General features: G+C 44.0%; 2 protein-coding genes across 2 annotated transcripts in view; both read right to left on the bottom strand.

Annotated features, from left to right (window-relative positions):
* Nucleotides 1-10,272: 10,272 nt before the first annotated feature.
* Nucleotides 10,273-45,679, bottom strand: KPNB1 (karyopherin subunit beta 1). The gene is made up of 22 exons (XM_038385514.2): nt 45,245-45,679; nt 44,831-44,889; nt 41,598-41,780; nt 36,667-36,867; nt 34,175-34,327; nt 32,471-32,530; nt 32,046-32,135; nt 29,900-30,010; nt 27,994-28,095; nt 25,389-25,613; nt 24,603-24,794; nt 22,867-22,997; nt 21,666-21,813; nt 21,311-21,382; nt 18,775-18,919; nt 16,522-16,604; nt 15,754-15,861; nt 15,362-15,505; nt 15,149-15,254; nt 14,929-15,043; nt 14,009-14,170; nt 10,273-13,415 (listed from the first exon to the last, which is right to left on the bottom strand). Coding segments are annotated over exons 1-22 (2,631 nt in total). The 5' UTR covers nt 45,285-45,679; the 3' UTR covers nt 10,273-13,414.
* A 15,287-nt stretch (nt 45,680-60,966) lies between these two features.
* NPEPPS (aminopeptidase puromycin sensitive) overlaps nt 60,967-72,089 on the bottom strand; it is a 66,133-nt gene continuing 55,010 nt past the window's right edge. The window contains exons 16-23 of the mRNA XM_038385387.2: nt 70,579-70,713; nt 68,687-68,906; nt 67,945-68,087; nt 66,572-66,628; nt 65,934-66,041; nt 65,246-65,401; nt 65,093-65,140; nt 60,967-62,369 (exon numbers count right to left, since the gene is read on the bottom strand). Of these exons, the coding sequence (XP_038241315.1) occupies nt 62,217-62,369; nt 65,093-65,140; nt 65,246-65,401; nt 65,934-66,041; nt 66,572-66,628; nt 67,945-68,087; nt 68,687-68,906; nt 70,579-70,713 (1,020 nt within the window). The 3' untranslated portion in view covers nt 60,967-62,216. The remainder of the gene's footprint in view (nt 62,370-65,092; nt 65,141-65,245; nt 65,402-65,933; nt 66,042-66,571; nt 66,629-67,944; nt 68,088-68,686; nt 68,907-70,578; nt 70,714-72,089) is intronic.

The raw sequence follows: 72,089 nt of genomic DNA on the forward strand, positions 1-72,089 counted from the left end.
ATGCACAAGCCAGGCTTGTAAATATGCCTTGGTGTTTGGGAGTTAACAAGAAAACCCAACCTCATTCCTCTACCGCAAATAGGGCTATGGAAAAAAACAAAAAAACCAAGAGGCATAATTTCAGGATTTGTTCACGCTCGCAGATTGCTGCAGAATACTTTGAAGTGCAAATTGAGGCCTTCTATCAGGTCTGAAGTTAATTTCAATGCAAAGAAAAAAAAACTCAGCACGGCCTCTATCTGTGCATGTTGGGAGGGAGGGAAGGTGTCCCGGCATCTGAATTCAGCATCTGGAGTCAACTGGGAACTAACGTCCTTGCAAGAATTAGCACAGGAGGGGAAAAGAGCGAGACACTTGGAAACCTGAGTCCAGCCCCAGAACGAGCATTAAGGGATGGCACATTTGGAAGCTCTCAGACTGAAATATGAAACTTAACCTAGCTTTTGTAAATGGGTTAAAATTTTATAACGTTCCAATGAGAAGATTCCACGCTGTAGACTAGGCTGATGGGCCAAGTAGAAATGCACAGACAGAGAGATAGTAGAAGGCCAGTTTTGACAGGTGTTGGGCCTGAATCACAGCGGGCTCTGACCCACCCCCTGGCAGGTCCTAGGACCCAGGTCCTGAGTGTTGCTGACTTGTGCGTGGATGGAACTGGGGATTGGGCTCAAACCTGAGTCAGACCCCAAGCTTATGTGTGCAGTGTAGACCTACCCTAATAGACATTGGCTAAAGCCCTGAAACATAAGGTTGACTGTCCCTCACTGAACCAGTTTTACTATTAACTATAACAGCTCGGGCCATCCTTGTTATCCACAGGAATACACCACCAGGAGGGACCCCCTGGGTCATGGAGTCCCCTGCCAACAAAGGCAACTCCTAATACTCCCATTCATAAGCTTATCAAACTCCATTTGAAAATGAGTTAGGTTCTTTATTCCCACTACATCCAACCCCTCTTTTTCATCCGGCTAAATTCTTGGGCCCAACAATAGCATGAGGCAGGAAGTTCTGCAATCAAATAACATGCTTTGTGAAAGTATTTTCTTTGATCAATTTTGAAGTTGCGCCCTACCTCACAGTTTCATTACTCATCAGGCATTCTCTCCTCATTTGTGAAGCTTAATGCTAATGAGACTTAGAGCCAGATACTTAAAGGTATTGGGTACTTAACTCCCACTGAAATCAAAAGGACCCTAACTATCTTTAAGAATCTGGCCTCTTAGTGCTTTCTTTATTGAAATGGTTGGATTGAGGGAGGCAGCAGATTGGCCAAAAAAGTTCCTTTCATGTTACTATCATTGAAACATCATTCCACCATTCCCATTGACTTTCAATAGGAGTGGGGTCGCTAACTACCTCAGGGGCCTTGAAAATCCCAGCTACAATCAAGATCTGCAAAGGCAACAATGACAGGTTTCAGAGTAGCAGCCGTGTTAGTCTGTATTCGCAAAAAGAAAAGGAGTACTTGTGGCACCTTAGAGACTAACAAATTTGTTAGTCTCTAAGGTGCCACAAGTACTCCTTTTCTAAAGGCATCAATGCTTTTGAGGAAAAGATGCTCACGTGGTGCTGGATAACGTAAACAGATTGGCAATGGGGGCTTTCACCAGTCTCTCGCCAGCTCTAATCCAGTCCAGGTTGGGCAGTAACAACAAAAAAAACCAACAACTCTTATTTACCCTATTGTCATCCACCTGGATTCCACATCTGAAATCAATGGGAGTTCGGCACTTCACATTCTAGGCCTTTGTCCTCAGCTTTCTGCCTCAAAGTTGGATCTGACATATTATTTGTATTACAGGTACTGTCTAGCATCCCCAGTCACTGGTATTGTAGGTATCCACGCCTTACTGCTCACTTTGCATTACACATGCACCCAGATCCTGCTCTTGCAAAGCTGTCCTCCTGCTGGACTCAAGGGGACTCCCTTGGGGGAGATTACTCACATGAGTAAGGGGTTAGCCTGATCTGGCCCCGATATGCCATGCAAAGGAATTCTCACATTTCTACAACCAACCCACAGAGAACCCCAAACCCAATAGCCCAGCAGGGAAAAGCAAGAGGAACAGCTCTTGTGTCAAAGGAGCTGTACCAGTGTGACAGGGCAATCGCCCACCTGAGGAAGGAGCCAGGGTATCTTCCCTTGTAGATTTACTCCTTCTGATTGTTCTAATACGCTGGCTTCTTGTATAAATCCACAAAGTGCTGGAGGTAAAATATCCCCGTGGCCCATCTTCCGGAATCAAAGAAATTTTATCTGGAATAATTACTCTGCTTCGTGAGTAACAGAGTGGGTAGCTACTCTGCAATAACTGTGCCAATCAATTTCCACGTGCACGAGCCCTTAGAGCATTAATGTCATGGACCCATGTCAAAAAAACATCAGCTTGGGTGAAATCCTGGCTCCACTGAGGTCAATGGCAAAACACCCATAGACTTCAATGGAGTCAGGATTTCACACCTTCTCTTTGTCGATGTAAGAAAACAACCACCTATCTCCCTCTCAAACAGCAACTCTGGCTCCCCCAGCTATTGCAGAATCCAGTTCAAAACTGCCGTCTTTTTCCTAAATCCCTCCATGGACAATATTCTGACTCTCCTCCTTCTGCCTGCTTAGATCTGACCTCCCCTTCATCTCTTAGTTTCTTCACTGTTTGTGCAAGACCTCCTATCACAGTCTCCCCTACATCTCTCTGCCTCACCTGATCTGCATGGATTTTCAAGCATCTCTCATGTTTATGTTTCTCTCTCTCATATATTTATGTTAACTTGGTAACTAAATTACTTAAACAGAGCTAGGTGCTGCACAACCTCCTAAGGGAGAGAGACGCTCTGTCTTGATGAATTTATAATCTAAGGCAAGAGTGGGGGACAATAAGGAACTGCAGGACATCTGCAGAAAACCAAGGCCAGTAAATGCAGAGAAATCCCAATGACTTCAGTGGGCACAGCCCATAGTTAGGATGTTGGGAGACAAACCGGCTAAGAATCTCTTGGAAGGACATCTTTACAGTGTCTGACCAAGGAGAAGATGAAGTGATAGTATTCTGTTTGCCGAAAGCTGGGAATAGGTGACTGGGGATGGATCACTTGATGATTCCCTGTTCTGTTCATTCCCGCTGAAGCACTGGGCACTGGCCACTGTCGGAAGACAGGGTACTGGGCTAGATGGACCTTCGATCTGACCCAGTGGGGCCATTCTTATGTACTGAGCAAGATGTAAGAGCTCTTAATGTGAATTACCAACAGTGGGGAAAATATGCCCTTGACAGAAAGAGGTGGGGGAAGTTGTGAGAGCTGCCTAGGTCCTCCGTGGTCTATAAAACCAGGGAGTAAATCAGTCAAAGAGGGGGTGGGAGGAATGGTCCATTTTGCACGTGGGGAACTAAGGCCCAGAGAGAGGCTGAGTGACTTGACTAAAAGCACACAGGAAACCTGTGGCAGAGCCAGGAATTTAACCAAGATCTCCTGAGTCCCAAGCCAGTGGCTTAACCTCAAGACCAAGCTTCCTAATACAACTTAAGGTCCTTTTTGGAATGAAATCGAGCCCCGGAAAGTGGGTGAGTTTGGACCTACTGCAAGCCATGAGTTGGTGCAGGGTGTAGAATCGTTTTTCAAGGCTATGAAATAGCATTTCAAAACAGAAGCAACACGCCTTCCACAGGCCACGTCAGGCAGTTCCCACAACAGAGCGCGCTTATTCTCGCTACAGCACTCACAACAGGGTGGTGGTAACGCTTATAGACAGAGTGCTAGGAATAAAAGATTTATCCCCAAGAGATTACAGTCTGGTAGTAGCAGTGGCACGTTATCACCATGACCTGGGTCTTTCACAAGCCCAGAGGAAGAGTTTTAAGTTTAAAAACAAAAATAAACAATATTTTGGGGGGCTCCATAGACTCTGTGAAAAACCACCATGCTTAACCATTTCCTCTTGCCGGGCCTCCATTTCCTCTCCCGCCCCTTTGTCTTGTCTATTTAGACCGTAGTTCTTCAGGGCAGGGACTGCTTCAGACTGTAGACATACAGCACCAAGCACAATGGACCAATCACCGTAATACCACCACCTTTTTTATTTAAATTGTGCGTTCATTTACCATTAACACAGCAGCGCTGGCCCGAAGTGGTTATGATTTTCCAGTGACTCTGGGGAGAGCAACGAGAGCTCAGCAGCTCAACGTGACCGCTGCGCAGCGGGTGCTGGGGGAATCCACAGCCCTACCCGTCAGGCTCTGTCTATGGTAAGGACATTTGCACGGCCCAAATGTAATGTAGGCAAGCTGCATGGGTGCCAACTGGTTCCCTTGAGTAGGGCACCAGATTAAGCTGCAGCTGTTGGAGGTGCCACTTTGCATTGCTGTACCGTGTCTACATAGGATTTGCACACGGGTAACTACACAATGCATGTGTTTTCACTAATTTCCCAATGTAGGTTGGCCCAGAAGGTGGGCTTTTGTTTCAGTCACAGCACAATAGTCTGAAGGCAAACCACAAACCAGCAGCTTGTTTTCTGACACTGCTTAACGAACATGCACCTGAGAGGCTGAATCATTACTTCTGATCTGAATTACCGTAGTGCCTGGAGTTCCCAAGGAAGCTCAGGGTTGTGCTAGAATCTGTACAAACCAATAATAAAAGACAGTCTCAGCCATAAAGAATGTACAATCTAAGCAGACAAGCCCGAGGATGGGAGAGGAAACAGCAGCACTGAGAGGGTAAGTCACTTGCCCAAAATCACACAGCAGGTGAGGGGCAGGAATAGAATCTAGATCGATTGGCTGCCAGCCCAGTGTCTTACCCACTAGACAATGCTGCTACCCAAGAAAGTCGTACATTCATTCTACCCTGCAAACTCTCAGGCTTCACGGGAGGTTCCAGACATACCAGGAATGCCATCTGAGCCCAAAGATCCATTTTTCCACCGTCTCTTTCATGAATTCCATTTAGCAAACAGGTCTGTTTTCTCCTTCGGTATTATTCAATATATTGCTTTAATAGCAGCCAGCAGGAACTAGAGAGCTGTGCAGCCCTTTCACATCAGTAGAACTACTCACCTAGGTTAGTCACATGCCAGAAGGTTTGCAGAATTGGACTCTTCCGTTCCATCTTGCAAAAATATCCTAATTGTCCTTTTACCAGGGAAACTTAAAAAAAACAAAACAAAACCAACAAGAGCAAAAAATGAAGGCATAATAAAATATCATTAGTTTTCTTCACTCTCCATCTATAGGCTTGGTTTTTAAATGTTGATATTCAAGAACCTCCTTCAGCATTGTCTGGTACCACTGCTGCAGTAAGGATGCGTGGAAAGATTTTATGCCTGGGCTGGTAAATTCTGATGTCAATTTCACATAGTTGTTGTAGACCAGACTTGTGTTCTATCTCCTCTTTGTTAAGATCGCGATGCTTTAAAGAATCAACCTCATTTGCAGCCACATTTGTGTGCTGCGGCTAACGTCATTCATTTGACATTAGAAACTAAAGGCTGGGGCTTTCAAAAGCATGACAGGGAATGTCAGGAGCCAAACTCCACTGAAATTCAAGGGAAGTCAAGCACCTAAATCCAGATTCTCAACTGGTGTAATTCAGCATAGCTCCAGCCTTGGAATACTACATAAGTTGCAGAAAACTGGACAGCTAACATTGTGCCAATATTTAAAAAGGGTAAATAGGATGATCTGGGTAATTATGAGCCTGTTGGTCTAACATCCATCTCAAGCAAGACAATGGAGCCGGTAATAAAGGACTCAATAAAAATTAAAGGATAGCAATATAATTAAAATCAAACACCACGAGTTTATGGAAAATAGATCCTGTCCAACTGTCTGTTTTTTAAAAGATTACAAGTTTGCTTGATAAAAGTAACCAGGCTGATGTAATATACTTAGACTTCCGTAAAGCATTTGACTTGGTACTGAAAGGCATTTTGATTAGAAAAACTTGAATGATATAAAATTAACCTGGCACATATTTAATTGATTAAAAACTGGCTAACTGATAGGTCTCCAAACGTAATTGTACATGGGGAGTTATCACCGAGCGAGTGTGTCCCACAGGGATCTGTTATTGGCCCTAAACTATTTAACATTTTGATCGATGACCTAGAAGAAAACATGAAATCATCACTGATAAAGTTTGCAGATCACAAAAATGGGGGGAAATGGTCAATAATGAAGAGGACAGGTTGCTAATACAGAGTGATCTGGATCGCTTGGTAAACTGAGTAACAAGCGAATAAGCATTTTAATATGGGTAAATGTAAATGTATACATCTAGGAACAAAGAATGGAGGCTGTACTTACAGGATGAAGATTTGGGGGTGGATAATCAGCTGAATGTGAGCTCCCAGTGCAACGTTGTGCCAAACGGAGTAATGAGATCCTTGGATGCATAAATAGGGGACTCTCAGGTCCATTAGAGAGGTTATTTCACTTCTGCATTTAGCACTGATACAACTGCTGCTGGAATACTGTGTCCAGTTCCGGTGTCTACATTTCAAGAAGGATGTGGATAAATTGGGAGAGGGTTCAGAGAAGAGCTAGAAAACTTACCTTATAGTGATAAACTCAATCTATGTAGTTTTAAAAAAAAGAGAAGATTAAGGGGGTGACTTGACAACAGTCTATAAGAACCCACATAGGGAACAAATATTTACTAACGGACTCTGTCTAGCAGAGAAAGGTCTAATACAATCGAATGGCTGGAAGTTGAAGCTAGATAAATTCAGATTGGAAAAAAGACATACATTTGTAACAGAGAGAGTAATTAACCACTGGAACAGTTTACCAAGGGCCACAGTGGATTCTCCATCACCAGCAATTTTTAAATCAAGATTAGATGTTTTTATAAAAGATCTGTTCTGGAAATTATTTTGCGGAAAGTTCTCTGGCCTGTATTATACAAGGGGTGAGACTAGATGATCACAATGGTTCCTTTTGGCCTTGGGATCTATGAATTAACTTCAGCAGGGTACATCAGCTGTGGACCCGACCCTATTTTTCTTTTTCCCCCTCCCACATTCAGGACAAAACTAATGGCACAAGTACAAGCAATTGGTTCTTAAAGTGCAATCAAATCCCATGCTCAGCTACGTTATTTATAAACCCTCTTAAGTAGGGACAATTTTTATTTGATGTTCAAAGATGATTCAACCTTGTTCCATTCAGCATTCAGTTTATAGGCACTGCAGGTTCTGCAACATTACCACATGACGTTCACAGTTTTGGTCTCGACAGTCACCAACACCAAAGGATGCTCTGGATTTTGGGAGCTACTTTAGGCCGGCAAGGTTGGCGTGGCTTTCTTAAGTAAGTTTTGTGGCATCAGGATGTCACCAGAAGCAATGTAAAGTATCTGGCTTTAACAACTGTAGCTGCAGGATGGCATTAGTGTAACTGGTTAGGGGGAAAAAAATCAAATGATTTAATGAGGTTGTGGCATAATACAGGCCTCTTTTTCAGAGCCCACCTTTGGAATCTAGAGACCCCTTATTTGGATAAATGGACCACTGTCTGTGAGCTAGCAATATCAATGGAGAAGAGCTTAAATCTCACTTGCCTTTGCAACAAGCCACAGGGGCTTCTGAGGGATTGCTTGCCAGGGTAGGAGGACACGGGCCAGTATGGATCTGCAAATCAGTGGGCAAATATTCCTAGCTCTAGGCATGGATAGAGTCTGCCTGTCAGGTTCATAAGCCTAGATAGTGAAACACAACCGAGAAGTTTACACGGGGCCTATCTCGTGCCTTGTTTTATGCTGGCACGTTGTTACAGAACCAATCCCCCCCTCCCTACTACAAGAGAACACCAAGCTGTTAGGTGTTGAAGTAAGACGTCCTGACCAGATAGTAATTTAAGGCTCCAGGAACCTTTGAAAAGAGAAATGTGTTAACACTAGGGGCCTGGTTGAACTCCAGCTAAGGAAACTCCATTCCGCCTCACTGGTTTGCCCCTGCATTTCAACAGGGTAGAGTAGTGGGCAGAGATGGGGACCCTAGCCTCTGGTTTGCCAGAAGTTGGGAAAGGGTGACAGAGAATCACTTGATTACCTGTTTTGTTCATTTCCTCTGAAGCACCTAGCATTGGCCACTGTCGCAAGACAGGATACTGGACTAGATGGACCATTGGTCTGACCCCGTGTAGCCGTTCTTATGCAGCCGTTCACATCAGGCACAAGGAGGTTGCGAAGCTTAGTGAACAGAGAATGCTTTCAGGTCACGGGGTGGCAGGTGCTGCAGATGATCTCCAGCGCTCACTCTTGTACAGTACAGCATTGCCCCTCTCCTGTTTTACATTCAGATGCAGTGTTCTCAGTAAAAAGAAAAGCAGTACTTGTGGCACCTTAGAGACTAACAAATTTATTAGAGCATAAGCTTTCGTGAACTACAGCTCCGATGAAGTGAGCTGTAGCTCACGAAAGCTTATGCTCTAATAAATTTGTTAGTCTCTAAGGTGCCACAAGTACTCCTTTTCTTTTTGCGAATACAGACTAACACGGCTGCTACTCTGAAACCTGTTCTCAGTAAGGCAGTCAGAACTTGGCAATTAGATGAAGGAAGCAGAAAGGGTCCTAAGTGGATGCTACTGTTAACACCATCATAGACGAGGTTGTGTCTTAATGGGGCAGTGTGCAGTTGCAGAGAGGCGATTTTAATGCCATTGAACCCATCAGCTACACAGGGCCCCAAGGCTGAAGGAGGCTGTTTGGCGCACAATTTTAACCTGCTGAACTGCAGGATGGCTCTTGAGAAATAACACTGGCAGAACAGAGCCTGGGGGCTGAATCCACTATATTCCTACAGTTGCTATCTCTGCCAGGAGATGAAGATGCAGCAAGTACAAGGGGTAGGGAGAGTGTCGTGGCAATGGGGAACCAGATGCACAGTGATCCAGGGAGAATGAGACATACGCCATGAATCACCTCCCTGGAGGCCTTACTTAATCAGCACAAGTGCACCTTTCAGAATGGTAGTCATCCTGATTCGGATTCATACTAGCTTAACATCAGCAGCACTGGTGATAAAAGCCGGCTCTAGCAACCTCACTTGTATGAGCAGGAAGGTACTATAATTTTTCTGATCAGGAGATTTCCCAGTATAGACTGTAGGAACTGCATGGGCTCTATGTACCATCTTCCCCCTCCCGCACCCCGACAAAGCCCCACCACCTCAGGAGAGATGGTAGGAAGGGAGGTAGGATGTAGGTGAGCACATTAGGAAGTCCCTAACTAGGCTTGGCTAAGACACCGTTCTCAAGTTTCTCAGTATTGAGACCTTCCCTCCCATTCACATATCGCCTAACAGCCCAGCTGCAAATGCCTCCATGGAAAAGATGCAATTTCACTTCTTTTAAGGCTATAGAGTAGCTGGAAACAGGGAGCTATTCCACACATCATAAGGCCACAATCTTGGGAGTCACTGGTTCAAGAGATGAGACACAAAACTAAAGCCCTGCCCACTCAGTCATTAACAAATGCCTGGGGATTTCACCTAAGAGGGTAATCAGAGGGTAATGGCAAGACCCTGTTGACTAAATTGCATTCTACCTCCCTGCACTGTTGCCTTTGTTACAGCTAGACACCAATACTTGCCTAAGATGCTCTAGGCTTGCCATGCCGTTATAAACGGCCACATCCCAAAGGGGGAAATGAGGTTCTCAGGGACTGCCAAAGCCAGCTCGTTAATCCCGCTATCTAAACACAAGATCATATGTACGTGCAGAGACTAGTTTTGTCAAAGTGAGCAGTGGGTGTTACACTCACAAGCCCAGGTTTTAATTGGCAGTAAGTGGGATCCCAGCAAGCTCAGTCCTCCTTTACAAAGAGGTTGATAAGCCTCTCACCTGTGCTTTGTGATTCCACCCCCACTGCTCAAGTTATGCATTATGGCCGGGGGGGTGGGGGAGAGGAAGGAGGCAAATAACTAAGCATCACTTACAAGGCTACACAGCAAATGCACATATAGAACAGAGGCAGCGTTGGAGATCAAAGAACCAAAACAGACTGCCAACCCTGATCGAAGAGGCCAGACTTCTTCCATGAAAAGTTTTGTATAGTGCTGCTATTCCTGCTCAGTGATGATGCATGTCAGAATAGCACATATGGGCGGATGAAACATCAGTCACCTCCAGCTCCCCCAAACAGGAAACTAGACGAGAGAGTGTCATTCATGCAATCAGAGAGTACACCCACACAGTCTCACTGAGCTAAGTAGAGGAGGAGGGTTTCTGGCAAGAGATGCGGTAGCTATATAAAATGAAGCGGCAAAAATAATGAAAACCAAAATAAAGCAGCTTTTATTGAGAAGGTAAATAAAATCAGTGGTACCAATTTGTTAGTAAGAGGGACCCCTTTCCAATCAGTCATCAACAGGTCACAACTGCCAATTCATAGGTGACACAGTAACAGTATGTAAGTGTCAATACAGATTAAAGATATAAAAAAAAAAACCACGTACTCTCAAAAGCCAAATAAGCACCAACCTCATTAGGTCTGGCTGACAATTTGACAGAATTGAGACAGTTAAAGTTGCTTGGTTCTGAACTGGACCGCATTAGGACTAGGACCGCATTAAGTGGGCACTTTGAAAGATTACATTAACTTTTCCCCCTCCATTCAACTGCAAGGGCAGTGCCATTAGCTGCCTTTGGCAAGACATTTGACCAAGAAAAAAAAAAGCATAAAAAACATACAGAAATGCTACAGCACAATATGAACTGAACTGCTACTTGAGACCAAAAGCTTTTTAAGCCACTTCCAGGACAGCAATATATCCGGCCCTCTGTATCCCTTCCCCAGTCACACATTTACCTTTACCTCATGTGGCAGGGCAAAGCTGGTGCAAAGCCCAGGCTGTGAGCTACCAAAATGCTTTGCTGAAACAAGCACATTTTGATCTGGGTGCTGAAATCGCACATTTAAAAATCAAGGATTTAACCCATTAATTAAGTCTGCCAGGCAGTGAAACTGGCTTTTAAGATTTTTTTTTAATATTTATCCCTCTCTCCAAACCACAGCGGTTACAGGATTAAAGGATAACAGTTGCAGGCCTAGCACCAACACTGGAGGTGACAGACAGTTTTTCCTCACTACCACACTGTGGGATGGTGTTGCTTGTGTGAAAGTTGTTAAGGATTAGCTTGAACAGTTTCAAAAACTGCTTTCCCTGGAACAAAAACATGACAGACACAAGATTTGTTTCTACTACTGTCTCAGCGTACTTTATTCTCCTGCTGTCTACAGCTGAACAGCCACACAGGACAGAAACAGGTAGCACTGAGGAATGACCAGATTTCTCCCCTCCACGTCCCCCTCCCCAACTTCAGGAATGGCTTTTTTAGGAAACCCCAACCCACGTCAAGAAACAAAACAAAAAGAAAAGGCATTAATAGAAATGTGACCCAGGTCTCTCCCTAACCAATGTTTAGGAGGTGGTTAACTCTCCCAATTCACAAACAGAGCTGTCCTCTCCTCTAAACACCTGGGATTTTTTTTTTTTTTTTGTACACTGGTTCAAAGGTCGGCACTTTGACTGCATTCTGAACCCGGCACTGAAAGGCACATATCCGATACCCTGTACAAGAGCTATTGTGGATGCTGCAGTGCAGATGGGCAACAGAAGTGGATTCCATTATCATGGATTCCAGGATCAGTTGCGGAGAGAAGGAAGGGGATAAAACAGATTTGTACCTGCTTCTTGCAAAATACTAGATGAAGGTTTTCCCTTCTCCCTCCCACAGGCAAACAGCTTTAAAAATGCCCAAGTTAAGCTGCAGATTCAGAAATGCTGGTAATATCAATAACTGCATAATAAAGATGAAATTAAAAATTGTTTCAAACCCTACACCTTCTCGATTTTTCATGTCTTATTGCTGATAAAATCCAGAATAATTGAGGGACTATGCCTCAAAGAACAAAAAAATTGATTTAAAAAGAGACAAGAGATTTTGATCCTTCACATCCTTCATGTTACAGAATAAAACAAAGCTGTATGCTTAAGGGAGTGGCAAACAGCCAGTCTGTCCCAAGGTTGCCCATCAGACTTTTAGTATACTGTTAAAAACAAGCTAATGGGTTCCCCTTTTAATTGGAAAGACCAAGAATACAAAAAGAAAGTACTGGGGAATGTTTGACACCATTTTATTAATCTTCTACTGCAGTGGAAAAATAGAACCTTTTACAAGTGCCGTCTTGTGTAAGCTCAAGCCAGTATATATATATTTATATAAATTTCTCTTTTTTTCCTTTTTTGTTTTGAAGTGCAGCAAGAGACCAATACCACATTAAATTCGATCAAATAAAAGAGCACAAAAGGCCAAGCAGTTTCCAAATGGCATTTTATCAGATTTTGTTTGAACATTGAATTTATCCTCATTTTGCAATCCAAAATATTACCTGAAGTTTACTTTATTGTTTTTAAACTCTTTGGCACAATTTAGTGGGTGTTCGGGCTGCTACAGTACAAGTCAGGAGAGATCTTTCCCTTTGCGTTCTCATTGCCAATTCTGAGCACTTACATTTATAGGTTTTTTTGTTTTGTTTAAGTCTGAAATCTTGTTTGACAGTTTGTTTCTATTCCCTCTAACGCAAGAGTTTTTCCCCCCCTCCCCCATTTCTACATTCACAGTTGAACAATATTAAGGAAGGAAAGGCGCTTTGATGAAACATCATGAAAAGCGTCACTCAGAACGGGAGCTCTGAACATTCGTCAGTGTTTCCCTAAAATAAAAAGCCCTAAAGAGCGACTTTCCTTTTTTTCCTCTTTTCTTTTTACACCTCTTATGCTGCATCAGTAGACTGAACTTCGGTTAGTTTATGAAATGCAACTGCTAACCCTTTTTTGGGAAAAGATAAACTGCAATGACTTGAAGTTGAGAATGTGGATACCGCCTCATTCACACACACTCACTCTTAGACTGAAAATCCTTCACCCCTCCTTTTATCCCATGCACTGACAGCATTAGGGTGGCAAAGGTTACAGAAGGTGGGCCAGAGACCTAGACTCCATTGCTCTTCAGCAGCAAAAGCCAGACCTCAAACAAAGAGCACCACAGCTGAACCTAGTTTCCTCTCTCCCAAACTAGTCATTCCGCTTTATACTGGCCAAAAGACAGAAAAGCTAGTTCTAGTCTCTGTCGGAAGGAGAGACTGCTTATTTTTGACAGAAACCAGTCGTTCCCTCTTCCTGAAGACGGCTGATGTCAGGTTTTCTACACAAGTCAGTGCTCAGCTCACTAACAGCGCTGCTGCTGCTGTTGCTGTGGCGGGATTTTCAATGTGGTGTGTTTCAAGCCTCACTCACTCATCCTCTCATTCCCAAACATTCCGCATCCGTGCACACTCCTCACTTCCGGGTTTTTTCAAAAGATTGGAGATTTCCAGTGGGGGTCTCGGGTGTCATCCCAATGGTAACAGATCTGCAATCAGAGAGGGACAGTTGTAGAAATTTAAAAAGGCCCTTTTTGGAGCCAACGTGAGGCCACTTACAGGAGACAGAGGAAAAAGCAACTTCACAAAACCAGAAGTGGCCGTCATTCCGTGAATTCCAAGTTCAGGAATCACAATGTCCCCCAGTGCACAGGAAAGCTGTTCCCAGCTCTTCTGTTCCTTTTAAAAGCCCTTACTCATACTGGGGGGGGTCAAAATTTTTACTAGCTACAACTAAAACCATGAAACCCCTGAAAAATCCATGCCCCTGTGACCCAGAGAAAGCATGCTGGAACCTACTAAAACTCCTTATTAGCTATAGCAGCATAGTTCTGATTCCAGTGTGGAGAGGACCTTACTCTACACTTGTTACTGTACAGCATCTGTTCTTTTCTCCAGGAGCAAGCAGTGGCCATCTGGGCTTTATAGCTTTAAATGGATAGTTTATGGAGAGCTAAAACAAGGAAAAGCCTTTTTATCAGCAAGAGGCTTCTGTGAAGTGTCTCCTCCAATGGGCCTGAGCTTAGAAGTTTAACCTGTGTGGTCATTTTGCAATATGAAGGAAAGGGAGAAGGCTCCTTACCAAGCTTGATTCTTCAGTTTTCTCAGTTCTTTAGTTGCCCAGGTAGCAAGGGTTTTTGTTTTGTTTGTCTTGGATCTTCTTCCTTCAGTTAGAAGTTCATGTATCATGGGCCTAGCTTCTACTAATTTCAGTACATCCTTTCCAAATGCTGTACACAAATCCCTGTGGGAAACAAAAAGGAGAAAATGGGCTTTAATGCTTGCTGAATGCCACAACCAGAAACATGCCAGTGAGATCAGCTTTTGCTAGCAACAAGAGAAGACGGACTCACAGCTAATGTCCCCTTTTAAATGTTGCAGATGGTCAGCAACATGAGAGCCAAACGGCCTCCTAAACGGCTATTAGCTGGAAACACCCATGTCTCCTGTCCAAAGGATGTCCTCCCTGAAAGTGCCATCCAGCTCCCACTGAAATCAAGAGAAAAGACTCCCATTGACTTCAATGACAGTTGAACTTGGCCCTTCACTGTCAATTCACAAGCTAAAAATTTCATTGTATGGAGCCTTCCTTTAAGATCATTGTCCCTGACTCCTTTTAAAGCATATGCAATTTTCCCCTTCATGGCAATGATTGACAGAGAGCAAATGGGCCACCCACCAGGGCTGGTACACAGCTTGTGATGAGGAAGCACCATGCTGCACAGTCCTCCAATTTCACTCCTGTTCCTGGTTTAGAACCCAACAATGCGTTACAAAACTCCTAAACTGAAGATTCTGTGGTTAGCACTTCAGATACATGAAGGAAGATTCAAATAAGTCCCTTTACTGGCTCCGGTCTCTCAAGAACCATTTCCAATTCAGGCAGATAATCTTAAAAAAAAGCACTTCTTGTAATGTATTTTGTTTACTGTACTAACAATAATCTACCCGGAGAGTGTGCGGTCTCTTATCCTCTATCCAAAGAGAGTCTGGAATGCTTACCCTATCAGCCCAGCAGCACAAGCTACTACTCCATCTGTGTGATCCTCATCTCCAGCAATGTGGTCGATGAAAGACAGAATAAATTCTACTCTGGGCTGCACAAGCATCACATCCGCTGAAAGGAAATGAACTGGTTTAGAGTAGCAGGTTTAAGTTACAGCATATCTTTAAAAAAGGTCTCCCCTTCCCTAAAGACACTGCAACAGGACAGAATACTCACGATGCACATTTTCTTGGTCTCCTTTCAGTCCCTGAATGATGCCAGTGTAAGCTTCCAGACAGCCCTCCCTCAGCTCATTCAGGTAGTCCACCATGTCATAGTCAGACTAGACAGAAAACAAAGAACATGTCTGTACAATGACCTTTGGCAAGCAACTAAGAGACTTATTTCACGTTGGATGAGAAGGAACTGCCAAGTTAGCTGCTGGTTTACCTTATCGACTTGGGCTTGCGAGGCCTGCTGGAGAGTATTCAATACAACCTCTAGATATTTTTTAAACTCTCCTCCGATGGCCAGGGCAATATCGCCAAACACAGAGAGAATCTGAGGCTTCACGGACCTATGGACATTCTCATTCTGAGAAAGAGAGAAAGAAATTGGAGATGAAGATCAATGACCGGAAACTTACATCCCCTCCTCCCACAGAGGACACCCGAGTTCTCTACAAATTATCAAGTTAGCTCGCTAAATATTGCTTATGTCTCCCGATATAACTTTTTCAAACATCTCTAAACTTCTCCCAATACCTGTCTCTGCCTCTCACTTCCCTTTATCACCACTAATAGCTCGTTTGCTTAACTGGCTGAAAGTAGGTAAGCACTTACCCCCAAGTTCTCCAAAAGCAACTGCATAACCTCATCACAGAAAGGCAAGATGTTGGACTGCAGGGCTCTACATAAGTCTCCAACTAGGCCTACTGCAGCCAGACAAACCTACAAAGGGAACAGTAAGTTATGCACCAACCCAATATAAGTTGGTATTCCCCATACTGCCTGTCCTTACAGCGGTAGCCTATTAAAACACTAAATTATGGCACTGCAACAGGCAGGAACTAAAATCATCACTGAATAGCGACCCTCATCTGCAATTGCCCACAGAAGTCAGAGCTTTGTTAACCGTTGAAATGGTAAGTCTCAAAAAAAAGATCTGAATAAGTTTACCCGATCGGGGCGAGAGTTCCAAATGCCAATGAGTGACAGATACTTGTTTTAGAGATGTGCTGAAAAAGTTCAGCAGCCAGGTATTCTAAGGATCAGCACCAGAGTAAATACCGTGGCATGCATGGTCTATTGGAAATTCATTCCTACTAGCAACTTCTCTCCTGATCAATGCCATTGAATATGCAGTCAATGCAGAACCTCAGGTGTCAAGATGATGACGGCCTGCTGTGGACAATTTTAAATAGAGGAGAGTCTATAAATTCATTTACAAGTGCAGCCAGTAATGACTGAGTTCTTACAGTGCTCACTTGCTGGCTTCCTCACCAGAAGCCGAGAGGCCTCAGGGGATGCAATCCCGAAGAACTCTGTAAATCCCTAACTACCAACAGATGCAAAAGTTTTGAACGTGGGGCTTCCAGGTTTAGGTCCTACCTGGTACTCTGCATAGTTCTTCAGTCCAATGCCCAGGAAGGGTTTGAAGGCATCCATATACTTCAGAAATTCTCCACCCAAGACTGCACAGAAAACACTCTGATTAGGTCTAATCCCCACAGGACAGTCTACATGTTTGCCTGATGTCTAAAACAAGGAAACCCAGCCCTTTGCAGCTCTCAGGAAGAGCATGTACATTCAACAGAAGCATGACAAACTGATTCTCCACTAGATTTTACACGAAGAATTGAGCACCAGCGGAAAAAACATCCTTTTGTAATAAAATTGGCTTCAAGAGAATTGTAGGAGATGCAGTCCACTGAAGATAAGTGCTCCGAAGTGGCTGCAGGGTTTCCCCCAATATATACACAGCACCCTTTAGAGCAGTGGTTTTCAGCTTTGAATTACCCAGACCTCACATACCTTTTTTTTTGTGGTTGCAAAGGACGGTGAAAGTGGGATCATGGCAAAAAATATGGCTGAGTCTGTGTGGGGTTCTCCATGCAGCATTCAGTAGTGTGGGGGTGCACTGGGCAGTGCCAGGCCACACTACACCAGTTGGAGAAGTCCTACTTTGTAGGGTTAAAGTTGATTGGGGGTGGGGGACAGCATGAATGAAGCAATAGTAAAATCCTCCTTTCGGAACAGTTGTCCAGCTTCTCAATTAGCTGTGGAAGAACTGTGGGGCCCAAGCGTAGAATATTTGGGATGCTTGTATTTAAAGAACATTTAACCATTTGGTGAAGGAAAAGGCTTCCTTTTATATTGCATATCTGCTTTCCCCCAGAGCCTTATTACAAATTAACCCACAAGTTACTATTAACCTCTGGCAAGGAGAATGGCTTTGCCTAAAAACGTTTATTCACAAGTCAGCCCGTTAGCCAGGGTCACAACCAACCCCCAGCAATCAGCCATTCCGCTTCCTCACTTGCGGACCTGGCCAATCAATTCCACTGATTCCACTCAAAGGATACTGATCACTTCAAGTGTAGTCACAAATAACACCCCTCCGAAGGAAATGCTGGGCAAAGTCATAAATCTGTTCTAATAAAGCAGCTACTCCAGGAAGCCAGAATTAACTTCTCTGCTTTTTCAAACTCTCATGTATTCTGAGAGCAATTAGACATGTGTCCTTTGCACTAAAACCAGGCCCAGTCCCCAGGAGAGCAGCCCCTCAATGAGCTAGCCACACTAATGGCCTCAGAAACATGAAGGAAGATTCAAGTAAGTCCCTTTACAGGCTCCTGCTTCTCAAGAACCATTTCCCAATCGAGCATTGTCTTTAAAGGAGATTAACCGTTTTTCCAACAGTGAAATCATGTATGGATTTCTAACAGCACCCAACTTTCACATCCAAACATACAGTGTTTAAAAAAAACAATCACAGGTTTCAGAGTAGCAGCCGTGTTAGTCTGTATTCGCAAAAAGAAAAGGAGTACTTGTGGCACCTTAGAGACTAACAAATTTATTAGAGCATAAGCTTTCGTGAGCTACAGCTCACTTCACGAAAGCTTATGCTCTAATAAATTTGTTAGTCTCTAAGGTGCCACAAGTACTCCTTTTCTTTTTTGAAAAAACAATGCATTCCTAGAGCTCAATATCATGACATAGCAACAGCATTCTAAAGAGGAATCACAATGAAACTCTAAAACTGTCTGGTATGCCACAAACCCAACTTTAGTAAGAATCAGAATTTGCAACGAAGAATAAAATTTCGGTCTCTGCACTGTGTGGTTTTTAAAGACAAAAAACACATCAACTGCTGACATAACTACACAAATCAATGGTAACAGATAACAGCAAACATAAATCAGAATATTAATTTTCATTGTAATAGCATCCAGAGACCAGCAGCCCATTGTGCTAAGCACTGCACAAAAATAAAGAGAAAGTCCTATATACTGCCTATTCAAACACACACAGTACCCATGTTACCTACAGAAAAAACAACTTGCACACAAGAAACACAGTCTAGGAGAATGAAGCTGTCATCTGATTTGTTGGACCAGCTAGCCTCAAATCTTCACAGATCTGAAGGCGTTATTCTGGAATAGTTATGCAGTCAAATTTGCATCTGCGTAAATGCAACTATTTAGCAAAGGATGTTATATGTTAAGCCTTCATCAACAGAAGCAGCTGGCAGGGACAGACATAGTGCTAATCGCAAAACTACAAGTCTGATTTGCTCACTCAGAGCTGTTTGCGCATTGCATAAAGCAAGAGACTCACTCCCCCCCCCCCCCCACTACTGACCTTCCACCAGGGTGCTGACTGCCATGAGGGCATCCTCTTGAACTCCTCCTGATCCAGCCGTGCTCTGGAACATTCTCAACAGAGATGCCATAACCACATCAGAAATCTGCAAAGCATCCTGGTGCTGCACTTTCCGGAGAACATTCTAGGTATGGGGGAAGGGGGGGGGGGAGATAAAAAAAAAGGAAGAGATTGTAATATGCTGCTCCTATAGCCACTAGAGTAAATTCTTCCTTTGAATTTTCCACACTTGCTCAGAACACTACAGTTTTATCAAAACCATACTATGCTTTTAAAAAAAGATCAATTATTGCTCTGAACACCACTGCTGCAAAAAAATGCTTTGTCAGTACAAATGCTGTTCTCATTTTATCTATCCTTGATTTTTCCAGCTACAGAACAAGCAGAGTTTATCTTTCCTGCTAGAGAGGCTGTTCTCTGTGCATTTAATTTATGACTGGAATTATGTTTGGCTAGACCTAAGCAATCTCTTTTTAACACTACCTAGTTCCCATCGTAACAATCTCAGCAATTTTATTTCCGATTGTGGAATGTAATTGAACTTTGCTGGTAGCCCCATGAAGAGATAGGGAATTCCAGTTGCCCTGCGTGCTTCATGTACGCCATAGTATTAACAGGCAGGACACATTTTACCATCAGTGCTATAAAACAGGGTTTCCTACAACATTCCTAAATATTGTTCCTACCAGATTCCTCAAAGGCCTCCCCCCCCCCAACTATTATATATGCTCTCTTTTCACTGCAAAGTTCTCCCCATCACCATCTTTAACGTGACCTCAGAAATTTAGTTTTGGCAGTTCGCTATTTAACAAACAAGCAGTCCCAACACTCACCAAGTGAAGGACACAAAGATCATTTAACCACTTGCCTCCACATGCTTGGCAAAAAATTTAAACTAATATATTTCATATATGACTCTTCAAGGAATGTTTTGAACTTTAATTTTTAAATTGACCCACTTCAGAAAGTTTGAGTTTCACCATTAAAATAGTAGGTCTTGTTCTTTTTCTTAAAATTCTTTGTACAAATATTTTTGAAGTAATTTCTTATGTTCCACACTTATCTTTTCAGCGGGGGACAAATGACTGCCTACACCAGAAACAGTGAAACTGATTATATACAAAGTTCAGTCAAATAAAACTGAAAAGTGCCTTCCATTAATTTTTCACTTAGTCATGTTAAGTATTGTAACTACAGTAAGCACAAAATTCAGAGAAATGCGATTCAGGTTGACAGTATACTTTAGAAGAGTAAAACCAAACTGCAAATTTTAATCAGTGCTATTAAGTCTTTTGCAAATGACGGGAGGCAACTCGAAAGGGATAATTAATCTCATACTACTGAGATGACAGAGATCCCAGACATCAGACTTGCCTCTATGATTCTGCTGGGTTTGATGGGGTCAAGGATCTTACTATTAGCTTCCGTGATTTGAAACTTTCTTTCATTCTCTCCATATTTCACAGAGCCCCAGCTGATGCTACTTGCTTTTGAACATGAGGGTGTTAAATCATTTCAGACTCGTCCATTAACGTAAATGGGAGAAGTCATGAACCCAAAATGAGCACACAACAAAAAACGGGGGGAAAAGTGAGTTTCAGATAAAGATGGGTGTTCAGTAACTGTTTTTATTTCAGTGTACTTGATGTTCAAACACACCTCTAGGAATGTTACCATACAGAAGAGAGCAGGGTCTGCTTCTGAATCCTGCACGGAGCATGCTGAATCCATGTCTACTGTAAAGTATTTTGGAAAAGTGCATTAAAGCTTATAATATGCTAATATTTTCCAGTAATAAACAGAGGTATTAATTGCAATACTGCACATTAGAAAAAAGTTACAGCAATGCTGGAAAACATACAGTAGGCACGATCCCACAGTAGCTCCAGCCCTTTTGCAATACAGACAGCAGGAAACTATCAGAAAGACTGTCTGATGGATTTCCCGAGAGGCTTAGAAAAAGGATGGCAAGTTTTCAGTATTCAATAGCCTTTAAGACTAGGCAAGCAAGTGGAATGAGCTAATGCTCCCAAAACATGTGAAGTGTTCTTTACCAAGTTGTTTAATTTCACAGACACTCAGTGCATTTTAATTAGTGCAAATTTGAATAAGTACTGAATTCCAACCACAAGCAGCAGTGAACAAGTTAAAGCTGTTAATTTCTTTGATGAGTGTTGACAAAAGTGAGTGACTGTTCAATCTTACACTAACATGACAGCCAGTGTGAAACTGCACAGGTATTTTACTTTAAACATGGCTGGTGAGATGTGGTCTGTTCCACAAAAACAAGAGTATTATTTTGTTGTTTTTAAACCGGGCACTTAGTTGTGAGAATGGCTCCATCCTCTCATATGTTTAAACTCCTCTGCCTCTTTCCCTAACTTGGGTGTAAGGAGTGGATTTCATTTAAAAAATTTCATCTGCAAGCGTGCACAATTTGGGATGCATGAGCTTGTCACAAGATTCTACCTATTTCCTCTCCATGGATGTCAGAACTGGTAGGAAAGTGGTTTACCTGTAGAGTAGCACATAGTAGAGACTGAAGATCATTGAACTGGATTCTGTCTGATGTGCTCTGGATATGAGACTGCAGGAGAACAAAAACAGATTCTTTTAACACTTAGAAGAAAGGTCTCTGCTGTTGTATCATGGACATTAAGATGTCACAGCAATGGCCTATGACCAGAAGGAATTCAGCTTTCAATTTGCTTGTTCCACTTCAAGCTTCTCAAAAGACACTTGTTATATATAGACAATCAACAGCAGATCTCATTTGGCTAGAGACTATAGCCAGAATACAGCCAAGGGATTATGCCGCTGAGTATTACATTTGCCCTATGCCCCTGGTAGCGAATTTGGCCTCTGTCTACCTCCATCTGCAGCACTTGCTGCAGCCGCTCCATAATGACCAAAGTTGTCTTCTGGACAGCAGGGTAACAGTCCTTGGCACTGTTTTTCACTATTTCCATCAGAGCTTCATATGCAGCACTCCGCAGGTTATTCTGGTGGCCATCCGGCCTAAACAGGAAGCAAAGAGTTTATTTTTTTTGCTCTAAGTGGCCATGCTGGCTTCAATACAGACCTTGTTTGACCAATTAGTAAAAGTTAAACCTCAATGCTACAGCAGAAGCTGAACATATCTGTACCATTAATTACTGCATACCAACGCTTGAATCTAGGCTAAATTTTTGATAGTTTGGTTTTATTAATCTGTGTTAATGAAAGATGCTGAAACTCCTTTATTTAGCCACATCAGCAGGGGCAGCACTTTCAGAAAAAACTTCCCAACACCCTCTCCTGATGTGCCTTCGCCCTCAAGGGACTACCTCAAAGACTGATCTTGTAGTTAAAGCACTAGAGCAAGGACTCAAAAGATCAACGTTCAATTACTGGATCAGCCAGACTCCCTATTTGTCCTTCGGCAAGTCACGTACTCTGTGCCTTACTCCCCATCTGCAAAATGGCTGTCTTGTCTATTTTTGTGAGCTGTTTGGGGCCAGGGACAGTGCTAGTGTGTGTATATACTATGTCTAGCATAACGTGGTTGTGATTTGCTGTGGGGCCTCTAATTGCTACTGTAGTATCAAAATAAAAACTACACCACGATACGCTACATACATGCAAACTACAGAGATGAAAGGCACACCACACACAGTTCTAGTCTGTCTTGCTATAATCTTGACTACTTAGTGACTCTCAGGACAGACAAGATATCTGAAATGGCTTGCTGATTATTGTGCAGACTTCTGTACGTTTCTGACTGTGTAAAGGTTTACGTGGTATTCCACAACTTGAAGGAAAGCACTGGAGAAGAAAATACATTTACAGGATGCTCCAGAGATATCAATAAGGATGAATGAGACCAAAAACTGGAAAAATCCCTGTATGTGTAAATATGACTTTTCTCTTGGGAATCGAGATTAGATACTCCACATCACACAAACTTTAGGCCATGACGAATTGACACCCTTAACACATCACTTCACATAAGAGCTTTAGGAGACAACAGGAGTGGGACAGGAATAAAAAAAGGCATTTCTGCAGCGATTAGGCCGGCTGGTTTGAGAGTACCTGTCTGTGGTCTCCAGGAGTTTCTGAACTATTAGCTCAAACGAGGAGGATAAACAGTAGGTTGCTGGTTCTTCTTGATCATCTGCTACATCTGCAGCTTCATAGGCAGCTTCAGCCAGACTAGAAAAGGCCTGAAATACAGAACATGTTACAGTCTCTACAACGGAGTGAGTTTACCATAACAGCAAACTAGCCCAGCCACATACATGGTCTTGCCAGTTTAAGGGATGGCAAGTGACACATTTAAAGTAATCTGTCAGCCTGCCCAGTCATTCCCACGGCAGCATCAACGGTTTAGGAGAGACTGCAATGTTTGGCCAAATTCATTCGCCAAACACAATAGGAAAGGGTCAGCGGAATGAGAATGCAGCTCACGTTATGAAACAAGCTGACTAGCAGAAAGAAAACTTGTCATTGTTTATAGTCCATTAGCAAGCGAGGGGCAGGAAGTCCAGGCACCAACACTAGGAGTCATCAAAGTCACCCAAGGAGAAGGCCAAGTGCAGGACTAATAACTTCCTCCCCGTGGCCAGCTACCCAAGTGTAGCGACGTTTCAAACCAATAATGAGGCCTGAGGCCTTGTCTAGACTAGGATACAAGATGTGTTAATAGCCTACCCTTTAAAGGCACACGTGAATTGACACCTGTTAGCTAACTTGTACTATCATCTCACTTTAAAACCTTAGTCTAGACAAGGCCTGAGAGAATGCTAACATTGCCAGCTGCAGGGCCAGGCAGTGACTGCAACTGCCTTAAAGGACGAAAGAACTGAACAGTTAAAAAGGTGAAAGCCTTATGATTTTCATTTTGATTTGCAAAATTTACATTCGTTCATGTCTTCAGAAGAAAAAAGCCCCAGTAACATGAGCCCTTGCCAGGGTCAATGGGATCAAGAAGAGTCCTTGGCTGAGCAGAGGCCCGCAGGTTCCTGGGACCAGTAGAGAAAATATACTAAGGAAAATTAAATTTTTAAATTATACAGCTCCTAATGCTTGATTTAACACCATAATCCTCACATCTCTCTGCTGGAACATAACAAAAGGACTCAAAAATGTAGCTACATGTTTGTTCAGATAGGTTGCCTAATATTAAATGCATTAGGAAGAAGGTAAAGTTGAACTTGCCAAGCCAGCCCAGTGGTTTGGCCATAGCACAACTTGAACATATGCAAGGGAATGAGATGTATCTCGTGTTCCTTGAGTTAGTGCTGCAGAGGCAGTACGCTCAGCTAATATGGAGAGAAAATATCCTGCGTCTCCCTCAGCTGAATGATCAACCTTGGCTGCCCGAGGAGGGAAGCTAGACAATACAAAAGAGAGTGCATTAAAACAGAGTCATCTGAAGATCTCTCTTTTATACAGTTACCATAACCACTTAGGTTTCTGTAGGGAAGAGTAGTCTCCCCAGCATTTTCAAACTGAAGACTTCACACACTTGATTCCTTCCTGAGCATCTTTCCAGTTAGCTTTCTCCCCATCAGCTTCCTTCCTTTTTTCCTGTCCCACCAGAGGGTGGCACCACAGACTTGAGGCTCGTTCACACAAGGTTTCTTGTGGTGGATGAACAAGTCAGTCATCTCTTCACATCATTTAAGTGAGTACCCCATAGGCTGCTGAACGCCTCTATTTTACTTAGGAGGTGTGCTCACAAGAATCTGTCAGTAAATCCTTTAACCCCACACCTGTTGGTAGAAGCCCAGCCCATATTGTCAGATAACAGTGGAGTCCTGCCTTACCCAGCACACATTGGAAGCCACTCTGGGCTCGGCACTCAGGCCCTCAATGAGACACTGCATCAGCGGAGCGAGGTAAATGTCATTGATGGCAGCTTCAGGGAGCAGCTCGCAGATCCTGCCCACTGTCCATGCAGTCGTATCTCGAACCACCACACTAGGATCTTTCATTAGTTCTATTAGAGTGGGCATGGCCTGGAACAGAACCACATAGTTAGTAGGAAGTCATAATCATACCTAATTCACTTGCATGATGCCAATGAGTCTGCATCTGGTCTTTTAAGATTAGTTATTCCATGGTCTACTGATAAATGGGACCCCCAAGCTAAGAAGCCACCTTTTGATGTATAGAAGGCCCATGAAGTCAAGTATTTCGTAGTGACAAGGCCAGGAGCACGGAACCCTACAAGTTTCAATTCTCAAATCCTACATATTGCCTCACAGTGAGAGTTAACACACACAGAGTTAAAAGCCTGCGCTAACCAAAGCTGTGTGGGCTGAGTGTGCCTTCCATGTGCTACACAAAGCTGTTCCTGCTCTATAGATAGCTACTCCAACTGATCACAAGAGTTTGCCACACACATGCAAACACCCGCATGTTACAATACTGCTAAAATTTAGTCGTCTTAAAAATCTCCTTTGCAGATTGTTCAGCAACTGAGCAAAACTAATGGGTTACATGCCACCATGATCTCCGACCTCCCTTCCTGGGTAGTGCTCAAAGTAGTTACATTAAGTCAAATATTTTTGTCCAAGCAAGCCAACCTCCCAAGAAAAACTTGATCTGACCTGAATAACTAGTGGTTTGAGCTGGTTGGGCTCTGGCCCTTCCAAAATACACCCAAAAGCCATGACAGCTGCATCTCTGTATCGCCAGTCTGGGTTTTTAATGTGTTCTTTAATGAAGGGCAGTACATGAGGAACAATGTCATCTTCACAGCAGGTTGCCAGAAGCATGAGGCAAACCCCAGCTGCTTTACAGGGATTCCAGTCGTCGTCGTCATCGTTTTCATCCTGGGAAGAGAACACCACTTGGGTAACTCTTAGCAAAAACATCTGTTACCAGCAAGACTTTGCTTCTACCACTTTACAGATAAAACCATCTTGCTGGATCCAAGGGCAAGGAATATGAACAGGTACTGACTGTTGTGACATGAATTCAGTCCACATTACAAACCTAAAAAAGTAAATGTCAGTTCCTGGGCAAACTGCGCCCGAGAACCCTTTTCTTCTCTCAGGAATGCACCTCTTTAGGTGACAGGCACCTTACTCTGGGTGGAACCACATGATCCAAACACTCAGAACGGATCTCTAGGTGGAGCCCTGTGGTTCCCAACTGTGTTAACTCTGTTTTGACTCCTGTACGAGTTTCCCTTCAGGAGCCCAATGAGAGCATAATTTTGCAGTGACACAAACAAACATCTCCAAATCAAAGTGTTATTCTTTTGTCAGAAGATAAATCCATTTACATTAAAGTGTAAACGCAATAAAAGGTCTACAGGCATGGGTATTATCTATACCTGAGGTTCTCAAACTGTGGTCCACGGACCGCCAGTAGTCCGCGAGCTCCATTCAGGTGGTCCGCGGATAGTTCCCTCTAAGGTGCACACCTGGATGGCCACACGAGAGAATGAAGGGCCACCCACCTAATTAGTGGAGCTGTGCAGGTGTGGCTCCTCTAATTAAGTGCCTGGACCCTGGAGAAGATGCACATGTAAGGTGTGGTGGTGGCCTTGAGGGGAATAGGAGGTAAGTGGGAGGAGGCAGTAGGGTGAAAAGAGGAGGTGAGGAGAATTTGGGACATGGAGGGCTGCAGCAGCCAAAGACACAACTTTCCCCAGCTCCAGGGCTGCAGCTGCCAGGGAGAGACAGCCCTCCTTCCCAGCCCCAGCTCGGGGGATGCTGCGGGGGGGGGGGGGGGGGGGAAAGAGGACACATCCATTGCAATAAAAAGGTAAGACTACTGATATTAAAATAAGAGTTGTGTGCTTTTATTTGTAGAACAAAAAAAAAGTTAAATTTTTTTTATATAATGCTTTTACAAATGCCAAAGCGCTTTACAATAGCTAGCTAACAGTACAAACAACATTTGGAAAGATCATTAAGAGGTCTGCCAAGACCCTCAGCAATTTTCAAGTGGCCCACGAAACAAAAAGTTTGAGTACCACTGACCTACACCTTTGTAAGTTCTCTTTTTCCAGCTAGCTCCATCTCTGTCAGGAAGAAGCAGTGTGTCCTACCCACAGTGTGTTTCTCTCTGTGCAGTTAATTGACACTCTCAGTAGCCTCTTCTAGACCACCCAACACCACACCTTTTTCGAGGGTCTGAAATTTTAGGTCTCCTTTGACCTCAGGCTTAGGCTTTCGAAGAGTAACCCATTCTAGCTTGGATGGAACCAGTTAGGTAGCTTCTCCTTCCAGCTGATGGCCCTGCCATTGTTAACCTAACTCCTTTGAAGGTGCACATCCGAGGATGACTTATGTTTCCTGATTGGTTCTTTAACAACCTTACAGCCTCCTGTGATTGAACTATTTACTCAGGCAGATAGCAATAAAACATGGAACAGGGAAGCAATCTCAAACATAACAGCCATTAAAAATTGCAGCCATTTCCTAGTGTGTCTCAAACTTCACAGAGCAAACAAAGGAACTTGATACTACATGAATTTTTTAACTGTTATTTAATATGTTAACTAGACTTGGAACAGCAAGTGTTTTCATTAGGTTTTGTTTGGATTCGGTTTGTTCCACAGTCTAAATTAGCCCCTGAGAAGTCCTCATAAAAAACAAACAAGTATGGTAAAATGTGGTACTCAGAGCTTAGAATTTAAAGGTTTAAAAAACCAAAAATGGGGTTCTAAATGAGGCAAACAAAACCTTGATGTCCTGTTTTTAATTCCACAAACACCAAACACTTCATGCTAAATGATAACCTATCAAAAGCCTTCAGTAATCAGAAAGGGAAACCTGCCTTAATGAAATGCTGTACAATAATAAAACCACCTAAAGTGGCTGGAACCAACTTCACTGCAGCCTCAAGTCTCAGCTTTCACAAATAATGCATCATTCAGTCAGAGTGGTGCATGATGTTTCATCATAGACCAAGGACTGCTACATGAGATGTTCAGAACAAGCATGCCTTTACCAACAACTCTATAAAGAGCCTAAAGGATCTTCCAGTCCCAGTTCATTAGTGAATCATCTATGAAAACAGAATACTAATTCAATGACCAGGGGCCACATTATTTAACTAATGGCATTCTATCCTACATAATTGGACTGACAGCATTCCAGCAGTTGCTTGTGTAACTTAAGGCTGGTACCATAAGTGTAAGGTTCTTGGTGCACAGAGACAACTCCAGGCAATGCACATAGTAAGGAACCTCCAACTCACCTGTTTAGTTAGTGTCTGTGTGAGAATTGGGACCAGATACTGTAGTGCTCCCTTAGCATAAAATTTGCTAGTGTGCTCCGGAGGCCTTCCTTGCTCTGCTGCCTAGAAAGAAAGGTTACAAAACAATGCTCAATAGCTGCACAGAAACACTTTTCCTTCTGGGAGAAAATAAAATAAAATAAAATAAAAATAAAAATCACAAAATGAATTACATCCAAGTTATCTACTTTATGCTGCAAGATCACCAGCAAAAGCTGGAACTCTTTTCCCAGAAGGACTTCTTGAATTCTATTCTAGTTAAATGTTTGACACATGTTCAGTTTGCTATTCCGCAAATGCATGCTGCCACTCCCCACATTACACCAACATGTGGAAAACAAACTGCAAATATTTACAAATTAAACAATTACTAAATGCCTCCAAACAGGAAGGCTAAGAGGCACTTAGCATACAGATTAGACCTCTGTGCCGACTGTCCCTTTACCGTTGCTATTTTGAGCATTCAGCAGAAAAATACATTTAGTTCCCTTTAAAGAAGGAAGTTTACACTACCAGTTCTTGGAAAGAAAGAGCATCTACATGGAGAACAAGACACCATTTTCTTTTTCAATCCATCCACTCTAAAGAATACAAACTTATTTTCGCCAATTGCTTTTTATAACCAAACCATAAATCTCATGTATTATACACAATGTAAGAGTAATCCTTTAAATGTTCCTGGAGGTAAACTACTGGTGCCAGTATCACTGAACTCCTAAATCATGTCATTGGCTCATGGTACAGAAATCATTATTATTCACAGAGTTAAGGAAACGCAGCTCAAGAAAATACTCATGTGGCCCTGTTCAGTACAAGGACCGAGGAAGGGCTCTAATGAGCCTTAATGAGGCAAGAGATCTAAGTTTTCCACGGTGCTGAGAACTTTATGCACAAAGCTCAATGTAATGTGCAAACCAATGCGTATGTTCACTATGCAGCCATATCAGCCACTCATATGGGACCTCACTTGTCTTTAAAAGAATGCTAAAAATCATGCCCAAAATATGCACTTTACAAACGCTGTTTTCGAATAGTCAAAACTCCCAAATCATAACCTAATTTCATTAGAATATTCAAAGACATCTCTTTAGCCTTGTTGAGTTTCAATTCCCAGCAGCTCTGACACTAGAACTAAATCCTGTTCTAGTCCCATCTCAGAACAGCAGAAGTATTTTGCTCCAGCTTTCCCAAAAAAATTTACCTCAAGAGAGCCACTCAGCCTGAAGAATTTCACCCTGATGGATACAAATTTGGAGAACTTACAAAAGCAACTTACAGGGACTCAATAATGGAAACAGTCCTGCAACTTGTGCTCCGACTGTAGTAAGTATTTCCAAGGCACTCAAATCCAGAAATATTTGGGCAGCGTGTCAAGGACAGAGCAAGTCATTGGCCAAAAACAATGAGCTGGAAAAAAGCTTTTACGGCTGCTAAACAAACTCAAGATACTTGCAAATACAAAACTTTACTTGTAAACCCGACAGACATCCAGCTGTCTAGCCAGTGAATGAGAAGTTTTGCTACTGAATCACTCTTCATAAAGACAGCAACCGGAAATGGATGAAGCCAGCATACTGCCTTGTATATCATGCAGCCTCAAGTCTCAGCTTCCGTAATAGATATGCATCACTTAATACTCAGAGTGGTGCATGATCTCTCATCATGGACCTAGGACTGCTACACAAGGGTTCAGAGTCAGCTCTCCCATTAAAAAAAACAAAAAACAAACAAACAAAAAATCGCACCTTGGAAGAACAAAGGAGTTTCCAGACCTGGTTCAGTCCCTCCTTTTCAAAGTTTCAAAACAACGGTTGCCTGTTTTACTCACCTAACACTGATCCCCACAAAACACCAATTCCAAGCTCACCTCAGATGCTTCAATAGCCAGATCCATTTCCTCATCACAGACGTTTGACCAGAATTCTATTCCCTGCAGAGCCACCTCGTCAATGTCACTTTTCATTGCTTCAATTGTGATCTTCAGAAACAGGAGAGGTAGAGAAAGAGGAGACATTTTAGCAAAAGTAATTCTGACGCCACATATTGGCAGCATGGTACAGGAACCTAGATGTCCTGACACAAGAGGCAGCTCGACAGAGCGTGTCTTTCTTAGGGCTTGTCTACACGTGAAACGCTACAGCATGGACCCTACTTATGCCAGCAGGAGAGGTTCACCCGTGGGCACAGATAACCCACCTCCCCAAGAGACAGTAGCTAGGTCAACAGAAGACTTCTTTTGTTGAACTAGCACTGTCTATACTGAGGGCTAGGTATATATAGCTACGACTTACAGGGGTGTGAAAAATCTACACTCCAGAGTGATGTAGCTATGCCAATACAAGTTCCAAGTGGAGACAGCTGCTAAACAATTCCTCCACATTTCAAGAGAGTACGACTTGGCAACAGGGAGAATAGCCTTTAAGGACTACAGAATAGCAACCAATTGCTCATGAACACTGCTTAGATACAAATGTTCACAGTACCAAGCACTAACAGAGATGTGACTCCAGTCATTAGTTGCATGGATTTGATTGGAATAGGGGTGTTTGTAGAGAGACCTTACAAAAAAAGATAGGGTTACACCAAAAACTAGAGAAGATACTGTTAGAAATTCTTGCATAGGGACCTGCTGTTTTTTTACATTCAGGATGTCTTGCTTATGAAGGTATTGCCCAGATTTAGTGGTACATAAGAGGATGGTGTGGAGGCAGAAGCGACCCATGAGATGGAAAAATCTAGAGATATTGGCAGAGTTTGTGAATTTTGTGTATTCCATTATTTATCTGAAATTAATGTAGGTTTACTGTCCCTTCAAAATATAGTTCCATCTACAATATGTGGTTCTTTAACTGAGACCTAAATCAGAAGTCCTGAGTCCTCTGCCAGGATATTAAAGATTCTATGGCTCTTTAGTAAAAACAGAAGTTTCCCCCTTCACTACTATGTAATGCTACTGTATATGCTAGTTAGTTGCAGTGCTCTGTCCCAGAGATGGCTGCATTATAGTTGTACTATAAGTATCCAGGTTGAAATATTCTGCAATTGTTCAGGAAAAGAAGTGCTATAGAAATTAAGATGAAAAGCAGGCACTCCTGCAGCTAACATAAAAACCACATTTATATTTAGACTCAGCCTTTAGTGCCCTCAGCCTGTAAAACAGGCAACGAAAAGTGCCAGGCCCTGTCCTCTGTGACTACAGCACTGCCAGATGATTTGTGAATATGCAGTTTTTAAAAGCCAAGTGCCCAACCATCTTCTAGTAGCAACTGCCACACAGAAGAAATGGAAAACAAAATTCCAATGAGGAAGGGGCAGAAAACCAATTTCCTCTTCACACAGGAGGAGTCCTACTTTAAACAAACACGCAGAAATCCAGTCCTGTGTAAAGGGATGGGGAAAGCGTAAGGAATTTCTAAGAGTATCCGAGCGTTTCTTAGATTACCCATTTTTGGGATTAGTTATTTTATAATCCACTTAACACAGAGGGAGGGGCACTATGAACATAGCTGACAACCGCTGCTGTGAAGAGGTGAGATGCTTTTAGGTTCAGATTAAAAAAATATTTGCCATACATTTGGAGTTAAAGTAGGGGGACCAAGAATCAGGAGTTCCTAGCTCTGCCAGAGACTACAAAACCATGGGTGCATGTCATCTAACTCAATCTGTAAAATGTGACCACCACAACACTGCGTTATAATTAAATAGATATAATTTCAGGAGAGGATGTCCGTACAAGGATTAATTCTTTGCGGAGGAAAGCCACTATAACTGCAAATTATGGTAATGTATAAATGGTTCTATCCCACCCCAGGAAGGAAAGATGCCCTCTTTCCAGATTGGGGAGTGTGGGAACATGAGCGGAAGGTCACTCTTCCCTCTCCAGTTCTTGCACTGCAGGGGTTGGAGTGGGAGACACAAGGGAGCAATTTTCTTGGTTCCTGTCCCTTGGTTTATAAGCATGAGCAGCACACTGGAGTTAAGCCACTATTCCATTTTTGATTTACAGTACTCACGGCAAAAAGAGCAGGACCCATATATGTCTCCATATACTGATAATAAAGGGACATTATCTTCACCAAGTTCTGTAAGGCAGCCACTCGTACCTGTCAGAGAAGGAAGCAGGTCAACAAATGTGTCATTTTTCTGAGCACGTCAAGAAAACATTACTCTCGAAGCAGAATTCATGCAACCATCACAAATGCTCTTTTCAGAGACTAATAATATTAGCATGCTTGTAGCCTAAACAGAACACAACTAAAACAAAGGGAAGCAAATATCAATGCAAATTATTAGTGATTAAAATTACTCCACAGCCCAATTAAAACAAGTTTATATACTTATTCATAGAGCACTATTTCTTTAAATATAAGATTTAAAATTCTAGAGGTCACTGGATGGTGCAGCGACAGACAGTTCAAGACGTTATATCATCACTTACCCTTGTATCTGGACATTGCGTTGCTTCACAGACTACTTGCATAATAAAGTGCCTTTCAGACTGGAAAAGAAAAAGAATTAGAAGTATATTATGCAAAAGGGTTTAAAAATCTTCCAAACAGGATTATTTTTTAATTCTTTGGCTCAGAGAGCACCTGATCTCAGCAATTATTGCCACCAACATTACATTGCTACAAGAGCTAGGCAGGATATAGGCAGACACTCACCACACAGTGTTTTCATAATTACTTCCAAGTGATAAGCAGCCTACTGCAATTGTGAATCCCAAATTTGAATGTCACATGCAAGTAGGTACATTGCTCTAATAAAAAAAAAGTCACAGCACTAGGGAAGTAAGTTTTACAAAAAAAAAAAAAAAAAAAAAAAAAAAGCTATTGTCATCCCCTAGATTTATTCAGCAATTATTACAAAAGATGTGAAAAGCCGATTTAGCTGGGTCACTAATTTTCTGGGAGGTGTTGAGGAGATAGAATGTTAAATTATTGTATTCCCTATTTACTACTCCCAGGCCCATTTAGAGAGCAGAAGTCCACTACAAATGCAATCTACTCAACCAGCTCAAACATTAAGGCACCGATTGAAATCAACAACAGCTGAATGGTTGACTAGGGAAAAGCTTTTATTAAGAGAGCATCCCAAGTTTAATTACTAGTTCCATTTTCTATGAAATCTCTATGGTAGGAACATGAGGGGTATACTGACCTCAGAATGCTAGCAGAGGTCCCTACTTTAATGCCGCCCCCCCCGAAATACGCACACAATTTCAGAGGTAGAGTCAAAAAGCTAGATTGCTGCCACACCACTAGAAAGGAAGTGCTGATCCATGCTTAGCCATGGTCTACAATAGAGAGTTAGGTTGATGCAAGACATCTTATGTTGACCTCTAAGCATCTACACTAAAATGTAGCTCTCACAGATAAAACTCACCCGCTACACTGACTTAACTCCACCTCTGTGAGAGGTGTAGTGCTTTAGTTGCTGTAGTTAGGTCAACAGTGTCAGCACAGACACTGTTGTTTACATTGACTGTTGCTGCCCTTCAGATGCTGTTCCATAACGCTTCATCCTGGCAGTTAAATTGGTGGAAGTGCTCCTGATGAGGACACGCACCGCTGATACAAGGAGCACAGTGTGGACATGCAAAAGCGATTTAATTACTGATGTTGAAGTAACTTAGATTGAATGAATTATGTAGTGTAGACTTACCCTTGGGCTACAACATTGCAGAGTTTGATTAGGACACAAAGCGTATAACAGGCTAAACTCTAAGTTCAGTTCATATTTAGCCAAAAAAGTTAGTGATGCTCCCTTTTCATTTTTCAGAGTAGCAGCCGTGTTAGTCTGTATTTGCAAAAAGAAAAGGAGGACTTGTGGCACCTTAGAGACTAATCGGATGAAGTGAGCTGTAGCTCACAAAAACTTATGCTCAAATAAATTTGTTAGTCTCTAAGGTGCCACAAGTCCTCCTTTCCCTTTTCATTTTATAAGTCTTCTCCAAACACTTCCACAGTATTTCTGCATCACAGCTGTCTTTAAACTTTAATTTTACAGACAAGAACCCAAGTCTCAGCTCCAGTGGAATTACGCATCAAGCAAAATTCAGCGTGGTGCATGATTTCTCATCACAGACCATGGATTCACCCTTGCCTTTTGCACCCAGAATTCCATTGCTTCCTTTACTCACCTCTTTGTCAAAGTTCGCTTTGGTGAATTCCAAAGAGTTTAAGAGTGCATTAGTAGCCGCGAGCTTCACATTGTTACTGGGCTCTTCCTTTCGCATCCCTTGGATAATGGCTGTGAGAATTTCATTGGATTTGTCCTGAAGCTGCTCTGGGTCCTGAAACAAGGAATAAATAGTGGTGAAGTTATCTGATGGCTTGCAGATTGCTTCTCTGTTTTTCAGGTGCCAGCTCCCCTACGTATCAAGTTCCCTCCCCCCCAATACAGTTTGGCAATGAATTCTACAACCTTTAATTCAAGTCCTTTAAGGCCATAAGGCCTTTTGTTCACTAGAAACACCAGGAGTCAAATATGAGCAACTTAACACCTCACTGTGACTCCGAGGCAGTGCACCCTTAACGAAGAGGACACAGTCTGCTGCACCTGAACAGCATATGCATTCCAGAGTTTGAATCACAAGTGCCAAATATTAAAAATAAATATTAAATATTATCACTGTGCTTCAAGTCAGCAAGCCTCAGACTGCCTCATTCAGCTATGTTATAGTGAGGTCAAACAACTGCCAATTTCCACTCTATTACCATTTGAGCAGAGAGGCATGTATCAGTGGTCATACCCCTACCACTGTCACTAATAGGCGCACATTTGGTATACTGCCAATGGATCATGCAAGGATCAGTAGCAAGGAAGGACAGCTATAACCAAAAGAGGTAGTAGAGGTTAATCATTCAGGGTTGGAGGGACTAAATGAATGAATGAATGGGACTAAATGAATACAGAACATCATCACTTACACTACAGGAAAAAATGAGTATCTGGAATGCAAGGTCCCAAGGGCCCCTAAACTATTGCGTTAGGATTTATCAATATCACATTGAGGCACAATACAAAGGAGTGTAAAAGGGACTCCTGTTAGGAAAAATTCTGTTCAGCAACCCTGGACAATCAAAAAATCCACTATGGATTAGTGAAGCTTAATTACTTGCTGTCTTCCAGACAACGGCTGACATGCACTTAGAAATCCTGGGTGTATTTGTAACTGACGATGGTTGACCTGAAGCCCCGCTATTCTAGTAGTAGTGGTTGCAACTTTGAATCACCTCCTCATTTTACGTATCTCAGTATCAGTATTTTCCCTCCCAAGCCTGTTTACTTGCCCCAGAACTTATTACTGACAAAACTTTTAGTTTTCAATTCAAATCAGTCAGGCAGCAACTCAAACCCTTCAGACACTCAGTGCAGCAAGAGGCACACTTATCTTTTCAGGTTGCTTTCAAAATCTGTTTTTCCTCTGGTCTCTCCTCCTGCCTTATTTTTGTTGGTTTCTTCCACTCCCTGTCCTCACTGACACTTCTGATACTGTTTCTTCACTTTACCCTATGAGGCTTCCCTCACTGCCTGCTCCCTGTCTCTCTCCTCTTCAAGGAGGGGACCCGCCTTTTGCAGTCATTACACGTTCTTCAGACCTCTCCGTCTACCACAGAAGCTTCCCAAACTTTGATTCCAATATTCCATCCTTTGTCCTGTAAAAGGGACACCACCTAAAATATCCCACTTGCTGCATGAATAGCAGTAGAAGGGGAAAACATGTTTATCCTATTACACACTGACTGACAAGATGTTTGACCATAGACTGAAAAGTGAAAGCGGACCTCCTGCTTTCCTTGTGAAAGCCATCACGCAGAAAATTTGCCTGACTAGAGCACTGCTTTTATAAACTTCTCTGGCTCTGATGAACTAGATGCACTGCACTTTACACTTCAGAAGGAGCACATCTGTACTCTTTCCCGTGTAATAAGGGGCAAAACAACCATTCAATGGCATTTACACAGAAACAGGCAGGAAGCCAGTTTTTGTTTTCAGCCTTAGGTCAGAACACAGGGTTTTTAAGTGCAGTTTAGATCAGCCACTTGTCCTATATATACACACAACACAGTTTGATACTAAAAACAAGTTGTCCACAAAAATTGTGACCACTGTTTTCTTAAGGTCCTTGGCAGGAAGGTGCTGTACAGAGCAAAATATTTTGGTCAATATATAGAAGATACCTAGCCCATGATGTAATGAAATAATTTAGACTTTTGAGTCCCCAGAGACAACCTCAGTAAGCATTTACCACCTAGTTGTAATCATTTTACTCATCAAGACATTTATCTGGGTTCTGAAAATGACACCGATCTCCATAGGTTGAACACCATGCACACTCCATGATTAAATCTGCACTTTAGTAAAGATGACCTGGATTTATGTCGTGAAATCAGGTCAATTCTTCCTTCAGATGCCACTCTTTGTACTTTGGTCTCATCCGTGGGTTTTGTGGGGAATCATTCTGCTGCCTAACTCTTAGTATAGACATCCTCAACCTGCAGGCAACAAAACAGCCTATAGGGATTTGCTGCAGTTGACTGCAAATAGCTGTCTAGAGAAAACAAATTTAGAAGGGAGAAAGGGTGAGCAAAGACACTGCATAGCATATATTCAAGAAAATGCACTTACAATATCCTGACAGATGTAACCAATCGCCTCCAACGTTGACTCTTTCATGTGTTCAGTGCTATGCTGATTTGTGACATTAGCTACCAGCTGAGGAATGAGTTCAGGCCACTGGTTCATGGGAATCTCGGCACAAGCAATGCCAGCCACACACTGTGAGGCTGAGCTGGGCCTGTATGTTTCCGTACCCAATGTCTGCAACACCTGTGGAGACAACATCAGCAATTTAGTCAGACATTTCCAAATCAATTTCACTAGTCTACACTTTGATTATTTGATATCAGTGACCCAATATAAGAAGATTGGAATCTAAGATCTCTACTTGACACCACCCTCCGGGAGGGAGAGGGAGAGTATAGCAAATTTAACTAGCATGAGTTAGCTGATCAATTTTATTTTTATCCACAAACATGGATTAAAACAGGTAGATTTTCTGTCTTTCCCTCTACAAACAAACATATAACCCCAGCATCTGAAATGAGTTTGCCCCTATATTAACAGGGTAGTTGTTTACCCCCTCCAGGCATCAGGATTTGTCTGCATAATTACATACATTTCGCAAAGGCACCCTTCATATTCTGTGAAGAGTGCCCATATACAATGAACCAGGAAGGGAACAATTCCCCCTTGTCTGCTATAAGATTATAAAATCAGAAAAATTATCAGCAAAAGAAAGCTTTTCAACTTGAGAAGAATTACATGAATTTGAAGTAATTTGGATCCCATTTCTTGATACACTTGACAAAGAATGCTGAGATAGCTCAAACAATGCTAAACTTCCATTCTACCTGACCTCTCGGCTTTTTCCGCTCCAACTTCCCAGCCCTCCACCCTCTTCTTCCTTTTTTGCCTGTGTGTGTAATTTTTTTAAATTGTTACTCCCCCCCGCCCTAACATATTATGCCTGTGTAATATTGTCCGATTCTCTATTGCCTGGTCTTGCAGCTTTGACGAGTTGTAAAGTTGAACAACTGCATAGGATATCCTGGGAAATGGGCAGCGTTTGGTAAACATATATATGCTGGGAGTCATTTACCTCTTTGTATTATGAAAACAAATAAAAATTAATCACAAAAAAATTAGATAAATGGCATTCCAAATCAAAAATATAACTGAACAGCTTATGAGAAGATGATCTTTGAGTGGGGGTGAATAATATTTTAAATTTCTATTACAGTTGAATCCCTAAGACAAACTGTCCCAATAGGAAGCACTGAACTGCTTCTGCTAGTATGGCACAAACTATTGTGACCTTTCTGCTTATTCTAACTGGTTGACTTGCTGAACAGTCCTTCTAGTCTTTGTTCAGCAGCAAAGACATTTTGTACTCTCCACTTCAATAAATAACTTCCATTAAAAAAAAAAAAAAAAAAGGATTTTAGTAATTTCAGGCACTCAGCCTTGGATACTTAGATCTTCCATTTATCCATACAATAGGTTGCAAGGTTCTCCCAAGCAACCTACCACTATTGTCTTAGCTGACCTTTAGGAACAGGCGAAAAGCTTCCATGGCCATTCAATCTTTGGTATTCACAATACCAGCTGGAGCCAAATGTGGAAATGATTTTATGATGGAAATAGAAAAGGAGTACTTGTGGCACCTTAGAGACTAACAAATTTATTAGAGCATAAGCTTTCGTGAGCTACAGCTCACTTCATCGGATGCATTTGGTGGAAAAAACAGAGGAGAGATTTACACCAACTCATTTCACATTAGGCTACTGATAATCAGACAGTAGCAAGTGGTCAACACACTCCTGTCAGTTTAGGTCAACTGCACCTGTATTCCCCCCTCTGTGATCCAGCAAGGGCATCCATTATTAGGTTTTTGGCTCCCAGCCATCATCTCTCTTGGATGGAGAGGCATCTTTCTCCATCCTGATCAGTGTTCTTCCATGCTGCGCAGTCCCCAGTCTAAACTGAGTTTCCCAGCAAACCAATCTGCCTTAATTGGTCAGCATCTGCACGTTGCTTTCGCTCCAAAGGCTTTGTAATTGCCCAGTTTTAAGTTACCACACAGACCTCTCTAAGCGAGTACATTTATTCTTAAAGTGAAAGCACTACAGAGAAAAAACACATTAAAAACAGTAAAAACCTACATGTACGCTAATAAGCTTACCAGAAATGACCCCACCCCGCCACCCCAACTCCAACAAGGGCTCTGGCAGGCAATCAGCCCTTTAAATCCTATCAAGGGTTTACCAGCTTTTAGCCCAGAACAAGCATATTCATGATAACTCAGTCTCTCTTTTTATATACAGCTTAGGTCTTTGATCTTTAGAGACCATGAACATGTAGTCAGTCAGATAATGGTTCTCTCTTCAGAGTGTAGCTTCAAAAGGTTGGGTCTGGAGGTGGGAACTTGCATTCACCCCTTCCCCACCCAATCCAGGTGTCTCCTATGAAACCCATTTAATTTTGTTTGTCCCCAAGTTCCTTCTTATCTGGCATATTGTTTAAAATAGTACTTTGACACTTCTCTAGTTTTACATTGGACAAGTCTCCTCCCCAGATAAGTTACGTATAATCCCACAATAATATATACACTTTTCATTCATAATACAATAGACTCCAAAGCTATTTAAGTTTAATTCAATAAGATCTCCCAAAAATATTGCAGGAAATTGCCCTGTCACAACTCCCACTTAACTTCTAAACAGGAAAAAGGGTAGTGCAAATAAGAAAATTCTCAAAGTTTTTAAGAAAGAACTAGTCATTAGGAATCTTAAACCAAAAAGTTCTCTCAGTAGATCACTTGCACTAAATGATCCAATGACAACGAGTAAAGGATTATTACTTTAATTCTTTGGAGGGACAGTATTAAAGGCAAATGAAACTGATGAGTTTCCTTCAATATACTACAACACTGCAGCTCCTAAACTAGGGATCTGTTATTTTGTAATCATACTGTTACCAAAAACAAAAACTACTAAATTTCCTGTCACACATTTGACAACTGAAGTCAAAAACATCAAAACAGCATTACCCCCTTCCTCCCCACCATTGAAAGTAATAACTGAAAAAAGTTAAATTATCACACAGTATCTAATCATCCAATCTTACTCTGGAGAATACTACGTAAGTATTAAACATTCAAAGACACGAATTATCTGAGACAAATGATTATGCAGAATGGGTAGTCCATTTGCACCCAGAATGTACCCACTATAAAGTTCTGCATAGATCCAAGTGCACATACATCTTCAAAAGTCAAAAAGATAACCAGCACAAAGGACATTCTGGCTGACAGCAAATGACCCATTGTCATTAAAGAATATAGCAGTTATCTGTTGGAATGTCATTATTGCCAAGCCAGCATTATGTCTCTTCATGCTAACCACTTGCTAGCACAGCTAGAATCTCTTGCCATCTCCTCTGACAAAGGTCATAGCTTTTAGCTTGACAAATCACAAAGACACTCCACATCTTTACAAAACTTAGCAGTAGCTTTCAGCACCTGGAATTTCGGTAACTGTTTTTAACTGTATTCTGTAAACACCCACAGTGTGCTAGACCCAGTGTACACAGAGAAAGACTGTCCCTGTCTCAGACTTCACAATGGAAGCTACAGTAATCACAGTTAAAAAAAATTGAAGAAATTGTTCAAGTATGAAGAATAAAAATCAAATCCCAATGCATCTGTAAACTACTAGTGATGAAAACTATATCCTCCAAAAAGTCTGGAATCGCAGTTCATCATTCAGAAATCTTTCTGTCTGGCTATTCATATGCTTCTGAAGAATGCTTTAACACAATATAAAAGTCTCAGTTTTTGACCCAAAACCTCACCTATAACTCTTCCTTCAAGCACCATGCTCCAACAGCAAATCCCACTTTTTTTTTTCCCATGGTAAGGAAGAGAAAAACTAGTAGAAGAACAGAAGTGGAAAAACCTACCCTCCAACGTTATCTTAACGGGTGCTGGACATATTATTCTTCCTTAAGCACTATCCTATATTGCTTATTTAAGCATCAGAAGTAGACATTTGCCACATATTTTACACATCCAGCAACGATGAGATTGGGAAGAGTACTTACCAGGCTGCAAGCACTGGAAAGGATTAACTAAAGCAGAGGTTCCCCAACTTTTCTTATTGAAATACCCTGCTCCAGATCTACCAGATGCCCACATACCCCCACCATTCTCATCACTGATACATTGTGTGTTCTTCCTACCACCTATTCTTTAGCCATTTGCCCATATTTCACTGTTGCATACAGAGATAGTGGACATATACAACTGGGGAAAAACAAAAACAAACAAACAAAAAAAAACACTGACTAAGTTCCGAGCTCAGTTAGACTGGACAGTTGCTGGGCAACTGAACCCGTGGTGTATGGTGTTTGGAGATGAGTGCTCTGTACGTCAGTGTCTCTGTGTTCTCATTGATCTATCTTGAAATAAATTAACTAACGTATTTTATAACGCAAATTTCCCCAGAGTTTTAAAGCTTCATCTGCGTAGCCTATTATGAAAATGCAATAAATAAAATCCACCATTACACAATTTCTCCCACGTACCCCCCAGAGGTACACATATCACAGTTTGAGAACCCCTGAATTAAAGCAACACAGCCCTAGACCTCGGTTTACAAGAAATTAAAAAAACCCACAGTGCTGTGTTCTACCCCAGAGATAGCTGCATTACAGAGTTGGTGAACTTGTTCTCTCTCCTATCCTTTAGCTATCTCTCAGGTGTGTTCTGCAATTTAATGCTTGTAAAACAGCTCCTCAGATTAAAGGTGCTACAGCAACATAAAGTATTAAGTACAAATGAGTTTCATTGTTCCATAATAGTAAGAAATGTAACAATTTTTCAAACAGTGAGAAATAGATCAAATGTTCATTATTCAGCCGTATTGTGGGAAAAGTGATAAGCTGTTTGGAAGTGAATGGACAAAAATGGAATTCACTGAAATACAGAAGTTACTTACATAGTTCTTGACTTCCCTGCGGGCATTGGCATCGATTGCAAGCCATCTCTGTTGGTACTGGGCCTTGATATCTGGGTCCTTAGACGTCAAAGAGTTCTTGATCTGTAAACCAGCTGCAACTCTGGCAACCTGGCTGTTCCCTGGATTTGCCAGCACTCTGGACAGTTCCACAAGGAAAGTGGGCTGGGTCAGGAGAAGAAAACTTGCTTATCAATGGATACAAACACATAATCTGCTCTTAATCTGAATCTGATCCATTAGGTTTTTCTAACTAAAGAGAATTAAATTTTTACCCAACCAAACCAAAGCAAAACTCTTTGGACAATTTGGAAAGTATCTGACCAATAGCATACTGCTGCTACCATACAATGACTGTTTTATACTAAGATTATGAACGTTAAGATTCCAATTAGAACTGCTGGAAAGCAACCTAAGTAGATGTGACTTAGTTGGATTTTTTTCAGATTACTTGAGACACTCATATCTTTCACAATCCTATTGTCTGTTTAAAGTACGCCTTTAAATAAAGCGCTCAGGTCCTATTCCAAGGCCTATATCACCCAAGACTGTCTGTGTTCTTAAAACTAACATGAATTTAAATGTCACGTCGAATAAAAAAATATTTCTTTTTTCCAAGGGGAGCACCAAGCCAGTTTCCTTTTGGAATTTTTTTAATGCTTTTAAAAGCTCAAATCAGCTTATATACAGTAAAATATTTCTGTAAGAGTAAGTTTATTACACAATTTCTCTAATGTCAAAGGTATCATTTATGCAGTGCTATTTAATGTATGTTTATCAATACCTGCATTTGTAAGGTTTGGTTTTGGTAACGAGTGAAAAAGTCTTTAGGATTCGGACTACTCACAATTTGACAGCTTGACATGTGATACGTTTCTGCTTTGTGTGGCATGGAGAAAGAGCTCCAATAGTGCGACTCTTGTGCCAAGACTGACCAAAGCCTGGTCTCCACTAAAAATTGTGTATGTGTTTTTCGGTGCAGCTGCACTGGTTTCAATATCAATTCATACCAAAGTGATTCAGAAATGGTGGAATCAAGCCTTTCTGAAACTGTTTTCTCTACTTTATAGAGTACTTCTTTTAAATTGGTGTGACTGCACTCATAGTTAATACAAACAAAATTTCTAGTGGAAACCAGGGCCTAAGAAAGACTACCTAAAAGTAGCTATGCTGCCATTTTTAAGCAGGTAGTGAGGACAGAGGAACTTGTGTTCTTCATGGTCCAAAATATCACCTAAAAAAGTTAAATAAATAAAGCTATCAAAGAATCTGTTTTAACACCCAAGCTGCAGAGTTTGTAAACAAATATATAGTTTAAAACCACCATTTGAAGATAAACCAGTCTTGCAAAAATGTCCTGAAAAATGCAGTGCCCAAGGCAAGAAGTCTACTTGTTCACCTTTTACCATAATGAAAGAGCTAAGTTTACTTATCCATCAAAAATGTATTAATATTTGAGACAAAATTTTGCAAGCCTGGATTAAATTAAAAAATGGGGAAAGTTTTCAGGAAAGGAATGTTTTTGGGATAGAAAGCGGAAGTGTTGCAAGGACACATCCCTTGAGGAGAAACAGTGGGCTAAACTCCCAAAATGCCATACATCTGATGAAGACGATGCCAGGAAAATCCACTAAAGATAAGAGTAGCCAGCAGTCACCAATTCTTTATTCTCTCACCTGCCTCCCTCAAATGGTTAGATTTTTTTTTTTTTTAAAACTACTGACAATAGCTTTATTCATTCTAGGCCCAAAATTCACAATTCTAATTTAGAGTTTTTTATTTAATTCTAGTCTGCAGACCCAAACCCAATTGTAGTATACCCATTCTCACAGCTTCCACACACAGAAGCATTGCAGGAAGACTCAGCAAGAGCCCCAAAATAAGGACAGAAAAAACTCACGTTTCAGTGGAGGGCAATGATTCATTAAACACTTAGCCAGAGAACTGGGGCTAATGTGAAACTGTAAGCCCAACTATAAGCAACTTTGATTACCAGATTTCACAAGCCTTTAACATTAAATTACATACAAATAACCTGCATAGGCTGTCAATTTATGCTGGTGGAGAGGAAAGAATGTATATGGTTGCCAAAACATTAAACACCCATTTTTTACCACCTCCAATCCATCAGACAAGTCAGTGACAACTAACCTTCACAGTAGCAAAGAGGAATGCAATAATTCACCTCTTTTTAATCACTCACACGAAGAACCAGAGATAGCCTCCAGGATGAAAGCAGAATAGCAATTCTAAGAATCAGATCCATACACCCTTATTGTAAGGTAATGGTTGTAATGTTGTGCCTTGATTACACACACAACATACATTAACGGTAGGACATATTTTTAACTTAATCCTCCCTTGATTTTAGTATGGCATGTGTAGACGAGGCTAAGAGTTCATAATGGCAGTGTCTCATTTGCAGATTTTTGAGTACCCTTTCCCTCTGGAACAAAGTGACCGGGAGCCTTTCGTTTCCCTTAAATGCATTCTAAAATGTACTCTAACTCCACCCACTCAGGGCTCCCAACAGCGGTAACACCTTCATCCTCTACCTCCACCTTATCTGGACCACAGACAAGGGGGGGGGAGCGAGGGGAGAAGCGCCTAGTTCAGAAGAGAGTGAGGGTCCTCTTAAGAGTAAAAGGGGACTAGGATGAAAGGTAAACAGGATCCAAACACTGCAGGAGAAAAGAGAAAAATGAAGGGCCAAGACTGAGGCAATCAGAGGGCCTGGCAAAGGGACGAAGGAATGTACCGGGCGCTGAGAGCAATGGGGGGGGGGGGACTGAGAGCAGGCAGAGAAGGGTAAAGGCCCAGCAGGGCAGGCACAAGATAAACGGGGCAGGATGAAGGATCAGGTTCTGCATGGGGGGGAGGGGACAGAGGGGAATGAAGGGCCTACGGGGGGGGGGGGGGTAATCCCAGCTCCAGGGCCTCTTCCGGGCGCAGTTTACGCAGCCCGGTCTCCCCACATGGCTCGCAGGCCCCATCGCGGCACACGCAGCGCCGCGCAGCCTACCGCGCTCCCCTCCTCCCCCCCCCCCGCCCCGGCTCCGCGCCCCCATTGGCCGGCGCGGCCCCCGGGCGCGTCACAATTGGCCGGCCGCCGCCCCGGCTGGCAGCCGGCAAGTTGGGCTGCGCCCTCGATGGCGGTTCGGCCTGCGCGGGGCAGGGCGGGGCGCTCCCCGCCCGCGGGACCCCGCCGCGCTCACCAGGTTCTCGATCGCCGCCTGCTCCAGGAACTTCTGCGCCGCCTCCAGCTCGGAGCGGTCTGCGGGGGGGGGAGCCGGAGTCAGTCGCTGCACGAGCCCGCCCCGCCCCTCCCGGCCCGGGGCAAACGGGCTCCCCGCGGCCTAGCGCCTCCGCCCGGCCTCCGCCCTCAGCCAGCGCCCGGCCTCGGGCGCCCCCCTCCCCAAGCCCCGCTGCCGGGCCGGCTTCGCCCCTCCTCTCCGCCAGCCCGGGCAGGCCCCACGCCCGGCCTCCCCCGGAGCCCGCATCCCGCCCTCAGGCCCGGCCTCCCGCCCCCAGGCCCGGCCACCCCCTCAGGCCCGGCCGCGCCCTGCCCGGGCCCGGCGGCGGCCGCCGCCCGGCCGCTCCCCGGGCCTCCCCCACGTGCTGGCCCCTACCCGGCGAGACCGTCTTCTCCAGGATCGTGATGAGCTCCATGGCGGCGGCGGCGGCGGCGCGTCTGCGGCACGGGGCGGGGTCCCGCTCGCTCGCGCTCTCGGCTCCTGGTGCGTGGGGGACCCCGGGGCGGGCGGCGGAGGGAGGAAGGGCCGCGCGGATGGGGGAGCGCGCGCACCGACGAGGTGGAGCGGGGGGGGGAAGGGCCCGGGCAGCCGCGCGGGCGGAGGGATATGGCTGAGCCGGGCCCGCGCCGCGCCGCTGCACAGACTCATTGGCTGGCAGCGCCCCGCACGCCCGGCGCTCATTGGGCCGGCGTCGGCGCCGCCGCTCGCCCGGCCATTGGCTGAGCGGGGCTCCGACGCCGCGCGCCGATTGGCCCGTTTGGCCGGGCTGGGCGAGGGCGGCCTAGAGAAGCGGATGGAGAGGCCGGGGCCAACGGGCGAAGCTCCCGAGGGGGCGGGGCATCAGGGCTAGAGGGGGCGGGGCCATCCAGGGCTGTTGGGGAAGTGAAAGGGGGGGGCTAGGGCCCATCAGAGGCTGCGGGGGGCTAGAAGGGGGTGGGGCCTATCAGGCCAAGGGCTCGAGGGGGTGGGGCTTATCGGGGGCTGCTGGGGGGCAAGAGGGGGTGGAGCCTATCAGGGCCATGGGCTAGAGGGGGTGGGGCCATCGGCTTCCTGGGGAGCTAAGTCGGGGGGGGGATAGGGCCCATCAGGGGCTGCTGGGGGCTAGAGGGGTGGGGCCCTTCAGGGGTTCTGGGGGGCAGTTAGAGGGGGTGGGGCTTATCAGGGCTGGGGGGGTTAGAGAGGGGTGGGGGCCTATCAGGGCCGGAGGCTAGAGGTGGATGGGGCCTATCAGGGCCAGAGGCTAGAGGTGGATGGGGCCATCAGGGCCTGAGAGGGGGGTTGGGCCATCAGGGCAAGAGGCTGCTGGGGCTCTAGCGGGGGTGAGGCCATAAAGGAAGCTATAGGTGGCTGGGATTACAAGGGACAGGAGCTGGGGCCATATGAAAGGATGTGAAGCGAGCGGGTTCTAGGAGCTGAGGCTGTACTATAGGGGAATGACTGAGGCCCTGTTCTAAATCAGAAGAAATAGCACTGTGTCTGGAGGGGACTGTGGTTTTAGAAATGTAGGAATTGCTGCTGGATCAGATCAATAATACATCTGGGCGAGTGCCGGAGGCTTCAGAGGAAGGTGTAAGAAACTCATAATGGACAATTCTGGAATCCTCTGCCCACGGGGGCAGTTTCTTCCTAAGCAGCTAGTGGTTGGTGCATGCTCTAAAGCAAGAGGATTTCTAGCCTATATGTAATTATTATGCTAATGTAGTTGTGGATACTCTCCCTTTCAATAGGGGCTGCAGCTCAAGGGCCAGGGTCAATAGGAGCACGGTCTGTAATGGCTGGTCTATAGCAGTAGTCAGCCACTCACTGCTTGGGGTTAAGGGGACGCTGCCATGGGTCGGTTGCCCATCGTTGTCCATCACAGTGTTTCTCATACATTCCTCTGCAACGTCTGGTAGGTACAGTCCGCTCTTGGAGACCTGTTGCTGAACTAAATGGATCACTGGAGAAAGTACAGGCTAGTGGGTGGAGCACTGCTGGGCTACAGCAGACTGGGGTCTATTCCTGGCTCTGCTATACCTCCCAGGTCTTAGTTTCCCCATATGTAAAACAGGGAGAATAATACTGACCGCCTTTGGAAAGTACTTTGAGATGGACTGATGAAAATAACTAGGTGTTCATAATGATTTGTATTGTTGGTATGACCTTTTTCTAGGTTCCTGTAGGAGATTGTGGGGGATGGGCTAGCATTCTGGGAACTAGGCTTGCAGGGGAAGGTGCTGTGCCTATGAGGACTTGAGGGGAAGGACATATTGGGACTCCAGGGAGTATGGGAAATGGACTAAAAGGGTTTGTGGCTAACTTTGTAATAAAGTGCTTCCTAGGGATGATTAAACCCACCCTGAAGGGACGTGCTGGAGGTAATACACATCTCTGAAAGCTTTTTGGGGGAGCTGAGGGGTTTTTTAGGACATCTTCAGCCCTCCCCCGTTCAGGGGGCATTTGAAACATGGTAGGTATACGACGGAAGAGAGCAGAGAATGGTGTGAATGCAGCAGATTTCCCTCCAGCATTGTCTGTGGCTAGACCTAACAGCTCAGTATAGATAAAGAACACTGGGGTAGTGGTGGGATTAGAGGTGTTTGCCAGTAGGACACACCATTGTCCCTTGGGGTTGATTACCATGGCTGGCGTGGTGGAAATAAAAGTTTTCGAAGGAGCAAGGAATAACTACCTCAGTGGCCTGTACAACATCCTTCTTCCCAGCGGAACACGGTAGGGTAGCTGTGCTTCACATTTTCAACAGGTTTTATAAACATGAATTAATTCACCCTTCACACTTTCCTTATCCCCATATTTGGGGTTGGGGGGTGACTCCTGCTATGAGGACATGAAGCAACTTGCCTGAGCTCGTATAGTGCGCAGTAGCCTCTCTTGCCCATGTCCACCTGAGCAGCATCCCCCCCAGCAGTGTCACTTCCCGTGTCCTCTCTACACCTGTGACAGCATCAGAGCATCAGCGGTCACCCAATCTGAGGAGAAGCCCAGGCTAACAGTCGAGAAGAAACAGGAAAGCTTATAGCTTGATACCTGGGAGGTAGCCCCTGATATAACTGAAATGTAATGCTGTAGTCACAGAGCTGAAAGCTCCTTCATCGCTGGACCCTGGGAAGCTAAGGGCTGCCCCCCCCACCACTACGTGCCACAACCACAAAGAACCAGAAAAACTCCTTGGAGGATCCCATCTTCCAAAAAGGCTTTGGGCTTGACAGAATTTCCAGACTGGTTATCCTAAAAACTGTGATGAAGGCAAGGTAGAAATTAAGGCAGACTTTGATTGTGATCTCATTGGGGCTTCTTTTTGGTCTGTGTTTATACAGCACGTAGCTTATTGGGGTCCTGGTCCTGGACTGGGGCTCTGTGGTGCTACCACAACAGAAGTGGAAAATAATAACAATGCAGCCTGGTCCACGCCCCGGTTTTATACTGGTATCATACAGATATTTCAGTTAGAGTGGTGATGATTGTTGGTATGGAAATAGTTGTACCAGTACAATCCCTAGCGTGGATTATACTGGCAGAAAGGTGCCTTTGACCACTGGAGCTATATAGGAAGAGCTATACCAGTATAAAGCACCTTTGTACTAGTAAAGCTGCATTCACATTAAGGGGGTTGTATCACTTTAACTGGAGCAGTTTAGTAAAAGCAGTACAGCTTGTGTGTATAGACAAGGCCTGAGTGAAACGTGCAGGATGCTCTGATGGAAAATAAAGACTGTAAGAAGAGGAAAATAGGGGAACAAAGGTGCAACTGAATAATTAAACCAAGTTGAAGAGGGTCTCTTGCTGCAGGAGAAAGAGTAATTAGGAACACAATCAGGCTCTGTTGTGGTATTAAATACAAATGCCATGTGGAGAAGGGGAAGTTAGCCAGATATGTTCAAACTGATTCTCTCTTGCTACAGGTAGGAAGCACCCCAAGGCTAATAACAGAGAGGGGATAAAACAGGCCCAATTGCTCGCACAAGAAGGAAGATGAGAAGGAAAGACTAGTCTCTTTTGGCAGGTCTCTATTAGGTCCTTCCCGCTGCAGCCAGAGCGAGACATCACTCTCCTGGTCTGACATGAAATTCGCGCCCTGTAATTGACCATACGTCATACGCATATGTAAGGCACTCGAGGAATGGGAAGCATTTTAAGTTCTATGTGCCACTGAAATGCAACCACTTCTGGAGAGGAGGCTAAGAGAGGGAGGGAAAAGTTTAGTTTATAGCAGGGGGGAAAAAAATCTACTCTTCTGAAAAGAGCCCTGGGATCTTTAATGTCAATATGCAGCAGATCAGGTCTCAGCTTGCAAGGTCTCCTCTTAAGGTCCCATGCACAATAAACTCCATGGAATTCTCTGTTGACTCTTTCAAGATATGAACCTGGGGATCAAGGGAGTGTGTATGTTTAAAACCTTTTGCATAGACCTCCAAGTCACCTTCTCAAGCCATTAAGCCCTTCAGAACAGGGCTTGTTCTGCTAATTTTACAGATGGGGACACTGAGGCACAGTGAGTCCAAGATCGCATAGGGCAGAGGTTCTCAGAGTGTGCTCCGTGAGCTCCATTCAGGTGGTCCGCGGATAGTTCCCTCTAAGGTGCACAGCTGGGTGGCCGCACACAAGAGAATGAAGGGCCATCTACCTAATTAGTGGGGCTGTGCAGACGTGGCTCCACTAATTAGGTGCCTGGACTCTGGAGGAGACGCACATGTAAGGTGAGGTGATGGCCTTGAGGGTCAGAAGAGGGGATGGAGGGAATTTGGGATACGCTGGGATGCGCAGGGCTGCGGCGGCCAGAGAAAAAGGCAAGCTCAGCTCCAGGGCTGTGGCTGCCGGGGAGAGACCCCCCACCTCCTTCCCAGCCCCAGTTCGAGGGCTGCCGCGGGGGGGCGGGGGAGAGGGCACATTCATTGTATTAGAAAGGCAAGACTACTGATATTAAGTATGAGTTGTGGGCTTTTATTTGTAGAACAAAAAAAGTTAATTATTATTAAGGGTGTTTTTATATAGCGCTTTTACCCAAAGTGCTTTACAATAGCTAGCTAACGGTACAAACAACATTTGGAAAGATCATTAAGTGGTCTGCCTCTCCCTCAGCAATTTTCAAGTGGTCCATGAAAAAAAAGTTTGAGAACCACTAACGTAGGGCCAGAAATAGAATCCAGGAGTTCTGGGTTCCCAGTGCCTTGCTCTAACGACTGGCTAACTAGCCCCTTGCTAAATGATGGACCCTGGCAGAAGGGTGCACTGATAAAGGGTAAAAAAGAAGAACATATAAACTCGAAAAAACAACTGGGCAGCCCTGATCAAGAGCAGAAGGGCTTGGGGGTATTGTGGATGCAGCACACACTGTCCCTGGGGTCAGGGAGTTTCTTGTTCCTCTGTAGCTACTAGAGCTTGGCAAGGAGCAGTTTTGCTGTCCCACAGATATTTTCAAGAGTTTGAAATTTCCTGTCTTGAATTGGGGTGAAATGTCAAAAATATTCGCCCAGTGAAGACCGAGTTTGTTTGTTTGTTTGTTTTGGGTCATTCAACATGTTTTTGACTTTTTTGTCCTATTTTTCAACCTTTTTCTCAGCCTCTTTAGCTGAAATTTCAAAACTGGAAAAGGGGATTCAGAAGTGGGAAACTGGAACTTTTCGTTTCAGACTGGGTCCAAATGAAACACGTTGACAATTTCAGACCTTTGTTTCTCCACATGGTTTCCACTCGGGAATTCATCAAGCCCGGTGCTGTTTGGCAAACGGTTTTGACGAATTGGCATGTTTCAATGAAAAAACAATATGTAGAAAAATTCCCAACCAGCCCGCGTAGTGACCTCTGCTAGCAGACTCCTGGTGGTTGCAAACTCTCAGCCTTCCCCACATTACTAAGCGGGCGACATTGAGGACCCCTTCCCTAGAATATCCTGTGTCAACTCAACCCCCACCCCATTTATTATGGCAGCAGGAATCCAGCTGCCCACTGCCAGCTAGGAGACACCGTCTTTTGATCGTTCGCTGCATAGATGGATTAGTCAGACACATGTGTCTACTGAGTGCTAGCAACTTCCAGAGGCACCTTAGCCATTGGCTTTGTTTGCTCTGTGATGCTCCTGACGCAGGCTGCTACAAGGGACCCTGTTTGCTTTCCTTCTAATGGGTTTCTCTATTGCAGCTGGTGCTGGGAGGGGGATAGTGGAAAAACAGCTCCCCAGTCCCACGCTATCTGTGCCTCCTCTGCCGAACCCCAGTTCCTCCTCTTAGAATGTAAACATTTCCCCTAGTTCAGCCTAAGCAGCAAAGCAAGACTGGATGTTTTTCTAGAAGATCTGCTCTGGTTCAAACAGGAAGTCATTCAAGGGAGGCCTGTATTTTAATATAGCAGGTCAGATGATGATCTAATGATCCCTTCTGGCCTTCATCGGATGCATTTGGTGGAAAAAACAGAGGAGAGATGCCAAATGCCATTCCACCAAATGCATCCGATGAAGTGAGCTGTAGCTCACGAAAGCTTATGCTCTAATAAATTTGTTAGTCTCTAAGGTGCCACAAGTACTCCTTTTCTTTTTGCGAATACAGACTAACACGGCTGCTACTTTGAAACCTGTCTTCTGGCCTTGTAACCTGTGAAGTTGTGAACTTGGGATACTGTCCCTAAAAGCTAACAATACCGGCACGCCAGAACCACGACTTCTTTGCCATCTGAATTGACGCTGAGCTACGTCTGACAGACAGACCTTAAAAGAACAGTGCCCTCCTCTCAACCACCAAATTCCACCTCCCAGACTCTTCTCGCCCCTGCAGTTCTGAATTAAGAACGGCCATACTGCGTCAGGCCTATAGTCCATCTAGCCCATCATCCTGTCTTGTCCCAGTGGCCGGTGCCAGATGCTTCACAGGGAATGAACACAAACAGAGCAGTTTATCAAGCAATTCATCCCCTGGCATCAAGTCCCAGCTTTTGACCGTTGGAGGCTTATGGACACCCAGAGCATGGGCTTGCGTCCCTGACCATCTTGGCCAATTGCTATTGATGGACCTATCCTCCATGAACTCATCTAATTCTTTTTTGAACTGTTATACTTTTGGCCTTTACAACATCCCTGGGCAATGAGTTTCACAGGTTGACAGTGTGTTGTGTGAAGTAATTCTTCCCATGTCCAGCTGGCTCCACCCACTCCCAACCTCTTGCCTTGCCAATCACTATTTCCAGCTGTCCCTTTTAATGGCCTCAACCACTTCAAAAGACCCCTTTCCATTCCCAGCTGCTGTCTGTAATGGCCCCTCGCTTGTTCTCTGGGCCCAAAGCCCAGAGGGCATCATAGGGCAAGTTGCAACCAGACACGTGCAGCAATCCCAGCTCTGGGGCCTTTGTGTGAGATGCTTCTGTGAGCTGCCCCTAAGTAAACAGGCCACTCATTTCTGCTCCAGGCTGAAGCTCCCAAGTAGGCTTCCAAATGCTGCCCTACAGGTTGTTCTTGAGGACTAACTTTACCTGCCATTTCATCCTGAAGAATCTAAAAGTGCTTTTAAACTGTAACAAATTGATATGGTATCACTCGCCCCACCGGTGAAAGGCAGCCACCTCTGAGGCAGAATGCAGGAGATGTTTAACAGCTGAGTAATGCTGCATAGGGATTGCTCAGCCAATGCTGAAATGTGACCTCCCTCGGGGGTGGACCGTGGGAGCCATTTGACAGCCTCCCGCTAATGATGCCCAATGGTTTAGCCCAGGAAGGGAAGAATCCCATGTCCAGTGAAACTGAGAGAAAGGGGAGCCTCTGGTCCTCCAAACAACGCCATGGATTTCCAGTCTGGCTGTACTTCAGGGTGAGTCACCGAAGCAGCTATTACCCAACAGCCAGGGGACTAATGACCTAGCCAGCTCATGCATGGCAAGCGCCCATAGCAACATCCTCAATCAGGGAGCTGAGTCCAGCAATAATGCAAAGAGGCAGTCTTACACCGAGGCTACGTGCATCACAGGGAATATCCATTGGCCCCTAGCCCATTCAGATGATTTTATATACAGCTGGTGAGTGGAGCCGAGCTTAAGATAGTCAAAAGGGAGGAAATAAAAGAGTAGGGCCAGGAATCTATCCTGGGTCTGTCCTCAGCTTTGCTGCTGGCTTAATGGATAAGTCACTGTGGCGCTCTCCATCTGTAAAACAGGGTCTGGCTACTCTTTGCTGCAGTGTTAATGCAGGTTTAAGCCATAACCACCTTACTGCGCGCGCACACACACACACTCTCTCTCTCTCTCTCTCTCAGCTGAATATGGAGGTGCTCTGAACCCAGGCTGGCTTGCCTGGCTGGGGGTATAGGTCAGAGCTCAGGTTCTGTTTTAACTCAGGCTGTCACCCCTCTCAGTATGGACACGGGCTATAACCCCTGTTACTTATCTCGGGTGCTCGGAGCCTTCCGGAGCCTTCGCACAATTCCCTCAGGGCTGTGTTCTGCACCAGAAGGCTCCCACCAGTTCCTAAATCCCACTTTGGTGATTGAGCCCCATCTTCCACAGGGCCTGCTGCATATCGACACAGCACATGAGCAGCGGGGCCACCTGGGAGACCCTCATCCCAGCATGCTGACCCAAAGTGCTCACTCTAGAACAGAGCAGCACTAAGACCCATGGGATTTGCATAGGCTAACCTAGTGTCCAGACTTAGGTTAACTCTGTAGTGACGACATACGCTCAGGGATGATCCTTGCTCAAGATGTGAGGGGGCAGAGTTCATTAATGCCTGTAAAGTGCTTTAAGATCATCAGATCGGGACGGGGCCCCAGGCACGGGCAGACGGTTGTGCAGAATTCACAGCTACACTGGTTAAGACCACTTACTATTTGCACCTCAACTCACAAAATGGCTGTGAGGGGTTATTCAGGCACAAGGAGCGGATCCCCTCTCCCGGTAAACCCCCGTCACTCCTCTCTGGGGTCCCTCCGCCAGCAAGGCAAAAGGCTCAAGGTGAAACTCACCTCAAATTGCACGGTTTGGGTCGAAATCACGCCAATAACTTGCACGTCGGTTCCACCCAAAATGATAACATGGCCCCAGCTCCTGGGTTTGACCGAAGTGTGGCCTGGCTCTGTCTAAGCGCGGGCATTAGGGCATGCGTGAAAAACGCCAACCCTGCAGCATGCACGGCTGGAATTTTATGAAACTCAGCGTTATGCACAGCTCGGCCTTCCCTAAGGGTGTGCTCCTTCAGGGCGGCCAAGGAGCGTGGGGCTAAGGAGCCAGGTACAAATCTGTCCCCTTGGCAGAAATCAAAGCACTGGAACCTAGCGTAAAATCAGGCTTGAGCAGAGAACTGAGATTGCAGCATCGGCTCCAATTGGTCTGACGGCTGCTGGGGCTGTTCTCTGGAGATGGATGCAGGCTCCTGCTCTTCATTGCCATACATGGTGTGCTCGGCCTCCGTGGTACAACGGGCTTGTATCATCCAGTTTTCATAAACGGACTAGCTGAACTAGGGAAGGAAATCCTGGAATCCCCCTCCAGATAAACAGCTGACCTTTAGAACAACGCTCAACCCAGTTGCAGGTACTCTGCGGATGTGATACTTCCATCGGGGTGATTACTCTATCGGGGAGGGGTTTGAGCGAGAACTGGGAATGCCAGGCCTCCTTGGTTCTAGTCCCAACTCCGGAAGCACGGTTCAGTGGTTAGAGCACACATCTGAGGGCCGGGAGTGCTGGGTTTTCCAGCCAACTCTAGCTCACTGCGTGACCTTGAATGAGTCACTTAACCACTCTGTGCCTCGGTTGCTCTACCTGTAAAAAGGGCGAGCTTCATTGTGAAGCTGAACGTTGGTACAGCTTTGAGAGACCCAGTTGAAAGGAGGCAGAGCAGGGGAGTGGAGAGGGCAGCCGGCGTACATGGCACGAAAGCGAGGTTCTGTTCTTGGCTCCAGCACTGCTCTAACATGTAACCGTGAGAAAGTCCCTTTCCCTGCCACCTTTTTGGCTATGCTCTTAAATTACGGGGGCTGAAATTCAGTGGGATTTGCCTGCTGTTTTGACAGTCCAGCACCATAGATCGCAAGCTCCAGGGAGCAGGGACTGTCTCTTCCTAGCTGGTTGTAGAGTACCCAAGCGCACCGGGGCCCTGGTCGCAGGTGAGGCCCTTACATGCTCCTGAAGTACAAATAAAGTTCCGACAGGAGTGAAAATGCTGGTAAGACACTTGGAGCTGTGTCTACACTCACACCCACCTTTGAAGAAGGTGCAACAGTGAGGAAGCAAACGTAGGCATTGTTGGAAATGCAGCCACCTCTGGGGTGGAATGTACCAATAGTTCAACAAGGCAAAGGGATATTGCCTGAGTTTAGGACAGGAAGTGAAGGAGGATACCGGAGCTGATTGAGACTGTGCAGGGGATGTAATTACCCCAAACTGGACCAGAGCAGGACTCCAGCACTGAACCTCACACTGATGAAAAGATCCAGGGAATTTTTCAGAACCACATCGGAGGCAGAGCTCCCGCTTGTGTCTCATTGAAAGGATAGTGCCACCAGCAATGGTTACCCCTTGTGCAATGGCAGGGTGGAGGCAGAGGAAAATTGCACCACCTACCCACACTACTTCCTGCAACACCTCGTGGGTCCTCAGGGCTTGGGTACCCCACTCTACCTAAAGCAGAATTAACAAGCAAGTGTAGACAGGCCTTTGGAGGCAGCTCAGCCCTGTAACAAACAGGATCAGCAGTACAGTGGGGTCAAGCTGTGCCCTTTGGGATTTTATACACACACTTCCCCGCACGCCAAAAGGAGAACAGAGCAGGTTTGTCCTTTCCCCTCTGAAGGCATTTAAACAGCAGCAGTTTGGTAGATGGTCACCTTTTTCCTTCCCTCTCACTTGCCCTTAATGTAGTGGCCCAAAGTCTTTTACCTCCAGTGCAGGGAGAGGAGGCATTTCCGTGGCAGTCCAGGTGAAACGCTGCTACCATAGTCCGCTCCAGACTCCCACTTCTACCGTGGACTGTCGATCAATTGCACGCTTCACTTGAATGGACAGATCCTTTCCCACTATGGCTTCAGCCGAACCCAGCGCTAGGAACACAGCTTTGTTCCAGGTAAGGAAAAACATCCATTCGGAGCCAAGCTGCTGCCCATTGCTCTGCCTAAGGCTGCGTGTAGTGCCAAAGCAGCATTGCATTGCCTGTGCTCTATGGTCCTTTGCACACTCGGTGCAGAACTAAACTAGCTCCCACACGCTTGTGGCTAGAGGAGCTGCAGCATGCTTTCCTCTCGACTAGCCCCGTAGCCTTGTGTCAAGGGAAATGTGCTAGAATCAAGCTAGCCACAATGCTGCCTTTACCTGTCACTCAAATAGTTCTGAGTCTGGGGGGGTGCAAGGAATAAATCGGGGTAGCTAACACAATTCCCCACTTTCCACAGAGTTTGGTGAGGTTTTTTCCTCGTGGGCTAAGACAGATTATTAACTCATGAAGAGTCCCTCAGATTAATAGAGGAGCTGTAGGATGTTCAGCATGTAAGGATTACCTGGCTGACTACAGGCAAGAGAGAGCAGAGGGATCTCACAGCATCATCTTAGTGGGGGGGTGGGACAATTTGTATAGTGGGGGTGGTGAGAGCTATTGAACCAAACTATAAGCCTAGTCTATGATGGAACCCACTTCAAGTCAGGGGGTGCAGCAGCCCCCCCAGCACCTATGCATCTTATGCCCCAGTAAAGATGTAAGCCAAAACAGAGCCATGTAATTAAGTAATTTGGGGCAGTGACTGAAGAATGCTAAGAGGTTTGGCTCCTCATTGCTTAGCCTTAAAGCTTCAAATTCACAGGTTCACCAACTGCTCCTCACCCAGACAACAGAGTTTATTCACTACTGTACCTCAATTAGCCCTGTGACGGTAAGAAATAAAGAACATGTTCTTAATGCAGTTCTGGTTTGGAAAAAGAAAGGGCCCTGGCCTTTAGGGATGGGAAGACTTCACCTCTTTCCAGATGCTGCAACCCAGACTCCGCCAGAGAGAACGTTCCTGTCTTTGGAAGCTGAGGTTTTTGGGAGAGTGGGACGGGGTCTGAAAATTTTATGTCCAGCTTAATTTCACACATGAGCCTGGCAGGATCATACTTCCCCCTCAGACCAAATATTCTCTCTCGTCCTCTGGGAACAAGGTTTCAAGCATCAGCGGTGGCTGTATGCAGGAAGATCTCTCTCTGTGTGTATATATATTTAAAAAAAAAAAATTAAGTTTTCTAAATTGCTTCCCTAGTGTTGGCATTTGTGATTAGTTAGAAAACAGATCTGACTCACGTCAAGTCAGAACAGCCTGCAATGTGTTCGTGTCCAGAGGAAGCGCTGATCCAGGTAGGAACACCTAGTGGGTGTTACTTTTATCCTTTGCCTGAACCTGAAACGTTTGGGAAGGTAACATTCTGTGTAAGATGGAGAGACTGGGACATTGCTCAGAAGTAGTAAAGCTCCTTGTCAAACAGCTAGAACACTTGAAAATCTCATATAAAACTGAATGTAATCCTTTTGAAAGGAGCTGGTTTGATAGCCCTAGCCAGAGTATAACAAGCTTCCTGCTGCATACCAGCCATGATGACTACTCCCAAGAGCTCAGCCCCACAGCCTAGTCAGACTTCGGCTAACAAGCACAGTTATTTTCTAGAATGCAGATACTTGCCCACTCCAAATTGGCTTGATCCACTTCACACGGACTAGCAAACTGTCAGGTGACTGTAATTCCCAATCACAACCGAGACTGGCTGCATTTGAATCAGGGTCGTAGAGGCTAAAATGAAGGATATAGGTAGCATCCTTTCCCAGACGGGACCAACTAGAAATTAGCATTTAGAGTTTGAGCCCTGCTCATATCTGTCTGCTTCAGGTGAGCTAGCAGAATTGATAGGATATGACACACTGAGTAGAAAACCCTAAATGGATTCATAAGTAAACAAAAATTCAAGTCAAATGTAAGCTCTAAATTGTTGTAAAAAGTTTACATCAAACTTAAAACCAATACAAGTATTTCAGTGACATTTTTAAAATGCTAGTGGAGAGTCTAAACCAAAATCTTCCATTTGCAATCCAGACATGGAAGTGCTGGTGGAGGAGAACTTGAAAAGGAAATTGAGGAGGACTCTAGGTAAAGTGAAACTAGGCTACTTTCATGGTCCAAGCTGAGAAAATGGCAAAAGTGAACAAACAATAGGAAGTGAAGATTTTGAGGTCTGTATTTTTTAAAAGCTGAGTTTTAATGATCTAAATTGGGGTTTGTAGCATAAGCAAGGAAGTCGATTTTAAAATATGATTTGACTTTATTAGGTCCTGGTAGCCTTAGGTGTAGAGAGATCAGACAGTTAAACCTTCCACCAAAGCAAAGCACCCTGCTCATTTCTATTACTTTGATGCTTTGTGCTTAGGGAAGCCCCGCCCCCAGTTTGCACAGCGCAAGAAGTGAGGTCTGTGGTAGGAGCAGCATCTGTTCCAAACCTACACAGCACCTCAGTTCACTGGGATTCAAATGAGCTGCTTTAGCACAGCTGTCAGAAGACCAGGGAGGGGATCAGGAGCACCATTTCCAAGCGGGGGGGGGGGGGAGGAGGTTTGATCCCAGAGCTTAGCAAAGTCCACCTGCCATTCTAGCACATGCAAAGCTCTTTGAAGGAACATTCCACACAGGATGTGTATGGCTGCAATCCCAGCACAACCAGTCTGGGACAGAAATCAGCAAAGTCCCTGAGAGTGAGGTGCCATTTCCCTAGCCCTCCACTCCAGTATGCAGAGTAACACGGGAAGGGGGTAAGGAACCTTTCACGACAGCATCTTAGTGTTTAAGATTCACTCAAACCTCAGCCTGCCTGGGAGGCAAGTGTGGTACCCAAGACAAGGCATAGAGTACTCCTCCAAAGTGTCTCAGCCACCAGGATTAGACCCCAGGAGTTCCACTCTTGCACTTCGCTCGCTGCTTCTCATGCTTGCACTTAGGGATGCAGCATGACCAGGAGCTAAGCGCCCTGGTAAGTATGTAGGATATACCCAGATTGTCAGATGAGACTCTCGGAAAGCCGATGTTTCAGTGAGAGAGGATAACAGATACAGATTTTTCCACAAACCACCTTGGGATGTGAGTCAACCTAGTACCAAGGTTCCTGCAGGGAGAATAGATTTGGGGGTATTGCGAGGCCAGTGATGGGATGGGATGGAAGCAAACTTCTCCAAAGCAGGCTAGGAAAGCTTTTACTACTGCTTTCAGTGCTGTCGGTCTTCTACTTCCTGCCTCATTTAGATCTCAGTGAGGAGCTAGTGGGATAAAGAGTGAAACAGACTAGAAGGGGGAAAAAGAACAAACAGAATTCTGTACAACATTTCATGGGCTTCACTTCCAAATGCAATACAGTGGAGCCCTTGTTTAATGAGCTGACATGGAAGTTACCTATAATCATCCCTGATGTTCCAACCATGGGCTGCACACACCACTGCAAGATGCACCTTACTCCTAACAGGTTTCAGAGTAGCAGCCGTGTTAGTCTGTATTCGCAAAAAGAAAAGGAGGACTTGTGGCACCTTAGAGACTAAAATTTATTTGAGCATAAGCTTTCGTGAGCTACAGGTGCATCCGATGAAGTGAGCTGTAGCTCACAAAAGCTTATGCTCAAATAAATGTGTTAGTCTCTAGGTGCCACAAGTCCTCCTGTTCTTCTTACTCCTAACCTGCAAGATTCTTGTTGTTCATTACCCAAGCCTCAGATCAAGCTCCACCAAGGCACCTCAATCCTGATCTGCAGCAACTCCTGCTATGCCTGTCCTGGATCTCTTTGGACAGGGTACTGGTTTGTACCAAGTTGCGGGATGATTGGATTGACATGGACAAAAATGAGATTTATTTTCATCCAGGATCCAACCTAGATCAACTCTCCTGGATCCAGAAGACCCAAGCTTTCAATTTGTTAGTCAGCCAACTGAACAGTGACCACAAAGTTATTTTTGTTGTTCTGCCTCAATAACTTGCAAATCCAATATGCTTCGTTTACAAGTCAAAATGAGACAGTCTTAACTTAGCAGCTGCATCTGGTGTGAAAAAACCAAACAGCACACTCTTCTCTTCATACACCACCAATCACACTGGAAGGAGAACTTTGCAGGTTATTTTGTCAGCACACAAGAGGCAGAAGAGAAACCAGCTTGCTCTTCTGCAGTTACATTGGCGCTGCAGCCCTGACAGCAAGAAAAAAATTGTTTGGGTCAGTAAATGAAGTCGATATGACTCAGAACACGTAGGGAGCAGACCAATTGCCTATTTTAATCACATTTCAATCACATTTCTGACCATGTAGCCACACACTCTAGTGTTTTTCAGACCAACCATTATATGCTCAAGATACTCAATAACCCACATCTGCAATAGCTATAAAGCTGCCTGTTACCCATGTACTTCACTGCTGTGACTCAGTATCTTTGCTCAAGTGATCCATGCCTTGAGCATCCTTCTGTAGCTTTAAGTCCCAGCTTGGCTGCCTATAGCTTATGCAAAATGCTCCTCCCCACCCCGCTCACACACACATTAAGGATGGCCACATTAACCCAATTCTGTCTCCTTTACTGCTTCCCTTTCCATTGCAAGATTCAGCTCCAAGTTCCCACTGGCTTTTAAAGCCCATGATGCCTTGCGCCCGCAGTCTTTATACCACTAGTTTCTATTGTATTCCCCTTTCTCTGTACCGCTAGATAATCTCATCTCTGCTGGTGCAAAAGCTCCTCTGCAGCTCCTGCCACTTTAAACATCTTCCTGCAACTTTACCACCCTGACTCTTCACCTCATGTTTTCAGCTAAGATTTGTCCACCCTTCATAAATTCTGTCCCTCAGCTATTAGTTCTATTGTGTTTGGGAAATAGGCTGCATGCAAAATGCTATACAAGATATACAGGTCTTCTGATCTCAATACGATTAGCTCGTCCAGCCACCCCGGTACCCTACCAACAGCTGCAGGAGGGGAAGAAAGGCTGAGGACAAGTGCTCCTTCGGGAAGTTAAAAGCCACAGTGGACAAATGACAAACAGCGTTCTATGGAAACGTAAGAAGCTTTCCAAGCTGCGACGATTAATCTGAAGCAGCAACGCCTCCTCTGACCTCTAACAGAACACAAAAAGCAGGACATCGGTTTCACATTGACATTTTTATTAACGCCAACTGTTTTAATTGTTTTTCTTTTTTTTTTTTTAAACAATAGCACAAAAAATTTCAGGGAAGCAGTCGGACAGTTAGTCTGATGACCTTCTGAAACACAGTTAAGCCACACCAAATATGAATTCCTGTTAAAAGAAAAAACTGTGGGAACTCAAACGTTCATTGATTAAATGGTGTTGTCTGATTAGTAGACCATGCTGTTTTGTGAAGTCAATGATGGCACACAGCTTAGACTTCATCTAAGTCACACCAGTTATCACTAATTTAAGGCTTTGGAATCAAATGACCATCAACATCACAGCAAAGGAACAAAACTAAAAGCAAGTGTGGCTACGGCTGTGAGGAGGCTGGACAAGCTAGATCTTTTAAACACGTATCGGTGCCCACCCCTTAACGGCGGCTGAGGGGAACCAGTCACACGCTACTCTATCTCCTCATTCACATGCAATTTGAGGGTGCATTTAATAAGGGGAAAAAATATTGCCTGAATTGATCTCTTATTTAATGTGGCTGTGAAAGATGTTTCTTTAACAATTCCTTTATCTCTAAGAAGGACATCAGCAAGTGGAACCACGGAGAAAAACCAAAGAGCAACAGAATATTTTTCTTTTTGCCAAGAGGTGACACAGAAGGGATGGGGGGGCTACTATCCTTGGATTTGATTGGAGATTGCAGGAAAATAATTTCCCCAAAACCACACAGGTGGAATTTATGCACAGATTCAGACTGTTATACCAGCTACCTGCCTTTCATAGTGAACTGTTCCACACAATGCGCACTACAGTGTCTTGTAGGTCTCTGTCTTACACAGAGGTGTTAACCCATTCCTGCCCCAGACTTATCACAAAATTCCACTGACCCAGAGCCTCTGGTTTCCTTTTTAGGGGATGTAAAAAACAGAACATCTGTCAGTAAGAGTGTAGGAAGGGGGTGTTAAATATTTTAACCACTGACAAGGCTTGAGGAAGTTTCACAGTTTTGTTATGCTCTATTTTATTACTATCATATTTACAGACTTTTTTTTTGCTGAATTGCTGATAATTTTTTTTAATAGAATTTAATTCTGGAGTGTGAGCAGGAACCAGTTAACTACATTCATTGTCCAATCCCCATCGCTTTGAGAAAAGACTCCAAATTCTTGGCATATGAATCAGCTGTTGGGTAGCTCCTCCCTCTCCCCCTGACGAGGCAGTAGGATTGCAGCAGCCGCATGCACAGATTCACACCATGGCTGGCGGGGCCTTGCGCTGCAGAAGATATTGGTGGATGCTCTCGGCGTCCCGATTCAGCCAAGCTGCATTCAGCAAGATATTTTCACAGCACTGCTGGACAGTGCGTTCTGCCGATGGAGCAGGGTGAGTCTCAAAGAAGGCCTGAATAAAACACACAACATCATCCATAAAGGGGTAACACCCATAGACAAAATTTTTTTTTTAAATGGTCAAATTCACCAGCTGGGTAGAAAGTCTTTCTACAAAAAACGATTACACAATATCTAGCTCCTGGGAGCCCTTACTCATGCGAGAAGAGACTATGTCAATGAGTTAGTTGGGTGAGTAAAGGCCACAGGATGGGGATCTTAAGTTTGCTAGAGCTACTTGTGTAACTACAGGTACTGCAGAGGAACAACAAAATGTCTGCTCTGGTAGGGAAAATCCACAGCATTATCTTTGCAAACTGGTTCAGACAGAGCCTTTTACCGCTATCTACTGACTACCAGTTACAGCAAACTGAGCTTAAACAAAGACAGATCCAGCATGCATCTCATCGTGGAAGGGCAGCAAATGAGAAACAAATCCAAGGTGTGACTATCATGAGGCTACTTAAAAGACATTACATTAAGCCCAAGACCCTTTAGGATTACTAATAACTTCTTGTCAGATTTTTTTTTTTTTAAAAACATCCTGCTTTTAAATGGGCCTCTGGCCCCAGAGGAGAAGGGGCACTGCTGAGAGCACGGAGGCCTGCCCTTCTTTCCACTCCCCAGAAGAATGGAAGTTGACCACAGGGAAATAATTCCAGCCAGAGAGCACTCCATTGAAGACTGTCACTTAGTATTTTAGAATTAACTGACTACAGGGGCAGAGTGGAGGATGCTGTCAAAATAAGGATGAATAATCATTAAATTTATTTGCATACTAGCTCTTCCCCACGATAGCAGAACCTCACTAACTCATACTACTGACTAGGAGAGCCACTGAGAATTAGCACATTAGTGAGCAAAGTAATAGTATCAATAATGAAGGAAACGGCATCACAAAGTACTCCGTTCACTTCTCTGGATAAGTGGCTGAGTTTTGTATAGGGGACATGGGTTCTGCACAATCCCCTGCAGCACAGAAGGGTTGTAGAGGTGTGATGTGGCTCATTCATCTCACTGCGTGTTCTTCCCCTCCATCTTCCAAAGTCAAACCCAGCCCTGCTCCACAACACCAATTTTCAAGACAATCTTACTATGCTTCTGGAACAATCTGAATGTTAAAACCATCTTCTTATGGGGGGGTTGTACCTGAGAAACCCCTTGACCAAATGACCCCAACTTGCCAAACTAAACACTACTCCAGGCCCTGAGTGACAGCTATATTATTTAAAGATTCGTAGAATTTAAGGTCAAAAGAGCCCATTAGATCATCTAGTCTGACCTCCTGTATAACACAGGCCATTACATTTCACCCTGTTACCCCTATATTGAGCCCAATAGCTTGTTTCTTTTGGGTCAGAGTTTTTAAATGTTTACTGCAGTTTGTGCACTGTTAGATTTTTCTATAGCATTTGTGGGAGAAAAATATATCACTTGAGGTTTGCTATGACTGTTCTAATGAAGGAGGAAATGTGGGTGAGGTAATATCTTCTATTGGACCAACAGAAGATATTACCTCCCTCATCTTGTCTCTCTAATACCCTGGGACCAACAGGGCTATGACAACACATGTTTTAAAAAGGGCCATGTGACATTTTTAAGATCAGATATTTATTTCCAGAAGGAGCCTCGGCAGGCAAAGAGAAAATAACGTACACAACACATTTTCAGAAAGCTGCCAACGACAGGTCTTGAACTCTCAGTATGTGGGTGCCACCCAGATTCAATGGCCAAAGCTGGTCACATTGAGCCAGCCACATACTCTGACATCAGACTGTCTGCAAACGCTCCAGCTTGCAACAGAGCCCCAGTGTAGCTGTACACTGGCAAATGACTCTCTGGCTCCTCATCCTGGCTCTAGCCACACTGGTGTTCAGCTTTTCTTTTCTAGAGAGGAAGTCGGAGCCAGACATAAGTTGAGATCAATCCTAAGCGAGTAAGATCAGTTTGAGCCCCAGGTACACACACACACAAAAAAGTTACATTTTGATGTCATGATTATTTTAAGAGGACCATATCTTGGGTACCCCTAGGCCAAATGACCTCAAGTTTAGACCACTAATCTATCTTGGATCCCCATGAGGTACAGGAATTTTCAAGACAATCCAAATATGTGAATTTTAGAGCTGTTAAACAGTAAGCTAGTCTCCACCTTAATTATAGTGGTACTAAAGCCTCTCTATAATCAATTTGCTTTACAGTTTACATAGCATTTTACATCATAAAAAAATTAACATTAGATAGTTAACCACCCCACCACTTCTGACATATGGAGGTTTTAATTCCAATTTACAAATGGTAGAAACAGAGCTAGTCTAGATAACAGAAGTTGTACCAGTTTACCTAACACGATGATTTTAAATCAATTTAGTTAAACCAATGCAAAAAGCTATGTGGACACTTATTCTAGTTCAAACCAGGTTTATTGCAGTTTACTTTGAATCGAATAGGCATCAGATTAAGCTAAGCCAAAGTAAGCATCCACACAGGGGTTTGCACTGGTTCAACTAAATCAGGTTAAAAACCAATTTATTGAAACCAGTGGAATTTTCTCATGTTGACAAGGCCTGAGAGACAGAGGTTAAGCGCCATGGTCAAAATCACAGCCAGAGTCAACAGAAAAAGCTGGAATTTGAAATCAGGAGTTTCTGGCTCCCCCACTCTTATGCCTGTCAAAGAAAGCTGGTCACTCTTTTGTTATGTTAGAGGACAAGATTAAAGCAAGATGAATCTTACCTTAACTTCTGCAGCCATTTTATCAATTGCAAATCCATCCACCGATAGCTGAAAAGGGATAAGAATATTTATGTTTTAAGGAGAACCATTTTAATTAGAACTGTCTAGATGTTATTAACGACATGCCCAAAGTTTCCAGGCAACTGCACATACCTTTATTAGTCTGGATATTAAGAATCCACCCTGATAGCGATTATAAAGTTCCTCCCAATTGTCCTTTACAAATTTCCAGGCAGCTCTTCTCCCCTGCTTGCTGCTTCCAGCCACTCCACCGATAACAGACACGGTATCCTGGGGACGTACCTCTTCCTGCAAACAAGGAGGAAGCAAACATTCAGGCCAGAGTCCTCAGAAATAGACCATTTGCTTTATTTCCTACGGCACTTTTCAGAGGTTGTGCTTGTAGGCAGCATCGATCAGCTTCTGTTCTCCCAGGCTGTACACCCTTTTGCTTTTAAGGCAGAGGGCAACAAGCTAGTCCATGAGGAGGAGCTGCCACTAGTTAAACAGGAGAATGACTAACCCTGGGGACTGAGGGCAGAGATCCTCAGTCTAGGGCTGAACATTAAAATACAAAGACAGGTGACACCCCTTCGCACTCTCCCTCAATACCCCTCTTAGGCCTGACACCAGAGCCTTGAGAAGTCTATGCCACGTTAATCATGGGATACAGAACAACTCCAGAAGATTTGGCAACAAGGCCAAAGTTTGGTCGGTCCTTTTCAAAAGGAGTTCTGATACTTCATCCTACCCTAGAGCCTTCCATCCTACTACCTCAGGGTGCTCAGTAACAACCCTGTTCCCATGAGGTAGACAAGTACCAACCCCTCTGATAGCTTACTGAAAGTGCAAAGGTCAGAACTTTTTGGATCAGTTCAGGTTGAGAGATGGCTCCGAGAATTCGCTCAATTCGGTTCTTCTCCTCCTGCATATCTGCTTGTTTGTGTAGCTTCAGGGAACAAGAGTAAGCAGTGTTAAACACAGCACATATTAGGAGCAATCGTTACGTGGATTCTTACCCTGTACAGAAAATCCTTCACAATATAGTGGAGCTGCATGGCTGGCATTCAAGTATAGGAGATTATGAAGTGGACATGTGGTACTACGCGGCTATACATACTCCCACAGCTCTCACATCATCAGCCCAGCAATGGGGCACATAGCCAACTGGTAATCTGCACTGGACTACTCACCACTTAGTTTACGTAGGATCAAGCAGGCACCACTCCTTTGACCAATGGTACATTGGTTTTAAGAAAACAGGTGTAGGAGCCCACTAGATGGCATCTTAACGCTATCTGTAACCAAACAGTACTGTGGCAAACTAGCTTCCACATCACCTGCAGAAGATGGGAGCAACACTAGCTTCAGACCAACTGCCTCGTAGATCAGTTCATGAGGAAGAACATTTAGTTCCTGGCTGTATAAATGGACAGATCTTGAGGTGACAGGAACATAAAGCAACAAGAGCGCACTCACCTTTAGCATAGTGTCTAAAGTAGCACCATCTCCATGCTTCAAAACTGTTACATATACCTAAGAGAGAACACAAACAAGGAATGCTCCTTGAAAAGCAGGCTTTTAGAAATGGAAAGACAGAGGAAAAGATGGCAAAATGGATGAATGGGCTATAGGTAAGACATTGTACTCAAGAGTACCCATAGGAATTCCCTTACAATATAAGTGATCTGCAATAATAAATCTCTCTCACCAGTGGTCTGGGACCAGATCTTGGAAAAGTTTACTGGTCCTGAAAATATTAGTATTGGAGCAGCCCCAGTAAGTCACAAGATAGTGGACTTTAAAGATCTGTCATGCTCCTTGCCCTCCTGTTTCAAGCCACACTTCAGGATACCTCAAAGCTAGAAATCAATACTTTAAAAAACACTATCATGCTTAAATCTAACTATAAAAGGGAGAGAGAGATTTTGGCTGCTAAAATCATGTCGGAAATTAAACATGGGACAATGGTGCCAGGAGGCAGTCACAAGAAAGCAATGACAGTGAAGTGATTTCCAGTGGGGTAAGGCACAAACCATTCCTGGTTCTGGTAATTCACAAGATATCTGATCTTAAAACTATTACCAATCCTTTGATCTAGTCAGTGCTATTTGGTACTGGTCCACTACTGACTGAGTGAAGCAAGTCCCAGATTCCAAACCAATTTCATTTTCAACCCCTGATCTGGTGAGAGAGAGATAATTAGGCTTTTTGTGGACATGCTAGTGAAAGATTAAATGTTTTATTAAACTAAAGTAACTCACTGGTGACATATATATACAAAGATTAATAGAGTTTAAGGCCAGATGGGACCATTAGATCATCTAGTCTCACCTTCCTATATATCACAGGCCACTGAATTTTATCCAAATACTCCTATGTTAAGCCCAATTATTTCAGTTAAATAAAGCATTTTAGTCCTCATGAGACTAAATACCTATAAGCATTCAGTCAGCTGCCTGGAGAAAGCCAGCAATTTAAGGATTAAACTGTGAATTACTGACTAGGAGCCAGCCACAATTCAATATAGGGCACAGTAGAAATGCATTTAACAACCAACCTTACTTCTGTGGCACTGATTTTTGCTGGCTTCCCAAAGGGGATGGGGATCAGTTCACTAATAAGTTCCAAAGCAATGAGGAGCATTGCAAACTTGCTAGAAGCAAAATTCAAAAAAGGCAAGATCTGCTCAGTACAAACCTAATTCAGGTACAAAAACCTAGGCAGGCAGTTCTGCAGTATGGGACTCATACTAATTCTGGTCACTGTAAATACGACAGTTTGGTACAGAACAAGGGGCAGCGTGAAAATGGGTTTGGCTCCATTAGGAAGTAGAGTTCACAGTAACCTACAGGACTTCTCAGGTCAGCTGAGAGGATGTGTTTTCCTTCTACGTGGTCCTTAAACCGACGTCGTGCTTCTTCTAATGTTGCCTTATGCCCAGCTTTTCCTAGTTTTCCCAAAACCAGGCCCCTCAGAAGTGCATCCAGATGACCTGATAAACAAGGGTAGGGAAGAGAGAAAAATTAATTTGGGACCATATTTAAGCAGCTCCATTCATAACCTACAGCCATTAGGATAGGCTATAAATGCACAATCATCTTCTCTCCCACATCCTTGTAAGCTGTATGAAAAAGCTAGATCTTTTCCACATCCCTGGCTCCATTGGACAATGCATTGACTTTTGAGTAGAGGTTCACGAAAAGGGGATTTTCAGGCTAGACACAGATAGTTAGAGCTGAAATCTGGCCTACTGAATTAGGTAAAATGCCCATTTGAGTCTGTCAATGCTTTGCTACAACATGACTCAGATTAGTCCAAGACAAGTTGTGCATGTGTAAAGTTTTTCATTAACCTTACAATCTTTGCACTGTCAGACTCAAAGCTAGAGTAAGAGATCTCTCAAGCTGCAGAGAAACATGCTGAGATGGATTTTACCATGTTAGCTGGCTTTAACTGCAGCAGGAAAACATGAGGAACATTTTTCTAAACATACTAGCAGCAATGCTCTACCCTCCAAAACGTAATCTATTCATCACATAGCAGTATTTCAAAACCACTATTAAATTCCATAGCATAAAAAAGATCTCCTACCCTCTCCAGGTTTGGGGTCCCATCCTAGCCTCTCCCCTATGGGTGAAAAGACATCTTTCACAAACACCTGGATTTCCTCATAGAAGTCTGTGTGGGACAAGAGAGTTGAGAGAATCCCCAGGTTACAGCTCAGGTCGCTCCACACTGTATAATTGGGCTCATTCACAAAAGCCTCCATGACTTTTAGAACATCTACAGTGCTAATGATTCCAGCTCGGGCCTGGGAGAGGAAAAGAGACAGATTAAAATCATCTCCAAACAGAACTGAAACAGTCAGTAGTTCACCAGACAGTTATTTAACATTCTTTCCTCTCTGCAGTCTACAGGGTCTGAATGTGAGCTGCACTTGTGGAGAAAGATGGTGCCAAGATGGGTCTATTGAGAGTTTCTCACCTGCCTTCTTATTAATAATACACAGCACCCAGAGTGCATCTGAATGGCAGACAAAGCACTTTATAAGAAGGAGGCTAAAGATAATAATGGGAAAACCGAGGCACAGAGATTAAGCAACTTTCTCAAAGTCACAGTACGTTTGTGTTAGGGCTGACAACAGAAACCCCCTCCCCCTCACCCGAGACCTTCCTTAATCCCAGTCAGATTCTGTGTCCACTGAAACCTCCCTTCGGATTAAACATCTACATTTTACTTGTTATCATTTTTGCCGTTTACTTTTTGCCCTTCGTTCAGCTGGGACAGTGAAACTAGGGAAGTCAGTTTCATTTCCCAATTCTTGTGCGCTAGCACAAAATTGTTGTTCCCTCCACTATGAGAAAAGAAGTAAATAACTGTTCTTAAAAAAGCGTCATGAAAATATTTTTATTCCTAGCAATATACAATACCTAAACTACAGGCCAAAACTATTGACAGCTTCCCCTTAAAAACTGTAACAGCTAAACTGTGGCATTCTTTACAAGCTTAAGACTATTTCTATCTCTAAAGTTGCAGGAAGTCAATGAAAAGGAGTACTTGTGGCACCTTAGAGACTAACAAATTTATTTGAGCATAAGCTTTCATGAGCTACATCACATGCATCTGATGAAGTGAGCTTTAGCTCACGAAAGCTTATGCTCAAATAAATTTGTTAGTCTCTAAGGTGCCATAAGTACTCCTTTTCTTTTTGCGAATACAGACTAACACGGCTGCTACTCTGAAACCTGTCATTAAAGGAAGTCAATGTAGTCTCAAAATTATGTTTAAATCCCTCAGCTGATTGCTGACTGGCAATATAAGAAAGTATGACTTCAGTTACAGGAGCTAACTGCTCCAAGAGCCCACCCCATGGGACATTTGTATCTTTTAAAGGTGATATTCAAAGCTGGTACATCTTGCTTTAATGGAAATCTGTGCTTGGACACTGAATCCAAAACCACCAGTCATTTCTTTCAGGAAAAGAGGACCTTCTCCAGCCCATTTCAAGAATGGAGAAGGGAGTCGACTGTTTCATATCTAAGGCTCAAACCCTATGCAGTTTCAAAAATACATTTATAGTATGTGGGACATAAAAATGGGTTCTGTCCCCAGAGGGAAGACAGTTGACAAGCTTCCCCAACAAGCCCTTTACTCAAAACCCTTTTAGGGATCAGGAAATAATCCTGACTCAGGTGAGAGAAGCAAGGGAAGTTTTCAGATACTATTTGTTTATATGAAACACCCTTGTGGGAAACAGCAAAACAGAGTTGCAGGCTCAGGTTGGTGCCATAGGATTTAAATTTATAGTACAAGTTCTAACTTGCAAAGCTCATTAATAATCCTCTGTATGCAGTAATCCCAAAGGTGCTTTGACGCCAGGAACAGAGCCTGGCTCTTCAGACACTGATAGTTACAGTAACTGTAGTTCTCGTTATTAATCATCTGCAAAGCGGACAACACAGGGCAGGAAGAGAGTTGCTCACCAGAGAGAAGAGATCATTCTGCAGCCCAAGTCTGTCCACAGGGGGTAGGGAGAGGTCTTGGATCGCTGGTATTAAACTCTCCAGCATGTCAGGGCTGTACTGAGTACGGTAAAACCCTACTGTTCCCAAGTTTAACTGAAATACACCAAAATAAAACCAACATCACCAGCACTGAATAATTAAGCAAACTGTTGTTCTTCTGGAATATATGGAAACAGTTTTCGAATCGTCCTTGTCTGTATATGCAGCAGAAGCAGCCACGCTGTCATTTAAAAATTATAACTATTTTGCACAGCACAGAGGGAAAAAGAAACTAAGAGGTATGAACAAGGGAGAACAGATCTGAAATAAGGTGTGCTGAAGCAGAAATATCCAGAATTGTAGGAGCTGTAGAGGTGAAAGTTTGTGCACTATCAGTAGTAAGTTTATGTGGGGGAGACAGAGGCTAGTAAGTATTTAAATTAGCGGGGAGGAGAGCAGAGAGAAATTAGCTCCATGAGGTAAGACTGGGTCAACTCAATGGAGAGTTATAACAAGGAGGGCAATTTTGAATGGAAGCCTAAAGCGAACAGTGTCAGTGGAGTTGTTTGAGGATGGAGTGACATGGACATGCCTCTGTTTATGTCTGGAGGCAGACTGCAACATTCTGGGTTTTGGAGGAATCAGCAAAGGGAACTACAGTGTAGACACACGCACATCTAAGTACAGAGGAAGAACAAAAATGCGTATCTAACATCACCCCACAGTCAGCTCAATTCAATTCTGATACTGGCAATGCCAGTGCAATATTTGGAAACCATCCCAAATCAAGTTTGCAGATCTCTTTCTACTTCCTGCAGAAAGACAACTAAACTCCTCTGTCCCATGTAAAGTGCTTTGTGATAAGTAAACTTGATAAACTACACGCCAGCTGAAATAATATTACATTTCAATGACTCAAGCTGGGTGTTCAAACATCTGGGCTGGTTTAACCGTGTTAAAATGTAAATGAGCTCAGCCAGGCTTTGAATTTATCATCCAAACAGGACAGAGGGAAGTTCATACCTCTGCAGGTGTAACTGCACCGGGCAGTGGGCTGATTTAGCGAAGCATAACAAAGGATGGTGATTCTCTATCAGAAGGGTGAGGAAGTGACATTTCTGAACAATATGATCTCATCTCTCCTCCCATTCTCATCAGGCACATCTGAAGGTTAATCTTCGTGGATCCCACCAAGGGCCCTACACTCCCCACTTTAACCTCTTAGAATTCCCTCTGTTGGAGTCCAAGGATGAAGTGTTTCTCCTCTAGGCAGTAAGAGGAATTCAAAATCTTCTCAAGACGATAGTAACGCAACTGAAGCAAGCAGGATTAAACCTGTCAAGTCCTAACACACCACAAGTATAACACCTTGAACGCCACAGGACCAAAGATCAAGCAACACCAGGCAGTTCTAGTCTGAAAAGGGACTCTGAAATATAGGGTTCCAGATGTGTCTCACTGAGTCCATATCAAATGATCTGTTTACAAAC

This window comes from Dermochelys coriacea, chromosome 27 (assembly GCF_009764565.3).
Source record: "Dermochelys coriacea isolate rDerCor1 chromosome 27, rDerCor1.pri.v4, whole genome shotgun sequence".
NCBI lineage: Eukaryota > Metazoa > Chordata > Testudines > Dermochelyidae > Dermochelys > Dermochelys coriacea.

What these genes read in the sequence shown, in the direction of transcription:
- KPNB1 (XM_038385514.2), bottom strand. Translation starts at nt 45,284, where the DNA reads ATGGAGCTCATCACGATCCTGGAGAAGACGGTCTCGCCGG. An exon ending in GGAGAAGACGGTCTCGCCGG is followed by an intron (nt 44,890 to 45,244) that starts GTAGGGGCCAGC and finishes CCCCCCCCGCAG; the next exon opens with ACCGCTCCGAGCTGGAGGCG. An exon ending in CGCAAGCCCAAGTCGATAAG is followed by an intron (nt 15,255 to 15,361) that starts GTAAACCAGCAG and finishes TTTTCTGTCTAG; the next exon opens with TCTGACTATGACATGGTGGA.